Source organism: Aquarana catesbeiana, linkage group LG03 (assembly GCF_042186555.1).
Source record: "Aquarana catesbeiana isolate 2022-GZ linkage group LG03, ASM4218655v1, whole genome shotgun sequence".
NCBI classification, from domain to species: domain Eukaryota; kingdom Metazoa; phylum Chordata; class Amphibia; order Anura; family Ranidae; genus Aquarana; species Aquarana catesbeiana.
In genome coordinates, this window is record NC_133326.1 from 650,475,083 (window position 1) to 650,547,171 (window position 72,089).

The 72,089-nt window shown below is 45.6% G+C and overlaps 1 protein-coding gene across 1 annotated transcript; it reads left to right on the forward strand.

The window, feature by feature from the left end:
* Positions 1 to 1,769: 1,769 nt before the first annotated feature.
* On the forward strand, positions 1,770 to 49,447 carry GCDH (glutaryl-CoA dehydrogenase). The gene is made up of 12 exons (XM_073622635.1): positions 1,770 to 1,911; positions 10,611 to 10,718; positions 18,027 to 18,062; positions 19,233 to 19,373; positions 22,347 to 22,409; positions 27,077 to 27,247; positions 31,631 to 31,760; positions 36,781 to 36,997; positions 41,650 to 41,753; positions 44,838 to 44,963; positions 48,753 to 48,913; positions 49,039 to 49,447. The coding sequence occupies exons 2-12, from the start codon at positions 10,619 to 10,621 to the stop codon at positions 49,110 to 49,112; spliced, it is 1,323 nt and encodes a 440-aa protein (XP_073478736.1). The 5' UTR covers positions 1,770 to 1,911; positions 10,611 to 10,618; the 3' UTR covers positions 49,113 to 49,447.
* The last annotated feature ends 22,642 nt before the right edge of the window (positions 49,448 to 72,089 follow it).

Below are 72,089 nucleotides of genomic sequence, written 5' to 3' on the forward strand. Positions count from 1 at the left end.
TGTCCAGGGCCTCTGCTTTCTGAAAAATATATAATGTTTAGGAATTCTAAGTAATTGTAAGGGTCCCTGACCCTTTCCAAAAACGCGGAGGCACAAAAATGCATTGATGTGAACATCTTCCTATAGGAACCCACATAAAAATAATGTCCTGCATTTCTGCAAAAAGCATGAAAAAAAAACACATTGGTGCGAATGGAGCCCACAAAGCGGAGTTCCACTCGTTTTTCAGTTTATTAAATGTGAGCAGCTACAAAGAGTGTAGCTGCAGACTTTTAATAAACAGACACTCACCTGTTCCATGGTCCAGCGATGCGGCCGCCCGAACCCCCTCTCCTCTCCTCCTCCTCTCCGCCGTCATTGCAACTGTGGGCACCCGGCCGTGACAGCTTGCGGTTTCACAGCCAGGTGCGCACTGCGCGTGCGTGAGTCGCACTGCGCTCTCCTAGTGGCCAAGCAATCTTCTGGGACCTGTGTAATGTGTCCCAGAAGATTGCAGAGAGGAGAGGGCCACCTAGGGGGAGAGGAGTCGCCTAGGCGGCCAAGTGACGGAAGGAGGAAGTGGGACAGGAAGTACCTGTCAAAACCAGGAACCCACTTATCCCCCCCAGTCCAAAAAAAAAATGACATTCCAAATGTGGCATGTACGGGGGCGAGGAATTAACATGTATGTAAAAAAATGCCCTATACACTATGTGGTTAACCGCTTGCCGACCAGCCGCCGTCATTATACTGTGGCAGGTCGGCACGATCCCGCGAACTGTCGTAGCTATAGGTCGGCTCCTTTAATTGGGATAGCAGGTGCACGCCCGCCGCACTCGGGGGGTGCCGATGCTCATGGCCGATGGTCACGATGACCGCCGACTACAAGCAATCGCAGGCATGAGAGGCAGAACAGGGATGTGTGTGTGTAAACTCACATCCCTGTTCTGTGAGGAGAGACAGATCGTAAGTTCCTAATAGCTAGGGACCACGATCTGTCATTTCCTCTAGGTCAGTCCCCTCCCCCTACAGTTAGAAACACACACTAGGGAACACACTTAACCCCTTCCCTGCCAGTGACATTTTTACAGTAATCGGTGTATTTTTATAGTACTGATTGCTGCATAAATGCCAATGGTCCCAAAAATGTGTGAAAAGTGTCGAATGTGTTTGCCATAATGTCGCAGTCCCGATAAAAATTGCAGATCTCCGCCATTACTAGTAAAAAAAAATAAAAATAAAAAAAATTGCCATAAATCTATCCCCTATTTTGTAGACACTATAACTTTTGCGCAAATCAATCATTATATGCTTATTGCGATTTTTTTTTTTTTACCAAAAATATGTAAAAGAATACATACCGACCTAAACTGAGAAAAAAATAGCTTTTTAAAAAAAAAAAAAAAATGGGGATATTTATTACAGCAAAAATTACAAAATATTGTTTTTTTTACAAAATTGTCGCTCTTTTTTTGTTTATAGCTCAAAAAATAAACACCACAGAGGTGATCAAATACCACCAAAAGAAAGCTCTATTTGTGGTAAAAAAAGGACATCAATTTTGTTTGGGTGCAGCGCCCCACACCCGCGCAATTGTCAGTTAAAGGGACGCAGTGCCGAATCGCAAAAAAATGGCCCGGTCATTCAGCAGCCAAATCTTTCGGGGCTAAAGGGGTTAAATACATTTGTTTTTCGAATGGGATCTTCTTACAGTCATACATGTTGCATAACTTGCATTATGACCCCGCACAGCCCTCTCTCCCCTGTTACCGAAACAAACATGGAGGTCTGTGCACATTCCTGCCACACTCAATATGGCGCCCTCGTCATGACAAGATGTCATCATGGAGCGCCGCCGGAGCTGTCCAGCAGGGGTCGCTGGTGTGAGCAAAGTTTCATAAGCAGCAGAGCAGGCAGAGAGGAGCAGGGAAGGTGAGTGGTGTGTGTTGTGGTCGTTGTTACTTGTTACTTGTATAGTGCACACAGGACTGGTGACATGTTATAGACTCGGACATGTGTGTGTCTGCTCCCAGCTGTCCCCAGTGCCCCTGTCCTGGCCCAATGACATGCAGCTGCTGCACACTGTGCTGTCTTACCTTCTAATGGAGGGGCAGCTATAGGTGAACAGTAAGTCCCAGCATGCCCTGGGTGAGCAATAGTGCTGATGCTTTCACTTGCTGCACTTTGAGCAGAAATATGTCATTTATTAAACGTTAAAGGGAACCCCCCCCCCCCAAAAAAAGTTGTTTGTACCTGGCTCCACCCCTTGGCTCTGTTTTAATTATATATATTTTATGTGTTTTTTTTTTATTACTATTTATTTTGTGTGCTACAGCACTTCCTGTTTTCTTACCTAGGCAACAATGGTATTGGGCTCCTGGTGCCTCAGGATGCAGGAGCAATTTGTGAGGTCAGGCACTGATGTTGGAAGAGAAGGCCTGGCTTGCAGTCTCTGCTCTAATTCTATGGGGTTGAGGTCAGGACTCTGTGCAGGCCAGTCAAGTTCCTCCACCATGTCTTTATGGACCTTGCTTTGTGCACTGGTGGGCAGTCATGTTGGAACAGGAAGGGACCATCCCCAAATTGTTCCCACAAAGTTGTGAGCATTAAATTGCCCAAAATGGCTTGGTATGCTGGCGCCTTAAGAGTTCCCTTCACTGGAACTAAGGGCCAAGCCCAACCCCTGAAAAACAACCCCATATCCCCACATCAAATGATTTGGAGGGATAGCCCAATACTTCTGGCAACATAGTGTGGGTGAACTTGACTAGTCTGCAGGGTCCTGACCTCAACCCAATAGAACACCTTTGGGATAAATTAGAGCGGAGACTGCGAGCCAGACCTTCTCGTCCAACATCAGTGCCTGATCTCACAAATGCGCTTCTGGAAGAATGGTCAAACATTCCCATAGACACACTCCTAAAGGGTGGGCCAACTCAATATTGAACCGTACGGACTAAGACTGGGAGGCCATTAAAGTTCATGTCAGGTAAAGGCAGACGTCCCAATACTTTTGGTAATATAGTGTAAGTCATGAACCCCTTAGCGGGAGCAGCACAGTGGCTTAGTGATTGGTACTTCTGCCTTGCAGCACTGGGGTTCATGGGTTGAATCCTGGTGAGGGCCCTGTCTGCATGGAGTTTGCATATTCTCCCTGTGTTTGTGTGTGTTCTGGGTACTCCAGTTTGTCCCACACTCCAAAGACATGCTGGCTGGTTAATTGGCATCTGTCAGAAATTGGCCCCATGAATATGTATGTGAGTCTCGGTCTCTTGCCTAAGATCAAGTGTCTGTTCTAATCAGTGTCCGGTAGGGGTGGTCCGCCGTTATTCTGGCCCTATGGCTAGGATGCCAACTGTATAGTGCCCCAGCTGGTATAATGGAGGTCTTGATTTCTCTTCCTGTGAAAAACAGGAATGGGGGTGTTCCCTGGGTGAGGTGGGGCACAGGAGTAATTCCCTAGTGGAGGGGCCGAGTGCCTCCTGATTTTACTGTGCTGCCTTGTCTGGTCGGGGGCTGGGAAGGCAAAGGGCCCCCTGGGATTGGTGTCTTGGGAGTGCTGGAGTAGCGCTATGGAGTTGGGACCCCACTGTTGCCCCTCAACATCCCAAGCTTTTTTTCCGCTCTACACCTCATGGGCTAGGCTTTTTGGCCGAGACCGTGGCAATTTTTGTTACCAGGCCGCAAGGCCTAGACAATGCGCGTACACTGGCACTTTATTTTTGCATATTTATTTCTCCTTAACGTTTGGTACCCTGTACTTCTTTATTTGTTTTCCTTTCCGCTCAGGATGAATATTGTGGTTCTCCAGGTCTACCCTGTAGTTTAGAGAGCGGATGTGTGGCCACCAGGTTCCTTCCATTCCTGCCTTTGGGGGGGCTCTTTTTGGGAAAGCCCCTCACCTAAAACTCATTTGTCAGCTTCACCATGAAAAGTGGAGTCCATCAGGCTTTTTGGCTAGGTGGACCTTAGTGTGCCTAGCCCATGTCAAGAGTGTTGTGCCCCCGAGGGTCAGGGAAGGGTCCTTCTTCGGGAGGGCACTATTAGACACACCCAAAGTCACATATGCCAAATTTGACTCTCCAGACCATTTCACGTGGCCCTCGCACCTCTCCTGCAGCTGTGGCACCCCCTTCGTCTCAGCCCCCAGCTTGTCTCAGCAGTTGACAGCAGAGGAGGAGGATAGAACTCTGCCGCCAGATCCTGCGCTTCTCTGTGCAGCCGTGGAGAGGCTCGTTTCTTTCCCCACCCCGTCCCAGCAGTGAGGACGACAGAACTCCTCCTGCTGATCCTGTGCAGCTGCCACACCCCCTCATCTCCGCCTCCCCTGGTTTCAGCATTCAGCAGACGACTCCGGTAGCTGATTCCAGCCCTCTTCTGGTCCTCCTCCAGACTCTACACTTTCTGCTTCACAGCTCCACCCCCCAGCTTCTTCTTGGCAGCGGCACAGGGTAAGGGGGGTGCACTGTGATGGTGGGGGGGGGGGGGTCTTGACATCTGATGGAAGGGGGGGGGGGTGCTCTGGACATCTAAACCAGCCGGCAAACAAAATGCTGATACGGCCCATGGTGAAAATGAGTTTGACACCCCTGCCCTAAATGCACTTTTTTTGTGTATCTAAAAAGATCTGATAAAAACAAATGTGCATATGGACCTAAAAATCCCAAGTGCCGCCTCCTGGTGGCAGATCCTGGTAACACCGTTAAGTGGCTAGTGCAACTCGGGTGCACATTTTAGGAATGAGGCCACAAAAAAGTAAGGTTCCAAGGTTAGAGGAGCACCAAAGATCACATCGTGAGCATGATCGTAGGGATGGGAACCCCTCATCATTGGGATTCCAGATGGAAATGAGACACAAAGCTGCCTTCTGTTATAAGTTGACTCTTTTAGCTTCATAGACAAACTGGTCAATCTTTATGCTTCCTCTCGGGGGTGCCTTGCTTGCAACCTCTGCTGATTAGCTGTTTTAATGGAGCAGCTCTGGTAATAGCACTGTTTCGAGCTGTTTGACTTGTTTTTCAGGGAATTTTCAAGGCTGGAGTGACACAGCCCATATAGGAAACCATTCTCAGGGGAGGTGTCATAACCAAGGAGGTTTGTAGAGCATTCAAGACCTTGGAGATGCTCAATGAATGGTTGATCTGTAGAGGTTGCAAGCTGGACATATCTGCTGACTAGCAGTTGGCAGGGAGTTGATGGAGTTTGTAGCGCACAAGCCTAGTGACTTGGTGCTTAGCACTTCTACCTTGCAGTACTGGGGTTCCCAGAACGGCGTCCCGGTCAGGACATTATCTACCTGGAGTTTGCATGTTTTCCCTGTGCTTGGGTGGCTTTCCTCTCGAGTACTCTGGGTTCCTCCCATACTCCAAAGACACGCTGGTAGGTCAATTGGATGCTTTCTGAAATTGGCCCCAGTGTGATAGTCTACTGACCATACCCAAAATGGCTGCCTCACCATCTGACCTGGAACAAGTGAAAATGAGGTGCTGGATTAAAACCATCAGTAGATCAGATAGCAATAAAGCACATTGGCTTCATTTAAGACAGCGCTCAACAAAAGCAAGGTGTTCCAAAAGCCCAGAGCCTTCATTTAAAGACTCACATGTACAAAATCCAATAGGAGTGCCAAACAAAAAGTTTGAGTCCAAATGCTGTTCATATTATTTGCTCAGAAGGAGAAAACACAGAACAGCCAACGCGTTTCGGAGGCACAGAGATCTCTCCACTTCATCAGGGCTACAAAACAAACATAAAAACATATATATGTTTTTTTTTGTTTTTTTTATCAAATTAAAAAAAAAAGTGAATTAACATCTGAGCAGACTTGAGTCCCCAGGGAGAAAAGTGCTATAGAAATATAAATGAATAATAATAAAATATATGTTTTATACTTTCCTAATGAAAGTGGAATGGTACAGTAGATAAAGAGCTGGTTATGTGCAAAGTTCCTAATAAATGATTCAGAATGTCTACCAACGAGTGAGTCTGGCAGTGACGGGACCTTTGTACCCGCTCAGTCTCTGAAGTCACAGGACGATTGGGTACACTGAAGACTGACCTTCTGAGGTCAGGGATCAAAGGTGGTGGAAAGGAATGTGAATTTTGGAAGTTCTGTATAGTAAAAATAAATAACCTGTTAACCCCATCGCCTCTGAAACTCCATCCAAGACTGACAACTGGCTTTAGATGGAGCCCACTAAGAGAGACTGAAATCCATAGAGCTGCTCATTGTAACTTGACAGGTGTGCAGGTGAGTCCCCATAGACCTACATGGGCTGCCTGCATGCTTTGTGGCTCCAGCCCCATAGACAAGCCTTCCCATTCATGGACTACAGGCCTCGGCAACACTAAATGAGGCCCTTAAGTGGTTGTACCCAGTGAAGTGACTGGCCTTAGGTTGATACACAGAGATTAATCTAATTCTCCTACGTAAGTTGTACTTGTTTATCTGAGCCCTCTCTTCTCTACATCTGTTCAAAGTCCATAATTTATAAAACTTGTCGGACCTGTCAGAAAATAGGGTGGAGAGCTGAAGTTACACTCTGCGGCGCTCAGTGGGGAGAGCTCCGAGAGCTGATTTGAAGGAAGGGACACACCCCCCTCTACACAGGAGCAGAGCTGAGGTTGTCAATTACAGGCTGTGAGCTGGAGCTCTCTGCCCTATCATGTTTCTCTTGGTGTCAGGAAAACTTATCAGAAGTGATCCACGTAGATAGCAGAGGAATGTGACAGCAGACAGAAATGACACTTAGTGCTCTTAATTGAGACATGTACACACTATAGGGAGATATGCTTTGTTCATATGTTCATATTTCATGTCTGAGGTTTACAACCGCTGTAATGCTCCATTCACACTTGTACAACTCAAGTTGCGCTGACTTTGGAGTGCAACTTTGACGCAACTTTGGATGGGTGCAACTTGGATACGACTTTGGCTTTGACCAGTGATAATGGACTGTTGCATTGGAGAACATTGAGGTTCGAATTTCATGCAACTTTTGAGGGTTAACATTAAAGTCTATGGTCCTCAAGTTGCATGAAAGTCAGACCAAAGTAGTGCATGAACTATTTTGAAGTCGCTGTCCAAAGTTGCATGACAAGTTGCACAACTGTGAATGGATCCTAAATAATGACCTTCACACTTTTTTTTTTTAATGTTCTCCTCCCCACCCTACTCCCCCCCTCTCTATAACAAAGTTCAGGTCCTATGTGAGAATGTCGTACCAGGACACTGAGAATGTGCAGAAATGCCAAGGGTCGTTGCGGCATTTCTGCACATGCGAGTGGTCCTGCAAACTGGGATTTCTACGTCGGACACCTCCCAGAAAGCAGCTTGCAAGATCATGCGCAGAAAACGGGGGCAAGGGTCTCTGCCAGTTCAGTTCACTGACCGGACCAGCAGCTTGTTTACACATGTGCCAGGGCTCCGAGGCATGCACAGACAGGCTTGCTGGGATCTTCCAGGTCCCATAGATCTGACCAAGATCCCTGGGGGGGGGGTCTGCTCATGCAGGGAATATGAATTCAAGGTGGTGGCATCGGAGAGGAGCATTGTAGGGAGAACTTATTTTTATTTCATACAGGAATGATTTTTGGGATTTTTAAGCAAAAAAAAAAAAAAGGGATTGTAAGGGTGGAGTTCTTCTTTAAAGAAAGATTGAAATCCTTGTGAGTCGGCATTAAAAGAAACCTAAAATTATAAAACAATTGTTGATCACATCTAAAAAATAAATCCAGGATTGATGCCTGTTGCTCATTCTTGGTGTATTAGAAGACATGAACTGTGTACTGTTTACACAGAGTTTTGTGTTGTGTACTGTGTTGTGTACTGTGTGTATTGTGTGTACTGTGTGTAGAACATGGGACATAAACCCATCACTATACACAGACAAGTCTCCACCAGTCACCTGTCACTCTCACATCTCCAGCTGTTCCTTCACTGTGCCTTTTAATACCAATCTGATCTCATTGGCTGGAGCAGGGGGTGAGGCTCGCTACAAGCCATCCGATTGGCAGAATCTCCAGTTACTCCCTTTAAAGTGACCTGAGCCATATTCTCTCTGAAACTTTTTTCGTACAGAGAATAAGCTTGTAGTTGGAACGTCGTCAATAGATGACATCTGGAATAGAATGTCGCTGTGGCTGCATATTAAATAATACAAAGTTTCCCAGCACTCAGTACAGTGCTGATTTTTATTTTTTTCAGGCCTCCAGTGTTTTAGATTAAAGGGGTTGTAAACCCTCATGTTTTTTCACCTTTGTGCATCCTATGCATGAAGGTGAAAAAACTTCTGACACTGACCAGCCCCCCCGTTTTACTCACCTGAGCCTGTTCGTTCCCCCGCCGGAGAAGCGTCCTACCTCTCTGCCCGTTGTCTTGGCTCTTGATTGGACAGATTGATAGCACCCGCTGCTGTCAATCAAATTCAATGACGGGGGGGGGGTTCTGGGACGAGTCCTGCATTCTTTGTGAATGTACACAGAAGTAGGACTCGGGAGTGTGCCTGCAGGCGTGTCCACTTTAGGAGAGCCTTCTCCAACGTGGGCACTTGATGCAGGGGAGGAGCTACCAGTGCCACCGGGGGACCCCAGAAGAGGAGGATCGGGGCCACTCTGTGCAAAACTGACTGCACAGTGGAGATAAGTATGACATGTATATTATTAAAAAAAAACCCCAAAAAAACAGGGCTTACAATTCCTTTAACTAGAGATGCATTGATACCAATACCGGTATCGTTGCCAATACCAAGCATTTGAGCGAGTATAGGTAGTCGCCCAAATGCTCCCGCTACCGAAACCAATACTTTGCAGTGCGAATTGCGTCAGTACAAAATGAATGGGCACACATCGCGCTGCAAAGAATCACATGGGATTTGAACAGGAATGCAGTGCGATTCCTGTTCGAACCACATGCGATTTTCCCCCCACTGCTCCTGTGTGTTTTAGAAAGGGATTAAAAGCGCCATCTAGGGGGCAGTTTAAAAAAAATGTTAGAACTCACAGTACACATCTGGCCACATGCAATGACAACGATGATGTCTACAAAGGTGTCCCGGTCCCGCCGATGGTAGCAAATCAGGGCCGCTGGAGGTTCTCACAGGGCTAGAGAAGATGTAGACTCAGTCTGTAACCAAGCTGACACTTTCACCTTATACCCATGGGATCCCAGAACTTCTCCTCTAGCCCTGTGAGTACTGCCATCATTTGCTACCATCAGCCGGACCGGGACACCTATGTCGATTATTTTGCATGTGGCCAGATTTGTACTGTGAGTTCTAACCTTTTTTTAAACTGCCCGCTAGATGGTGCTCTAATCCCGTTTTATACACACAGGAGCAGTGGGGGAAAATCGCATGCGATTCTTTGCAATGCGCGCCAATTGTTTTTGTATTGACACATATCGCACTGTAAATTATCGGTACTCGGTATCGGCCAGTACTTGACGAAAGTATCGGTACACATAATCGCCAATTTAAAAAAAAAATACTGTATCGGAGCAGCCCCAAGATGAACCCTTTTTCTGCCAAAACCGTTTTTGCGTTTTTTTGCACACAGGCCTGAACATTAGTCAAAACCCCCAAACATTATATATTTTCTGAAAGCAGAGACCCTGGAGAATAAAATGGTGGTAGTTCCAGTTTATGTTGCATGGTATTTTTTTTTTTACTATAATGCAGTAGGGCTGCATAGTGTTTTGCCTTGCTGTGCATCATCTTTCACTGAAAGTTTACCAGATGGGATCTGACTCTGAAAACAAAGTGAGATGGGGAAATGTATTATTATTATAATACAGGATTTATATAGCGCCAACAGTTTACGCAGCGCTTTACAATATAAAAAGGAGACAATACAGTTACAATACAATAAAATACAGGAGGATTAAGAGGACCCTGCTCAGAAGAGCTTACAATCTAATAGGGTGGGGCAGGTGATACAAAAAGTTGTAACTGTGGGGAATGAGCTGATGGAAATAGTAGAAGATTAGTTGGAGACGTGATAGGCTTTCCTGAAGAGATGAGTTTTCAGGGATTGCCTGAAGGTAGCAAGAGTAGGGGATAGCCGGACCAGTGGAGGTAGCGAGTTCCAGAGGATGGGAGAGGCTTTGGAGAAATCCTGGAGACGAGCATGCGAGAGAGCTTGAAAGCAGGAGGTCTTGAGAAGAGCGGAGAGGACGATTTGGGTGATATTTGGAGACAAGATTGGTGATGTAGCTCGGGGCAGAGTTGTGAATGGCTTTGTATGTTGTGGTTAGTATTTTGAATTTAATTCGCTGGGTGATTGGGAGCCAGTGTAGGGATTGGAGGAGAGGGTTGGCAGACACTGAGCGGTTGGTAAGGTGGATAAGTCTGGCAGCAGCATTCATGATAGACTGAAGAGGGGATAGCCTATGGAGAGGTAGGCCAATGAGAAGGGAGTTGCAATAGTCAAGGCGAGAGATAACAAGGGAGTGAATGAGGAGCTTGGTGGTTTCATTTGTTAAAAAAAGAATGTAGGGCTATAGCGGTGACCGCCTGAAGCACCTTTTTTTACGGCAGCCACTATGATCTGTATAACTGGATACACACCAGGACTTGTTCTTTTATTTACTGCACTATCTTTTTTTTTTTTTTTTTTTTTTATTTTATTTTCAGTTACCACAATGTCACTAACTGGAAGTTCATTGCACCTGTTAAGAAGTGTGAGACGTGGCATCCAGGTGTGTGCAGTAAGGGCGCAGGGCACCGCTGCCAAGCAGAAAGGTGAGGATTGTCTTATCAGTGTACATCCATAAAAAGAAACTCTACCACGTTCTGCAAAACAATGCTAAATGCCATTAACTGCCAGGTACATGTGCACCTCCGGCATGTCCTAGCGAAACCACTGAACCGTGGAAAAAAGGAGCTCCCATCATGCAGTTAGTGCTGCTACTCAGCTTTAAGTTGGGTGCAACTTATTTGTTAATACTTATTTGTTTACACTTTTTTTTTTTTTTAACTAACTTTATTTTTTTATCACATTGGGAACAAAAAGGGACAGGTTCTCTTTAATGAGCCATCAGGGGTCTTTTATGGTCCCTAATGTCTGACCTGCCCCCCATTTGAGGAGCTCGTGCCCCATTAGATTCTTCCTCAGTCACAGTGGTGAGGGGAAGTGACAGCTGGACCCGGAAGTGATGTTTTTCATGTCACCTCTGGGTTCTTAGTAGGAAGAGGAGATGGATGACAAATGTACCAGGGGGCTTAGAAGTGATTGGGCCACAAAATTGATTCCATCTGACAGTCAGGCCTGTAAGATTTACATTTAAGCAGCTGGGAGCATGTGTATTGCTATAATAAATATCCCCCAAAAATATATAGAACATTTTTTTTCCTCAGTTTAGGCCGATATGTATTCTTCTACATATTTTTGGTAAAAAAAATCGCAATAAGCGTATATTGATTGGTTTACGCAAAAGTTATAGCGTCTACAAAATAGAGGATAGATTTATAGCATTTTTATTATTATTATTTTTTTTTTTTACTAGTAATGGCGGCAATCTGCGAATTTTATCGTGACTGCGACATTATGGAGGACACATTGGACAATTTTGACACATTTTTGGAACCATTGGCATTAATACAGCGATCAGTGCGATTCAAAATGCATTGATTACTGTAAAAATGTCACTGGCAGTGAAGGGGTTAATTGTGTTCCCTGGGAGATGATTCTAACTGTAGGGGGTGGGGACTAACTACAGGAAGTGACAGATCGTGGTTCCTAGCTAATAGGAACACACAATCTGTCACTGCTGTCAGAACAGAACAGGGACGGGTGTGTTTACACACACCCGTTCCTGTTCTGTGTCTCCTGGTCACGATCGCCCGTGGCTGGCGGTCGTCGCGACCGTCTGCCACGAGCTTCGGCACCCCCGCCGCACAGCGCGCACGCCTGCTATCTGGACCTCACGAGATCACATACAGTAACATGATTTCGTGCAGGGGAGCCAGCCTGCCACAGCAAAACTGCGGCTTGCTGGTCCGGAAAGGATAGGTTTGCCTTAAAAAATAATAATAATTAAAAAAAATAAAATTATTAATAATAATAATAATAATAATATAATAAAAAAAAATAAAAATAATTGCACATTTTTTGCAGGAAAAAAAAAATGTGCATTTACAAATTTATTTTTTTTAAATATTTTTTTTGGCGCTTGGAAAACATCGCACCTGTGATCAGTAGATCGCTACTGCCATGCAGAGCTCCTGCAGACTGTCAGTGCAAGCTGTCTGCCTGTACATTGTTCATTGAAAACTACAAGCCAACAGCTGCAAAATATGTTGGTACTTGTAGTTCATTCACAGAACTCAATGAATGAATGACGCGGCCATCCTGTTTTCAGAAAGTGACAGTTGGTACAGGAAACTTCTTCCCATACTGCTGTCACCACACAGAGGCAGCGGATCGCTGGGGAGGGAACATGTTACATGTGAACTTGTCATTAAGAGCCCTTTCACACTGGGGCGGTTTGCAGGCGCTATTGCGCTAATAATAGCGCCTGCAAACCGACCCGAAAGTGCTGCTGCTTTCATTCCAGTGTGAAAGCCCCGAGGGCTTTCACACTGGAGCGATGCGCTGGCATGCCGGTAAAAAAAGTCCTGCTAGCAGCATCTTCGGAGCGGTGAAGGAGCGGAGTGTATACCGCTCCTTTACCGCTCCTGCCCATTGAAATCAATGGGACGGCGCGGCTATACCGCTGGCAAAGCACCTCTGCAGAGGCGCTTTGCGGTGGTATTTAACCCTTTCTTGGCCGCTAGCGGGGGGTAAAACCGCCCCGCTAGCGGCCGCATACCGACGGTAAAACGCCGCTAATAATAGCGGCGTTTTACCGCCGACGCCGCCCCCGCCCCAGTGTGAAAGGACTCTTAAAGATGAACAGCCTTCCCTTCAACGTTGCACAGTTGTACAGGCCCCCCTCCTGTACTGACATTACTTACTCTGGTTGCACTCCACACTGTGAGCGTCTCACAATGTGCATTAAAAGCTGCAGTAAATCAGATCAAGCCTGCCTTACTTGGCTGGAGGATGTCTCGCTACATCTAACTTTTTTCTCCCCTGCCTGTCTGTTCCTGACTCGCATCTTTTATTCATTAGATTTCAGTTCATTCAGCCATGGATCATCATCACAGGTGGGAGCGTCACCTAGGTTGGTCTGCATATATAATGCAGTCTGCTTAGGAACACTCACTCCTCCAGATTGACAGCCACCCTTCAAAGTATTTGCATAATTCATTCTCAGAGTAAGCCCTCTGCTTGCATCATGGCTGAGGGCTCTTGAGAGAAGTACTGAGGCAGAGTGCTATGATGTTCTCAGGAAGCTATGTACAGGCCCCAACCACCAGCCATGATCTGCCTGCATTGCATAAAGAAGCACTGGTTGTAAAATAAGGTATGTAATTGAAAGGAAATATTAGGTATTCTGGGTGACCACCCTTCTTATAGGTACACCAACAGCGCCCTCAGATATCTGGAGACACCGAATGACTGAACGAGAGGCAGGTTGTGTATTCATAAGATGTCTAAGTTTATTGAGCGCGAAAGTAGCTTATATTCAGTATAGAACAAAGGAGGGGGAGTGGTTAGTTCAGTGCATACGTGTCTAGGGTTATACAGGTTGTTACTGGATGTATATCTATCAACAGTTAGATAGGACATCTGGTCATTAGTCACATATCTTAGCTAATTGCCTAAGGCTAAACAGGATATACATTCTGAGAACAGGCTTGAGGCTTGAGAAATTCCGAGACGGACTTTCGAATGAACGGACTTGCCTACACACGATCAACCAAAGTCCGACGGATTTGTACGTGATGACGTACGACCGGACTAAAATAAGGAAGTTCATAGCCAGCAGCCAATAGCTGCCCTAGCGTCGGTTTTTGTCCGTCGGACTAGCATACAGATGAGCGGACTTTTCGACCGGACTCGAGTCCGTTGGAAAGATTTGAAACATGTTTTATTTCTAGGTCCGTCTGACTTTTTGGGAAAAAAAAAGCCCGCTGGAGCCCACACACGGTCGAATTGTCCGACCTAGTCCGTCGAAAAGTCCGCTTGTGTATACACGGCATAACACAAGTTTGAACTTGCATAATAAGGGACTTCATACAAAATGGAGTCATGATGGTTCATTTATATTATTACAAAAGGCTCAGTTTGTATATTAGATTACAAAACACAAGGGGCTTTTAATATGATCCTTTCAGTAATGAAAATGTAAAATGTTTTATTGACATTTTTTATTAGCATGTTAATGAGGGGGGGACAGAGAAACCAGGGAAGGCAACTTAAGCTTTATAAGAGAAATAGGGCCAAAGCTTTTGTGGCCATACTTCTCTTCTGGGTCAGTGAAGTGCACTTAATTTTGCACTCCTGTGACCCAGGGTCAGACCACTGTCAGCTGACGTGGCAGAGACATTTCAGGCCCTGGAAGGATCCTGACCATATTATTGAGATGTGCTGGAGGAGCAGATCTCTGAACTGACCAAGAACTGAGCGATCGCTCAGTTCTCATGCTTAAGCCCTGGAACCATTCAAATTGTTGCAACTCAAGTCATAGCGACTTTGAAAAAGGTTCCTGCACTACTTTTTTGGACATTTTTTTGCAACTTCTGTTAAATTAAGTTGCAAGCCGCAATGAAATCTGTGAAGTTGCAAGCCACAATGAAATCGGAGGTGCAAATCGCACTGATATGCGGCTTTGTTTTTTGTTGCTTTAGGTTTGCCAAAAGTATGACTTTGATTGGCACAGTTCTCAGTATTACCACAAGGTGGCGCAAGAGTGCTTCAAGAAGACTTTACAGTCATTATTAAAATAAAAGCAGACTTTATGTGCCAGAATCTGCTCAATGCCTTATGTAACCCCAAACAATAAAATGTGTATCCTTAGCCCTAAAATCCACATTATAACTTTTCTCACATGTGATGTATATCAAATCGGTGTTCTTAAAGGTGCCAAATTCTTGGCTCTCCCCACCCCCCCATCTAGTCTTGTGACTAGAGATGCCACGTGGGCCCCCCTACGGCCCCTTTCACACTTGTGCGACCTGAAAGTCGCACAATTTTACTGCAACTTTTTGACACGATTTTGCCGTGACTTGAAGCAATGCCTGTGTAATGTTGAGGTCTAGGCACCTCAAAGTCGGACCAAAGTAATGCAGGGACTACTTTGAAGTCGCACAGATATGAATGGTACTTATTAAAAATCGTGGATTACGACTCGTCATGTGACTTTGCAGTCCCAAGTCGCAGGACAAGTCGCACAAGTGTGAAAGGGGCCAAAAATCCGGAGAAATCTTTGGGGTGACATGTCCTGTTCACTTGGCTGGGGAGATCACAGCCGGGGGGGGGTCAGTGATCTCCAGGGGTTCCATAGATATAGTAGTGTCTGCTGTATAATGCCAGAATGACTGCTCACCTATGCAACAAATGTTCTTTGTGAATATTTTGAATCTGAAAAATGATACGGCTTCCTTTCTTTGACTTTTTCACTGCCACCAATGTATATCATATGTCATCAGCGGGGGTGGGGGGGTGGTTACTCACTCCAGGAACGTGTGTAAATCTGACAATCCGACTGTCCATTGTCAATCGAATCGATCAGACATCTGTAGGACCAACTGATTATTTCCACATACCCCAGGGACATTTGCTCCATCTCCTTGCGTGCCCCCGTCATTTTTCCGAGACTCCGTACTCCCATTGGTGAAGCTGGGCCGGGTAGAGTGGTGGGAGGCCAGCAAATATTGGCTAATCTTACCTAACTAGTAAGAATCTGGAATTGTCACTTCCGGGTCCTGCTGTCACAATCTGCACTTCATTAGCTTTAGTGGAGGGTAGTGAGACATCATGGGTCTAAAAGACCCCTGATATTTCGTTAAAGATAATCTGTCTAAAAAAAGTATACCATGGGGGGGGTGGGCGTTGTCCCCTATGTGATAAAAAAAAAGTTTAGTGAGCAAAAAAGTCTAAAATATTAAGTTACACTAAGCCCCCCCCCCCCAAAAAAAATGTTTGAGCCCCCCCACATACCTGCACATACAAACACATATGCATCAGGGGCGCCTATACAGAAAAATGTTGATTGCGCTATACATGTTACATATCACTGTGTATATGGGATTGTATGATTTTATTTACTTATTTTTTATTGGCTGAACTAGATGGACTTGTGTCTTTTTTTAACCAGACTAACTATGTAACATAATTCTAGGCCCATTATTCATGGTTGGCTCTAAACTATGGGTGCTTAACCTACGGCTCTCCAGCTGCTACAGAACTACAAGTCCCATGAGGCATGACGGGACTTGTAGTTCCTGCAACAGCTGAAGGGCCACAGGTTGAGCACCCATGCTCTAAACGGATCACCTGTGGGGGCTTTTAAAGCCTCACCTGTGGAAAACTTTGAGTACTGAAGCTTGTCATGGCATCACACGGTTTTAAGGCTTGACATTTCAGTTATCCATTTACTCATTGCAACCTCGTCTTTTTTATATTTTATTAAAAATCGGGTAATCCATTGGGTTTGTATGACCTAAAATTACGTTTGGTGCATTTGTTACTGAAATAGTTTTTTGCCTGATAAAGCATTGCGCTAATATTGTGTGCCATAAAAAAAATTGGAACTATCAGTATTTTATTCTCCAGGGTGTCGGCTTTCAGAAAATAATGTTTTGGCGGTTTTAACGAATCTGCAGGCCTAAAACGATTTTAAACGCGTGCAAAAGAACTCAAGAACGTCTCTGGCAGCGAAAGGGTCAAGTGTCATAAAAACCTAAAATATAAGCCTACTGCTGTTAAAGTGTTACTAAACCCAGCACCCTGCATTCACTATATCTGGTCTCCCGCAGTACACAGAACATGGAAATGTAATAGTTTTAGGAAATTTAAACTGCTAAATACCTTTTCTCATCAGCAGTATATAGCAGTCTTGTGACTTCTATCAGTGTCCAGCCAAGCACTGGTTAAAGCTTGTAGGAGATTTCAGACTGTCCTATCAGGCTGCAGGATTCCTGACCCTATGTCTGGACAGTGCTGATTGGCCTTGTGCTGATCATATGCATTCTCCCAAGAAAAAAAAAACCTCTATAGCAATACACACCAAACTGAGCATGTGCAGAGTGACTCCATAGAGTCTGTGTTATCACAAAATTATTAGGAGTCAGTGGAAGGAGGGGAGGATCAGAGAAGACAGGATCAAACAGCCTTGTTACACAATGCAGAGGATTAACTCCTTAGGTTCCACAGTGAGTATAATAAGCATGCTTTACTGCATATACAGACTGTTTTTGTGTTGTGGGTTTAGTAATACTTTAAAGGGGTTGTAACCACTTGTTTTTTTAAAATAACAAACATGTCATACTTGCCTCCACTGTGCAGTTCATTTTGCACAGAGTGGCCCCGATTCTCCTCTTCTGGGGTCCCTCAGCGGCGCTGGTAGCTCCTCCCCGCATTGGGTGTCCATGTTGGAGAAGCGCTCCCGAGTCCTGCTTTTGCGTGTATTCACACGGAAAGCAGGACTCGGCCCCGCCCACATCATTGAATTTGATTGACAGCAGCGGGAGCCCATGGCTGCAATGATATTAATCTATCCAATCAGGACACAAGCTAGAGATGGTGTGCTTGTTCCCGGCCGGAGAAAGTCCACGTTCAGGTAAGTAAAACGGGGGGGCTACTGCACTACAGAAGGTTTTTCACCTTAATGCATAGAATACATTAAGGTGAAAAACCATGAGGGTTTACCTTTAAGGTAAGTTAGGCAGCTGCTAAAGCCTGCTTTCTAATATAAACATTTCTACATATGGATCTTTTGAGTCCGGCCAGCATTACCTCAGTCAGCACATTTAGCCCTGATGAAGAAAGCCCTTCAGTACACCTGAAACGCGTTGGCTTGTCTTTTCGGATTTATGTGATGAAATACACACAGTTAGACTCTCAGCCAATGGTGTGGGTGTTCCTTTTCTGCTAGGGATTTCCTGTAACCAAATGACAGCATCTGTTGCTAAAAAATATTATTTATGCATTCAATCCTCCAGATGCCAGCGTACAGAAGGAAAAGAAAAGCGCAAAACGTGAGTTTCCTTGTTTTCATAACTTGTACTATCCACGTTTGTTATGTGTTTGGATCAGAAGCGTAACTTTTCACATATGATTTTTTTTTCATATAAATAAACCAAAAATATGAAAATCTTAATTTTGAGGCAGCTTTAACCATTTTGCCCCCTGACCAGGCCATTTTTTGCTATTTAACACTGCACTACTTTAACTGGGAATTGCGCATTCATGCAACGCAGCACCCAAATGAAATTTATATCATTATTTTTCCACACAAATACAGCTTTCTTTTGGTGGTATTTGATCACCTCTGCGTGATATAAGTGAAAAGAAGACAGAAAATTTTGCAAAAAACAATATTTTTTACTTTCTGCTATAAAACATAGCCAATATAACAATGTAAAAAAAAAAAAAATTCTTCTTGGAATCGCACAAGTGTGAATGGAGCCTTAGCTGACGTTTTTTAAGTTGGCAACAGGGTCTCTTCAAGGCTGCGTTTCCACTATTGCGACCCCCAAAGTCGTGTGATTTAGAGTGCGACTGTGCAGTGCAACTTTGATGCGACTTTTGAGCGCAGCTTTTATCCATCTTTACAGTCTCTGGAGCAAAGTTACATCAAAAGTCGCATCTAAGTAGTGCAGGAACCTTTTCAAAGTCTAAGTAGACTGGAACGAGTGCCATTGAAATCTATGGGCTGTGACAAGTTGCATGACACGTCGCACTAGTGGAAACAGAGGCCAAATCTGAACTCCTGTAATTTACTTTATAGCAGTAAGCTAATAGAGAAGGGCAGCACCAGGAGCCAATCAGGGCTCTTATTCAGCACACATTCACTGTCAGTAGGAATCAGCAGCTTGATGTTGTTCCTTTACTGTTCAGGTAAAGGGGTGGGAATGCGTTGTTATGTTTTTTTTGTTCTTCGTATGTAATCAAACCTTTTATGATATATACATCATTTGGGATGGCGTTTTTGACCTGAAGGTGTGTTGCTGCAGAGGAGGTCTGCTGTCAGGCAAGGGGTATCTAGATCACAAGACCGGCTAAACAGAATTATAATTCTTCTGGAAGCTACAACAGGTCATATGCATTGGTCACATGCAGTTTAGTTTTCTTTCTTTTTTTTTTCTCATGCGTATCATTTCTATTACTATTTCTATGTGTCACATACGTATTGTGATTCCTTTCAGCCCAGACGCGGTTTGACTGGCGGGACGCTCTCTGTCTTGACTCCCAGCTGACAGAGGATGAGATCATGATTAGAGACAGCTTCCGAGCTTACTGCCAGGAGAAGCTGATGCCCAGAATCCTCATGGCTAACCGGCAGGAAGGTGCGTTTCATCATCTGCTCCTCCATAGGCTGCCATCTACAGTCTACTTTATTAATCCATTATCCTGGACCTACACTGAACCTTCTTTATTATGTATCTCATCAGTGCGCCTGTTATAGTGCTGGATCTACTTTAAAGGCATATTCCACCTTTTGCAAAAAAAAAAATAATAAATACACCAACATTGTGCATTTTATTAATGTTTTTAATTTGAGCCTGTAGCAAAAAGGGGATTTCACCATGTCAGATAGGCGTGTTGTTGCCACGTCCTTGGTGTATAACTAGAAAAGAAGATCCCCCTTCGCTGGGACTTCGTAGGCAACAACCACACATAGGTAGATTAGAAAATATATTTATTATGTATATATAAAATCGTTCAATCGTAAAACGATCGTTGGTTTAAAAAGACATATCAAAAAATACAAAATCAAAAAAGAAGAAAAAAAAAGAAAAGACAGAGAACATGATTTGCATGACAATTGATTTTACTCTCTGGTACATAGTGGTCTCCGATACCCGACGCGTTTCTGGTTCAAGCACCTTCGTCAGGGGTATTTGGTAAGAGTATATGCAGTCATATTTTTGTCTTGCGTGCAAAATGTTCCATCATGCAATTGAAAATAAATAAATAAAAGAAGCACTGCCAGCGGGTGTATCGATAGGTGCCCACCAAGAACACCAGTATCACACAGGAATGTCAAAGGGAAAAACTCACCTATTTATTCTGTCTGGTGATCACAGGGAGTCATACGTAGCAAATTACCAACAAGGTCTGGAGATTTGAGTAGTGACGCTATCCAAAGCCTCAGTGTGGCTTCTTATCCATATATAGCACACTTTGAATCATTTAATATTAGACCTCCCTATGGGAAAAGGAACCTCCGGAGGTCTTAGCATCACCCCGCTCTGCAGTATTAAACGATTCAAAGTGTGCTATATATGGATAAGAAGCCACACTGAGGCTTCGGATAGCGTCACTACTCAAATCTCCAGAACTTGTTGGTAATTTGCTACGTATGACTCCCTGCGATCACCAGACAGAATAAATAGGCAAGTTTTTCCCTTTGACATTACCGTGTGATACTGGTGTTCTTGGTGGGCACCTATCGACACCCCCGCTGGCAGTGCTTCATTTATTTATTTTTTTCAAGTTGCATGATGGGAACATTTTGCATGTAAGACAAAAATAGGACTGCATATACTCTTACCAAATACCCCTGACGAAGGTGCTTGAACCAAAAACGCGTCAGATACCGGAGAGTAAAATCAATTGTCATGCAAATCATGTAACCTGTTGTGTTTTTTGTCTTTTCTTTTCTTCTTTTTTGATTTTGTATTTTTTGATATGTCTTTTTAAACCAACAATCGTGTTATGATCGAACAATTTTATATATACATAATAAATATATTTTCTAATCTACCTATGATCTACCTATGTGTGGTTGTTGCCTACAAAGTCCCAACGAAGGGGATCTTCTTTTCTTGTTAATTTGAGCCTGTAATGCATTGCAGCTGTGATCAGTGGATGTTCAGGCTCCTGCAGACTATTCCTCCAGCTCAGGTCCGTACTGAGTTATGGACCTTTGGTTACGGGACTGGAGGAAGTATCATAAGACTACAGGTCCAGTGATGTCACCGCACTTGTGCTCCATTCAAGATCTTGAGTCCGCAGTGGAAATTGGGACTTTCTGTACTTTTTGGTAGTTTCTCCATTCACAAATCTCCGTGAATGGGTGATGCAGCTGTGTGGACGGAGCCACTCTGAATTAAAGTGGTTGTAAACCCTCCCATATACCCAATTAAGTGTCTATCTTCAGGTGATACACAGAGGTGAAACAAATCCCCCTACAAAAGTTGTAGCTGTCTATCTGCAGTCTTCTCTTCTCCACATCCATTCAAAGTGCAGAATTTATTTAATTTATAAAGCTTGCCTGAGCTGTCTGAAAAAAGGGGGTGGAGACATGAAATGACACATTGCAGAACTCATAGAAAGTAGCAACAGTTTGGGACTTTAAATGAGGTGTGACACGCCACAATGATGAGATATAAAATGCAAGTTTATTAGTACATACAATGCCAACAAGTAAACACGGACAAGTGCCATATTGTCAAACAGATTTGTGATGTTATACATAGTATATTAAATATTCATATTCCGGTACAGTATTCCATAGAACAATTCATAGTGAGTATGAAAATGCATCCTGGTAGCCCGACACATTTTGTGAACAAATGTTTACTTCCTCAGGGAGTTGATGCAATACATAGAGTCTATGAAATAAAACAGTTTATGGTATGTAATAAAGATAGTGGATGATGTTGTACTAATGCAAAACACTAAGGGGCCACCAAGGGGCCCATACTTTCAAATCTGTTGAAAAAGAGATTGCATGCTCATATTCCATTGGCTGCCGCTGGGAATGTCTATCCCGGGAGCTGTGGGCCTGGGGTCCATGAGGGCCCAGCAGGACAAACAGGCCCTACGCAGGCACAAACCAACATGATATGACATCCACGGTGATAGCTATAGGAGACATGTCTATGTATCAGACTCATTGCACAGTTTAGTGAGAGCTGATTGGAGGGAAGGGACGTGTACACACAGCATGCAGGAACAGAGCTGAGGCTGTCAATCAGTTGGAGATCCCTCCCCTGTCACCTTTTTTCTCTTGGTGTCAGGAAAACTTGTCATAAGTGATAGCAGAGGAATGGGGCAGCAGACAGAAATAGAGGAACCGAGGAGCCGTTTCCAGTTTTCCTGTTGACTCGTTTGATGGACTGTGCTGTCCAGTGCTATCTATGAATGTAAAAATTAGAAAGCATCCTGATGCCGGTGGTGTATCCTGGTTTTAACTTTCACAATAATGAACATGCGACTGGTCTGGAATAGTGTGAATGCCTTATACAGCCCTACCATTTATCCCGGAAACCTGAAAACATTCATTCTAATCTGCTTTTTCTTCTTGTGTCCAGCATTTGACCGGAATATTATATCCGAACTGGGAGAACTAGGTGTCCTGGGATCTACTATTAAAGGTAATTATATTTCGAATGAATTTTAACCTTAAACTGCATAGAGGGTTGTTTACTGTAAGAGCGGCAAGGATGTGGAATTCCCTTCCACAGGCGGTGGTCTCAGTGAGGCGGCATCAATAGTTTCAAGAAACTATTAGATAATCACCTGAATGACCACAACATACAGGGATATACAATGTAATACTGACATATAATCACACACATAGGTTGGACTTTCTTTTTTTGTTTTCAACCTCACCTGCTATGTAACTATGTAACACATAAAGGAAAGATGGAATAATTGTGGGTCAATTTTACCTTGTGTTTTTTTTTTTCCTTTGTTTCACTCTATGGGGTTGATTTACTAAAACTGTAGAGCAAAATCTGGTGTGGTTCTGCATAGAAACCAATCAGCTTCCAGGTTTTATTGTCAAAGCTTAATTAAACAAGCTGAAGTTAGAAGCTGATTGGCAGCCATGCACAACTGCACCAGATTTTGCACTCTACAGTTTTAGTAAATTAACCCCAATGTGTTTTTAAGTGATTTTTATATCAGTTTTTTTTTTTTTTAAACCATACAGTCCTTGTTTTTACAGATAGTATGTGATTGAAGTACAGTGCCTTGAAAAAGTATTCATACCCCTTGAAATTTTCCACATTTTGTCATGTTACAATGAAAAATGTAAATGGATTTTATTGGGATTTTATGTGATAGACCAACACAAAGTGGCACATAATTGTGAAGTGGAAGGAAAATGACAAATGGTTTTCAAAATGTTTTACAAATAAATATGTGAAAAGTGTAACGTGCATTTGTATTAGAGCTACACGACTAATTGTTAAAAAAAAAAATTGTGATCTCGATTCAACCCCCCTCACATAATCAGCCATTTTTGCGATTCTATGTAAACAGTGCAGAGGCAAGCTGTCAAAAAGAAAAAAAAGGGACAAATGTTTATCAACATTCGAAGATACAGTGTACCTTTTTTAGTTCTTTTTAGATCAAAGGGAAGAACTTGAGTCTGTAAATGAACACCCAAACATTATATATATATATATATATATATATATATATATATATATATATATATATATATATATATATATATATATATATATATATATAATCTCACATAAGTGAGTACACCCCTCACATTTTTGTAAATATTTTATTATATCTTTACATGTGACAACACTGAAGAAATTACACTTTGCTACAATGTAAAGTAGTGAGTGTACAGCTTGTATAACAGTGTCAATTTGCTGTCCCCTCAAAATAAATCAACACACAGCCAATGATGTCTAAACCGCTGGCAGCAAAAGTGAGTACACCCCTAAGTGAAAATGTCCAAATTGGGCCCAATCAGCCATTTTCCCTCCCCAATGTCATGTGACTTGTTAGTGTTACAAGGTCTCAGGTGTGAATGGGGAGCAGGTGTGTTAAATTTGGTGTTATCGCTCTCACTCTCTCACACTGGTCACTGGAAGTTCAACATGGCACCTCATGGCAAAGAACTCTCTGAGGATCTGAAAAAAAGAATTATAGCTCTAAGGATAAAAGGAAGATTGCCAAGACCCTGAAACTGAGCTGCAGCATGGTGGCCAAGATCATAGAGCGGTTTAACGGGACAGGTTCCACTCAGAACAGGCCTCAACATGGTCAACCAAAGAAGTTGAGTGCACATGCTCAGCGTCATATCCAGAGGTTGTCTTTGGGGAACGTATGTGTGCTGCCAACATTGCTGCAGAGGTTGAAGGGGTGGGGGATCAGCCTGTCAGTGCTCAGACCATATGCCACACACTGCATCAAATTGGTCTGCATGGCTGTCATCCAAGAAGGAAGCTAAGATGATGCACAAGAATGCCTGCAAACAGTTTGCTGAAGACAAGCAGACTAAGGACATGGATTACTGTAACCATGTCCTGTGGTCTGATAGACCAAGATCAACTTGGTTCAGATGGTGACAAGCGTGTGTGGCGGCAACCAGGTGAGGAGTACAAAGACAAGTGTGTCTTGCCTACAATCAAGCATGGTGGTGGGAGTGTCATGGTCTGGGGCTGCATGAGTGCTGCCAGCACTGGGGAGCTACAGTTCATTGAGGGAACCATGAATGCCAACATGTACTGTGACATACTGAAGCAGAGCATGAACCCCTCCCTTCGGAGACTGGGCCACAGGGCAGTATTCCAACATAATGACCCCAAACACACCTCCAAGATGACCACTGCCTTGATACAGAAGCTGAGCGTAAAGGTGATGGACTGGCCAAGCATGTCTCCAGACCTAAACCCTATTGAGCATCTGTGGGGCATCCTCAAACGGAGTCAGTACTTTGTAGAACCACCTTTCTCTGCAATTACAGCTGCAAGTCTTTTTGGGGATGTCTCTACCAGCTTTGCACATCTAGAGAGTGACATTTTTGCCCACTCTTCTTTGCAAAATAGCTCAAGCTCTGTCAGATTGGATGGAGAGCGTCTGTGAACAGCAATTTTCAAGTCTTGCCACAGATTCTCAATTGGATTTAGGTCTGGACTTTGACTGGGTCATTCTAACACATAATGTGTATGTGAATGAAATATATGTGAATATATTAATGTACACATTTTAACAAAAAAAGGAGAGAGGGAGCTCATACGGACAAATCATAGTCACATATATAAACAAAATATATTAATGTCCATCCAGTGACCACACCTAAAATATTAGTCTAATCAGGACCGGTCTCATCAATGTCGACCTCTCATGAAACTCTTATATAGTTCATGTAAGAAATGACAATAAGGTCAGTGCAGTCTCTATACAGGAAAAAGCATGTTCCACGTTCCAGTACAGTCCAGTGCAGGAAAAATGCAGCATGTTTATATATATATATATATATATATATATATATATATATATATATATATATATATATATATATATATATATATATATATATATATATATATATATAATTTTATATTTCACCTCCATCCCTGTACAGTGTTACCTTGGATTGTAAGCATAATTCGTTCCAGAAGCATGCTTGTAATCCAAAGCACTCGTATATCAAAGTGAGTTTCCCCATAAGAATCAATGGAAATTTAGAAAATGCGTTCTAGTGCCTAGAAGAGGCTTGGGGGCACCAGAGACACTCGGAGACACTCAGGAACGGAGTGTCTCCGATTGGTCTCCGTGCATCACCAGTGCCCCCGCATCTCTGGCCACATGCGGTAATGCACACTCCAGGGACTTGAATCCTGCTCGTCTTGCGAGACCACGCTCGCTAATCAAGACAGGATTTAAAAAAATTAAAAATTGCTTGTATTGCGAAACACTCTTAAAGTGGAGTTCCACCCACTTTTACAACTCTTCAGCATCCCTCACTAAACTGTGCACTGTAAACAAATTGGATATTTTTTTATTTTTTTTCAGCACTTACTGTATATCTGCTGTATTCATTTTTTACTTCCTCCTCCCTGGCCGCGGCCCATCGCATCATTTCCTGTTTGCAATGCCTTCTGGGAAGGGGCGGCAGCTTCCTCCGACACTGCTGTTGCTATGGAAACCTGACCTGAAACCTATTACACTGCTTGTGCTGCACTGAGCATGTGCGAGATCTTCAAGGATGAGATCCAGGAAGAAATACAGTCTGGCTTCAGATGCCCAGACTTAAGATGGCCACGGCCTGCTGTATGTTTATAAAATAACAAACTACTGCTATAAACTAACAAAACAGACCTTAGTTTACAGACTAACTTTACTAGAATACATTAAGCTTGTGTATTATAGGGGTATTTTTATTTAAAAAGTATAATTTCGGCCGGAACACCACTTTAAGCCGCGTTACTTGCAATCCGAGGTATTACTGTACATATAGAAGGGGGGGGGGGGGGGGGGAATGGGGGGGCGGGAGAGGTTTGGGACTTTAAATGAGATGCATAACCAATAGTTGGCCTATTGTATCAAATCCTGGTCTAAATTAATATACAGAGGAATAATAATCAAAGCAAATGTTTAATTTTTTTTAATTTAAAGTAGCCTGATCAGCAAATGAGAAGAATTATTATTATATAATTCTGATAATTTGCTGATGAGGCTATTTAATAATATTAAACATTTGCTTTTAATATTATTCCTCTGTATATTAATTTATACCATGTTTTTGTACTATAGGCCAACTATTGGTTACGCATCTCATTTGAAGCCCCAAACCTCCCCCCCCCCTTTTCATGTGTACAGGAACACATAAAAAATGCAGCAGACCCCAGCACAGTGGAAAAAAAAATCTGAAATGCATCAAAAATGCACTGGAATGCGCCAAAAATGTTCTAAAAAACATGCGTGCAAAAATGCATCTGGAACGGACCTGGAGTGCGTTTTTGTGGTGTGAACCAGCCCTTAGGCTGCATTGGTATTTATTTTATTATTTTTTTAACAAAAGGAATGTTTATTGAAAGATAATAACATGTTACACGTGTGCATTTACACAGATATTATATCCAAAGATAAATGAGTAGATAATAGAATCAGAAAGACGACTGTATGATCAATATATGTATTGCTGTATACAACTGACATGCATCGGTATTTCTACTTGTTCACAACATAAGACTGTATTAAACCAAAAGCAAACCAATGTAGAGTTGCCTTAAATGAAGTGACAGATTCATCACGGCTCTTGTATTTCACCCCCTGCTCTCTCCAGGTTACGGTTGTGCCGGGACTTCCTACGTGGCATATGGGCTCTTGGCGAGGGAGGTGGAGAGGGTGGACAGCAGCTATCGCTCAGTGATGAGTGTCCAGTCCTCGTTGGTTATGCATCCGATTGCCGCCTATGGGTCAGAGGAACAGAAACAGAAATATCTGCCCGGATTGGGTAAGAGCGCTCAGATCACGGCTTTCACTATACACATTTAGGTGTTGTATTAGACCCCTTTCACACTGGGGAGGTTTGCAGGCATTATTGCGCTAAAAATAGCGCCTGCAAACCGCCCCTAAACAGCCTCCGCTGTTTGTTCAGTGTGAAAGCCCGAGGGCTTCCACACTGAAGCGGTGCGCTGGCAGGAGAAGAAAAAATCTCCTGTCAGCCGCTTCTTTGGAGCGGTGAAGGAGCGGTGTATTCACCGCTCCTAAACCGCTCCTGCCCATTGAAATCAATGGGACAGCGCAGCTATACCACGGTAATACCGCGGCTATAGCCGCGCTATACGAGGGGTTTTAACCCTTTTTCGGCCGCCAGCGGGGGGTTAAAACCGCACTGCTAGCGGCCGAATACCACGGTAAAACAGCGCTAAATATAGCGCTGTTTTACCGCCGACGCCCCCTACCGCCCCAGTGTGAAAGGGGCCTTATCCTTGTGGCGTAGGTGTCAGGATGTAATGTCGTCTGTGCTATGTTATGATTTAACTCAATTAAGCTGCCATACATAGATCGAAATTTCGATCCATGTATGGGCTAGCTGGTTGTAAATAAGTCAATCTATCAATCGACTTAAGTACAACCAGCCTGACAGGTTTTTCTCAAACGATCAGTGCCGCTAGCTATATCCAGCAACACTGATCGTTGTATGCCTTCCCTGCCACAGCATACAATAGCACAGCGGGTGTTGTAATGCCAGCCAGGGGATCTGGAGTTTCCGTTTCCCGCACATAGCCTTGCTTTGTCTCCACCTTGGTGTTTCCTACCACCTATGCTGATATTAAAAAAAATGTAACTCTGAGTCCCCGGTCACACCAGTGCGACTTGTCATGCCATTTGATAGTTTAAAATACACCCTATTGAATAGAAGTGGTCAAATCGGTGCTACTCCATCAGAGCCGCACCAGTTTTGAAAGCACTGTAATTCCAGCACTACTTTTCGCAAGTTCAGGTGCGACTTGCATAGACATCTGTGCATGAAGTCGCACAGAAGTCCTCCAAGTCGCACCTGGATTTGCACTGACATGTGACTTCGAAATCTTACGGCTTCAAGTGAAGTTGCACAATTTCAAAGACAGTTTCAATTTGATCGAAGACTAACGGTGCTATTTTATTCTTTCAATAGAATGAAATGATTACTGTCATGCTAATGAGGATCCTGAGCTCCTGTTTTCTTGTTGTGAAAGCTGATTGGAGGGAAGAGACACAAACCCTTTCACACAGCACACAGAAACAGAGCCGAGGCTGTCAATCACAAGCTGTGTGCTGGAGCTCCCTCCCCTGTCACTATTTTTCTCTTGGTGCCAGGAAAACTTGTCAGAAGTGATTTATACTGAGAGCTGAGGAACGCAGCAGACAGAAATGACACTTAGTGCTCTGGATTAAGACAGGCACACACTATAGAGGGATATGCTTTTGTTCATATTTCATGTCGGAGGTTTACAACCACTTTAAGTATATATTTCTCCAATGCAATCAAAACAAACAATATTTAAAAAGGAAAAATAAAAGCCCTGGGCTGCTTGTTGCTCCTTTGCGTGTTATTTTTTGAATGGAGTGTTGTTTAACCCCTTGACGCCGACAGTACACATACCGTATTTATCGGAGTATAACACGCACTTTTTCTTCCCCTTAAAACCGGGGGAAAAGCATGTGTGCGTGTTATACGCCGAACGGCTGCCTCGGAGGGGAAGGAGGGAACGAGCGCCGCCGAAATAGACAGAGCCAAATCTCCTGTGTACTCAGCTCGTGGTCATGCCCAGTCCCACCTCCCAGCATTGATGTCCCGCCATTGGACCGGTGTTATGTCCATCGTAAGAGGCGGGACTGGGCATGACTGCAAGCCGAGCCGAGTACACAGGAGATCCGGCTCTGTTTATTTTTCGGCAATAACAAGGCTGCAGATGGGCACTGATCATGCTGCAATGAGCATGACCTGGCCATTTTATAGATAGGCAACTCCTATCCTCATATTGATTAGTGGTTCCAAATTAATAACTAACACAGTAGGGAACAGACACAAAAGATACACTCCGCATCTTTCCAAATAACTGTTCTGCTTTATTATGACGCAATTGAAGGTTTTTATACACATGATTACATAGGTATCACATTAATATTACAATTGTACGTTTATGGTAACAAGGGGCGTAACATAGGTAGGCTAATTCTAATCAGGTCTCGAAAGCATGCAAACATAAAATTAAAACATTATTAGTGCCGTGTGCACAGTGAGGGCAGTGTGCAATACATACAAAATACAATACAATTATATGCAGAACTTACACATTTCCATTACAGTCTCCCCTCTTCTGATCAATATTTTGATCACTAACCACACCTGCTATCACCTTTAATCTGGAACCTCCACACGCTTAGGTGGAGGTAGTCCTGGCCAAAGAGGCAAAACTCCATTGTGGAGAAAATAATAGCTGAGCAGCTTTTTCATTACAAAATTACTTTACATTGTGAAAAACAAATGATTGATAAGACATATTTGCAGAGTACCGGCTGTACACTCCTGTGGCCAGAATGGCCTTCTAGCTGAATTGTTGGCATGCTGACTTATCAGCACATGTAAACACAGACAATTCTACAGAAAATGGAAGACGTACAAAAGACAAATATAACTTCAACATGGCTAAACTACTTTTCAAATCACATTCTCAATCCCAGCACAAAGAGGTCTCAGCGGGAGCTCCGGGTCCTGTACTAACGATCGAGACCCAGAACTCCCTGTTCCGGGTCACTGAACGCCGTGACAGCCTCTGATTGGTTACCACAATGATCAGTCACAGTGAAGCCCCCCCTTATGTTCCTCTCTCTGTGAATGGAGAGGAAAGATACTTTCTCTTTCTTTCTCTCCCTCTCCTTGCAGAGACTGAAACAAACAACTGTGTGTAAAAAAAAATACCTAGGTCAGTGTGTGTGTGTGTGTGTGTGTGTGTGTGTGTATATATATATATATAAAATATATATTTTGTCTTGTTTTTAATTTTTAAATTAGTTTCAGCAGGGCAGGTCTTAGGGTGGTGGGGGCCCTTGGGCTTGAGTCACTTTCGGGCCCTACCTTCTATACATTACTTTAAATACTAATACGTGGCACTGATGACACGTGAAACTGATGACAGATGGCACTAATATGTGACACTGATGACACGTGGCACTGATGACAGATGGCACTAATACGTGGCACTGATGACAGTTGGCACTGATGACAGAGGGCACTGATACGTGGCACTGATGACAGATGGCACTAATACGTGGCACTGATACGTGGCACTAATATGTGGCACTGATGACAGATGTCTCTAATACGTGGCACTGACGACACGTGACACTTATAATAGATGGCACGTGACACTGACAGGTGGCACTGATGACAGATGGCACTGATACGTAGCACTGATGACACATGACACTGATAGGTGGCACAGGGGACAGATGGCACTATGTTGTGTTGTGTAACTAGTGTGATTGTTCACTCACCGCTGCAGCACGGAAGCTCTCCCTCCTCACACGCTGTCTCTGTGTGAGGATGGAGAGCCGGCGATGAGAGATGATCTCATATGTTTACATATGAGATCATCTCTCATTGGCACTGCCGATCGCGCTGTAAACGGCCACTGTGATTGGCCATTTAGCACGACCTGTGATTGGCTGTGTCCAAGGGACACGGGCAACACAGAACTTCCCCGATGCGCGCCGCAGCGGCGCGCAGAGGGGAAGTAAACAGGAGGACATCCAGGGACGCCCTCCCGGCAATTGGCGTCCGCGCTGTAGCCGTCTTTCGGCTATAGCGCAGGCACGAAGTGGGGCCCACGGGACCCCTATTGGGCGGGGCCGTGGGTTTGAGCCCAGTCAAGCCCAATGGCAAGCCCGGCCCTGAGTATCAGTGTTGGTGTGTTTTAGGTAGGATAAAATAAAGCAAAATGCGCACTATGGTTTCTGGGCTGTACTACAGGTACCAACAACAAATAACATGCACATATGTGGTATCGCTGCGATTATTATTTTGTTCTTTGGGTTGTTTTTTGCTATTTGGGTCAGTTTTCCTTAGATGATTAAACAAATCAGGAGATATTCATTACCATTTACCACCAAATTAAAGTCCAATTTGTCCTGAAAAAATTGTGGTGTAATCCACCTGGACACACAAAGTAGTTGTGATGTTATGTACAGTTTTACTAACTCAGGTCAAAGTTGCAAAATTGTGCTTGGGCATGAAGATTTGTTTTACCCTTAAGGGGTTTTAAACAAGCCTGTGTGTCATGATATGGTTATTAGGTGTAGGAATTGGAGTCAGTGTTGCCTTGTTAACAATCCGTCTGTTTTAATGCAGCCAGAGGAGAGTTGCTGGGCTGTTTTGGCCTCACCGAACCAAATCATGGCAGTGACCCGGCTGGAATGGAGACCAGAGCGCGATACAACCCGATCAGCAAAACCTACACACTCAACGGATCCAAAACCTGGTACAGTCCGCCCCAGTTATACCCGCTAACCTACATTGCATTCCAGGGAATTTCCCTCAGCAGCACCAATCAAATTTCATCATCCGCTCTTCGAACGAAGGATAGATAATACACAGATGAATCAGAATGGAAACTAATACCGATGTTCTTTAACCACTTCAGCCCCAGAAGGTTTTACTCCCTTCCTGACCAGGCCATTTTTCTGTGGTACAGCACTGCGTTACTTTAACTGACAATTACGCGGTCGTGTGACGCTGTACCGAGATAAAATTGATGTCCTTTTTTTTCCCCCCACAAATTTAGCTTTCTTTTGGTGGTATGATTACCTCTGCGTTTTTTAGTTTTTGCGCTACAAACAAAAGAAGAGCGTCAATTTTGAAAAAAATAAAAATTTTTTACTTTCTGCTATAAAACATATCCAATAAAAAAATGTAAAAAATCAAATTTCTTATCAATTTAGGCCAATATGTATTCTGCTACATTTTTTTTGGTAAAAAAAATCCCAATAAGGGTATATTGATTGGTTTGCACAAAAGTTATCGCGTCTACAAACTATGGGATATTTTTATGGCATTTTTTTTTTTTTTGTTTTTTACTAGTAATGGTGGTGATCAGCGATTTTTTTTTTTTCAGAGGGACTGCGACATTGCGGCGGACAAATCGGACAGCTAACTGACACTTTTGACACTTTTTTTTTGGAAACCAGTGACTTTATTACAGTGATCAGTGCTAAAAATATGCACTGTTACTGTACTAATGACAGTAGCAGGGAAGAGGTTAACAGGGGCGATCAAAGGGTTAACTGTGTGCCTAGCTGGTGCTTGCTAACTGTGTGGGGGATGGTCTGACTGGATGAAGACAGAGACCGGTGTTCCTGCTTAGCAGGAACACAAGATCTCTATCTTCTCCCCTGTCAGAATGGCGATCTGCCTTGTTTGGATCGCCGTTCTGCTTCTCTGGGGAACGATCACGGTGGCCGGCTGACATTGGGTCCACCGAACCCGCTGATTGGCATCCTCTGTGTCCAATCAGCGCGCGATCGCGCCTCCCGGCAGCGTGCGCACGCCCCCCAGTGTCTATTGCACGAAATTACGTACATGTACGTCGTTTCGTGCAATAGAGCCGACCTGCCACAGTACAAGTGCGGTAGGCGGTCGGCAAATGGTTAAAGTCAGGGCAAAGCATGCACATTTTTCAGGCTTTAAAAATGTTGCAAGTACAGAAGAATACCCGTTAACAGTGGCGTTGCTAGGGGGTGGCTTTTGGGGCTATAGCCCCGAATCTGGGGCCCATAGCTCCGAGTCTCTGCAGGGTTCCCCAAGGGGAGGGGAAGTTCTCTGGGGACCCTGATGTAAGTGGGGGCTCTCTGGGGACCCTGATGCAAAAGGGAAGGTCTCTGGGGACCCTGATTTGAAGGGGGAGGCTCTCTGGGGACCCTGTCTTAAGGGGGAGGCTCTCTGGGGACCCTAATGTAAGGGGGGCTCTCTGGGGACCCTAATGTAAGGGGGGCTCTCTGGGGACCCTAATGTAAGGGGGGCTCTCTGGGGACCCTTATGTAAGGGGGGCTCTCTGGGGACCCTGATGCAAAAGGGAAGGTCTCTGGGGACCCTGATTTGAAGGGGGAGGCTCTCTGGGGACCCTGTCTTAAGGGGGAGGCTCTCTGGGAACCCTGATGTAAGTGGGGGGCTTTCTGGGGACCCTGATGCAAAAGGGAAGGTCTCTGGGGACCCTGATTTGAAGGGGAGGCTCTCTGGGAACCCTGATGTAAGTGGGGGGCTCTCTGGGGACCCTGATGCAAAAGGGAAGGTCTCTGGGGACCCTGATGCAAAAGGGAAGGTCTCTGGGGACCCTGATTTGAAGGGGGAGGCTCTCTGGGGACCCTGTCTTAAGGGGGAGGCTCTCTGGGAACCCTGATGTAAGTGGGGGGCTTTCTGGGGACCCTGATGCAAAAGGGAAGGTCTCTGGGGACCCTGATTTGAAGGGGAGGCTCTCTGGGAACCCTGATGTAAGTGGGGGGCTCTCTGGGGACCCTGATGCAAAAGGGAAGGTCTCTGGGGACCCTGATGCAAGGGGGAGGCTCTATGGGGACCCTGATGTAAGGGGGGGCTCTCTGGGGACCCTGATGTAAGGGGAGGCTCTCTGGGGACCCTGATGTAAGTGGGGGGGCTCTCTGGGGACCCTGATGCAAAAGGGAAGGTCTCTGGGGACCCTGATTTGAAGGGGGAGGCTCTCTGGGGACCCTGTCTTAAGGGGGAGGCTCTCTGGGGACCCTGTCTTAAGGGGGAGGCTCTCTGGGGACCCTGTCTTAAGGGGGAGGCTCTCTGGGAACCCTGATGTAAGTGGGGGGGCTCTCTGGGGACCCTGATGCAAAAGGGAAGGTCTCTGGGGACCCTGATTTGAAGGGAGAGGCTCTCTGGGGACCCTGTCTTAAGGGGGAGGCTCTCTGGGAACCCTGATGTAAGTGGGGGGCTCTCTGGGGACCCTGATGCAAAAGGGAAGGTCTCTGGGGACCCTGATGCAAGGGGGAGGCTCTATAGGGACCCTGATGTAAGGGGGGGCTCTCTGGGGACCCTGATGTAAGTGGGGGGCTCTCTGGGTTTATATACACACACATATATTACTGTATATACATGTGTATGCCCGCCCAAGGATATGACTTTCTTTACTACTACTTTACTAGCCCCAGATCTTTTGTAGACTTGGCAACGTCCTTGCCCGTTAATCTGCCAGAAATCCAGCGATCTCCTAGCTTTTTAATTCATTTTCATTTCATTCATTATTAATTAATTTTTTTATATTGCTTTTTTCCCTGGGGACTCAGGTCACTTTATCTACTGTTGGAACAGATGGTGCTGCAGTCATCTTTGGCATGATTAGTAGAATATCATAAATTTTCATACAGGACACATTTTAGACAGGAGCCAGTTAACCTATCAGCATGTCTTTGAAGTTTGGGAGGAAACCCACTGAAGCTCAGGGAGCCCATGTGACCTCTATGCGGATAAGTGCCCTGAGCGGGACTAAAACCGAGGATCCCAGTGCTGCAAGGCAGAAGTGCTAACCATTATGCCACTAACCACTTTCTGTGCCCTTTGCAGTACTGATATCTCAATCAATGTTCTGCGATATCAGACTACAGAACATATATCCCTGTTATGTTACAGAGAGGAGGGTGGTGGAGGTGTTCTGTAGTCCAGCAGAAGAGAACTGGGCGGGGCTTACAACACTGCTGAGAAATTCAGTGCAGCAGAAGCATTGCGTTGTCGGCTCAAACAAGAATTTCAAAGCTTACAGGATTTCTGGCAGATAAAAAGATATTTTATGTACTTGCAGGAGATGGGCAAATGTGTATGTATTCCAGAGATGTACTATTTTTTTTTTTTTTGCCCAGGCATACACTTTGGCTAGCCATAGAAGAATTGTTTTTTTTTTTTTTTTTTTTTTATTAGCCTGCGGGCAAAACAAAAAAGACCATGCGGCTTCCTCTATCCACCAAGCGAGGTGAACGGAGGAATCCTTCCCACTATGCTATTTTATTCTGACAGCAGGACTCCTCCGATCTCGGAATACACCGATTAACGCTGCAGCGGGCTGATCACAAACATTTTTTCAACATGCCGTCGACAAAAGAACGTTTTGAACGGGCATGGCCATAGATGTTGTGAGATGATCGAAATTCAGCCAATATCTGCTAAACCGGCCGAATTTGGATGCATCTATGGCCAGCTTTTTACAACCACAAGCCACACGATGTTTTCCCAGGGACCAGACAGAGTGTCTCAGACAATTGCTGAATGGACTGAAATTTGGCTGGTTCAGCAGAGACTGGCCGAATCTGGGTCCATGTGTGGCCGCTTCCGCTCGACAGAAGTCGATCTAACGATTGGCTTTTTGTCAGACGGGCTTGTTGGAAATTATGTCAGCCCACGCAGGCACTGATCAGTGTGTTCTGACAGTGGAGAGTCTCTGCTGTCAGAATACAAGGTCCCAGCAGGAGGGACTCCTCTATCCACCTTGATTGTGGGAATGGAGGAATCTGTTGCGTTTTTTTTTTTTTTCGTTCATCCTGCTTGCTGAACTAAAAAAAAAAAAAAAAACTATCCATCTATGGCCAGCTTTACACTCATCGGGCTGTGCATTGTCACTCTAAAGCTGGCCATAGATGGTTTGAATCTCAGCCGGTTCAGCAGGGACCGACCAAGATTTGAACCATGCATGAGCAGGCTGACTGTACCCAAGTTGGGTACAACCAGCCTGTTGGATTTTTCATGCAATTATTGTCAGTGGGAGAACACAATGGCTCCTCAGGAGGGATTCCGCCATTAACACTGACTCAGTTGATGGGAAAATCAAGCGATTTTTCTCTCCTGCAACCCGTGGCTGCTGGAAAGAAAATCGTATCATCTATGGCCCGCCTAATTTGCAGATGGCATTATATTGAATAAAAACCTGATTCTCTCTGTGTCTGTCTCACTAATGATCCCCCTCTGTGTAAAGCTGTCTGTACTTATTACAGTCTGATTATACAATCTCATTTAGAGCTCTATCATATCAGACAAGCCCCCTGCAATGATTTAGGCAGGCCATGCATTCATTCAATTTTCTTTCCTTCAGCCACAGGTTGAAGGAAAGAACATTGATATATTTTCCCATCAACACAGTCAGTGTTAATGGGAGAATCCCTCCCGCTGGGCTATTGTATTCTGATAGCAGGAGGTTTCTCAGCTGTCAGAATACAATGATCACTGCTGGTAGCCATAGCCGCCAGCAGTGATCAAGCAAAAAAAAAAAACCCAGACAGGCTGGTTGTACTGAAGTGAATCTATAGATCAACTTCAGACTGCCCAAAGATGGATTAAAATTAGTCTGTTTTGAATTTTCATCCGTCTGTGTCCGGCTTTAGTTGCGGGTAGGTCTAAAAGTGATTGTACAATCAGATTGCAATGTGTATAATCAGCTGTACCTCACTTTAGTTTTCTAAGCTGTGTTTAGATTTATTATAATGCTTCTTGTTTTGTAGGATCACTAATTCCCCCATTGCAGACCTGTGTGTAGTGTGGGCAGTGTGTGAAGATGGAAAAGTGCGTGGCTTCTTATTAGAGAGAGGAACAAAGGGTCTGTCCACCCCCAAGATTGAGGGGAAGTTTTCTCTGAGAGCTTCTGCCACCGGTATGATTCTGATGGATGATGTGGAAATACCGGAGGAAAACCTTCTGCCCAATGTGTCTGGGATGGGGGTAAGACTCTATTCATATACATAGATCATTCCTAATATTTGTTTTAACCACTTCAGCCCCGGAAGGATTTACCCCCTTAATGACCAGGCCCTTTTTTTGCGATATGGCACTGCGTCACTTTAACTGACAATTGCGCAATCGTTTCGATGCTGTACTCGAACAAAATTTACATCTTTTTTCCCACAAATAGAGCTTTCTTTTGGTGGTATTTGATCACCTCTGCGGTTTTTATTTTTTTGCGATATAAACAAAAAAAGAGTGACAATTTTGGAAAGAAAAACTATTTTTTACTTTTTGCTATAATATCCCCCAAATTTAAAAAGAAAAAAAATGTGTTCCTCAGTTTAGGCCAATATGTATTCTCCTACATATTTTTAGTAAATAAAATCGCAATAAGCGTATATTATTATTATTATTCACGATTTATATAGCACCAACAGTTTACGCAGCGCTTTACAATGTAGAAGGGGGGACAGCACAATTACAGTACAGTTCAATACAGAAGGGACAGGAGGGCCCTGCTCATAGAGCTTACATATTAAGTATATTGATTGGTTTACGCAAAAGTTATAGCGTCTACAAAATAGAATTTATGGCATTTTTATTTTTTTTACTAGTAATGGCGGCGATCTGCGATTTTTAGCGGGACTGCGACATTGCGGTGGACAGATCGGACATCTTTGACTCCTTTTTTTGGGACCAGAGACATTTATACAGCGACCAGAGCTCAAAGATAGTCACTGATTACTGTATAAATGTCACTGGCAGGGAAGGGGTTAACACTAGGGGGGCGATCAAGGGGTTAAAACTGTGTTCCCTAGGAGGTGTTTTTAACTATGGGGGGGAGGGGACTAACTGGAAGTAGAGAGACATCCCTGTTTCTAATCTCTAGAAACAGCGATGTCTCTCCTCTCCCTGACAGAATGGGGGATCTGTCTGTTTGCATTGACAGATCCCCCAATTTCTTTCTCTCAAGAGCGATCGCGGGTGCCCAGCGGACAGCGCGACCAACGGGCACGTGCATCAGCTCCTACGTCACGCGGCACGCGCCTGCCAAGTCTGTTTAACCACCTCAATACAGGGCACTTACACCCCCTTCCTGCCCAAGCCATTTTTCAGTTTTCAGCGCTGTCGCACTTTGAATGACAATTGCGCGGTCATGTTACACTGCACCTTAATTAAATTTTTATCATTTTTTTCCCACAAATAGAGCTTTCTTTTGGTGGTATTTGATCACTTCTGCGGTTTTTATTTATTGCGCTATAAACAAAAGAAGAGGGACAATTTTGAAAAAACACAATATTTTTTACTTTTTGCTATAATAAATATCCAATTTTTTTTTTTTTTTTAACAAATTTTTTCCTCAGTTTAGGCCGATACGTATTCTTCTACATATTTTTGGTAAAAAAAAATTGCGATAAGCGTATATTGATTGGTTTGCGCAAAAGTTATAGCGTCTACAAAATACGGGATAGATTTATAGTATTTTTATTATTTATTTATTTTTTACTAGTAATGGCGGCGATCTGCAATTTTTATTGTGACTACGATATTGCGGCAGACACATCGGACACTTTTGACACATTTTTGGGACCATTCACATTTATACAGCGATCAATGCTATAAAATTGCATTGATTACTGTGTAAATGTGACTGGCAGGGAAGGGGTTAACACTAGGGAGCGCTCGAGGGGTTAATGTATGACCTAAGGAGGTTTGGGATTTCCGCGCTCACAGACCAAGGCTTGCAGCCTCCCCTTACTCACCCCCTTAGGGATGAGATAATATAAAGTATGTGTGGGTAGGGGCAGTTGGCGCTACCTTTATGGGTGCGTATCAGTTAAGTGTTAGCTATATGCTATAACTTCCTTGTGTGCTCCTCTAATAGTGACTTATAAGTGTATCTAGGCAAATCCGTGTAACAAAATGTGTCTGTGCCCGATGGGATAGATATCCCATACCAAAAAGTGTAACCAAATTAAGCTGGTTTAGCAACAAAATGTAATATATATACGGTATAATAAAGGTATCATCAGTGGTTTTAACAATATTTAAGTGATAGGTGTAGCTACACACAGCATCCTCCTATTATATAGGGGGTAATCTTGATTGTACAATTCGTTCTTCCACCTATTCCAATGGCTAATAAAAAATCTCTTATCCGTCCCCCTCAGGTGCTACCCCCTGATTCACATTAAATCTCCATTGTGCACAATAAACGTGACAAAAAATAAACATAAATAAACGTAAGAAAATGTATATAACCCACAAAATGTATACAAAATGTGTATATAAAGTGATCAATTATTTAGAAATGTACCGATTGTACCACAAACATAATATCAAGCAAATTGTAAATAGAAACCAGTTATAAAAGTTCTATTCTTGAAAAAATTATGAAAGTTCTATTCTTGAAATTATTTCATTCAGAAAGTTCCTGCGTGAAGTGACTGTAGTGATGACAGTTGAAATCCAGTGACTTAGGTGCTCCCCCTCAAGGGTCCCCACTCACCCACTCCCTGCACCCCTGCAGGGGTAAAACGCATCTGTTGTCCTCAATATTTGCTAGGAATCCCAACAGCAGTTGTCCAATGGTGTTGTCCAAAGGGGGGCTTCCGCTCCAGATGTAGCTATCCTTTGGGTTTAGGCTTTATCCTCATATAAGAAAAAACAGGGCTCCCATAGTGTGATTTTATAACTGGTTTCTATTTACAATTTGCTTGATATTATGTTTGTGGTACAATCGGTACATTTCTAAATAACTGATCACTTTATATACACATTTTGTATACATTTTGTGGGTTATATACATTTTCTTACGTTTATTTATGTTTATTTTTTGTCACGTTTATTGTGCACAATGGAGATTTAATGTGAATCAGGGGGTAGCACCTGAGGGGGACGGATAAGAGATTTTTTATTAGCCATTGGAATAGGTGGAAGAACGAATTGTACAATCAAGATTACCCCCTATATAATAGGAGGATGCTGTGTGTAGCTACACCTATCACTTAAATATTGTTAAAACCACTGATGATACCTTTATTATACCGTATATATATTACATTTTGTTGCTAAACCAGCTTAATTTGGTTACACTTTTTGGTATGGGATATCTATCCCATCGGGCACAGACACATTTTGTTACACGGATTTGCCTAGATACACTTATAAGTCACTATTAGAGGAGCACACAAGGAAGTTATAGCATATAGCTAACACTTAACTGATACGCACCCATAAAGGTAGCGCCAACTGCCCCTACCCACACATACTTTGTATGACCTAAGGAGGTGATTCTAACTGTGGGGGGAGGGGACTGACTGGGGGAGGTGACCGATCGCTGTCCCTATGTACAAGGGACACGCCATCGGTCTCCTCTCCTCTCTGACAGGACGTGGATCTGTGTTTACATGCACAGATCCACGCTCCTGCTCTGTTACCCGGCAATCGCGGGTGCCCGGCGGACATCGCGGCCGCCGGGCACGCGCACCGGGTCCCGAGTGACGCAGCGGGCGCGCGCGCCCCCTAGTGGCTCGGGAGGGCGAGGACGTCATATGACGTCCTCCCAGAACAATAGAAGCCTCGTCCAGCCGTCATATGACGGTGGGCGGTGGCTTAGTGGTTAAAGGGCGGACGTACAGCTATGGCGATTTGCGCAGGAGAGCAAACCTGCCGCAATATAATGACGGCGGCAGGTCAGCTTGTGGTTAAAGAGGAGTTCCACCCAGGGGGTCATGTAAAAAAAAAAAAAAAAAAATTAAAAGTCAGCAGCTACAAATACTGCAGCTGCTGACTTTTAATTGGACACTTACCTGTCCCTGGGTCCAGCGATGCGGGGGGATCGAAGCCCCGCTCTTCTCCCCCTCCGTTCAGCGGCGCCGGCATTGCAACTGTGGGCGCCGGGCTGTGGCTTCACAGCCTGGCACCCACTGCGCATGCGCGAGCGACGCCGTGCGCCGTGATTGGCTGCTCAGTCACCTGGGACCTGTAATGGGTCCCAGATGATTGACAGGAGGGAGGGAGCAGAGCGGAGCCCTTCCTGTGCCGAGGGGGAAGTGATGTCACCAGCCCAGGCACTGGAAGGGGCAGACTACGAGGAACCCCCTAGCAACAGGCATTTAGAGGTGAGTAAAAAAAAAAAAATATCCAAATGTTTTTTTAGGATTTTTTCATGTATTTTTGTTTTTTTTGGGTGGAACCCCCCTTTAAAGTGCACACAAGGTTCAAGCAACAGGTTCACTTTAAAGCGGGCGCTCATAGCTGAAAATACCTCATTTTCTTTTCCACCGCTCACAGGAGCAAGGAAAGGAAGCCCAGTGTAAGCTGCAAGTCAATCCTATTCGGAGCTAACATGGGGCTAAAGATTTTCTCCCCACCATGTGACAGCGCTTTGGCCTCAGCGGTCTCTCAGTGACGTCACCTGGGAGGAAAATTCATGAATCCCATGCTTCCCTGTATTAGGTATATTCACTTCCCAAAGAGACAGAAGAACAAAGGGAAACTAAATATAACCAGCCATCGGCGGTGGCTCTAAAGTTTTAAGGCCAAAGTGCATGGGCTTCCACATGTTTGCAAATATTCCAAACAACCCTTCCTATAGCTCTGATTGTACATTACATTTACAATGTATAACTGTGTTTTTGTTGCAGGGGCCATTTGGCTGTCTGAATAACGCCCGATATGGAATAGCTTGGGGTGCTTTGGGTGCTGCGGAGTTCTGCTTCCATACAGCCAGACAGTACACACTGGACAGGTACGTATTGGGGGTACACAGTGCCCTCTTCCCATGTTGGGTGTCTCTGAGGTACAAGGGGCTAACTGTACAGTGATGTGGGTAAAGGCTTTGTTTTTGTTTTTTTTTACCTTACTAGAAAAGATATTTTATTGGGATTTTGTTTGATAGACCAACACAAAGTGGCACATAATTGTGAAGTGGAAGGAAAATGACAAATTGTTTTCAAAATTTTTTCAAATAAATATGTGAAAAGTGTGACGTACATTTGTATTCAGCCCCCCTGAGTCAATACTTTGTAGAACCTCCTTTCACTGCAATTACAGCTGCAAGTCAATTTAGGGATGTCTCTACCAGCTTGCACATCTAAAGAGTGACATTTTTGCCCATTCTTCTTTGCAAAATAGATCAAGCTCTGTCAGATTGGATGGAGAGCGTCTGTGAGCAGCAATTTTCAGATTCTCAACTGGATTTAGGTCTGGACTTTGACTGGAACATTCTAACACATGAATATGCTTTGATCTAAACCATTCCATTATAGCTCCGGCTGTATGTTTAGGGTCGTTGTCCTGCTGGAAGGTGAACCTCCGCTCCAGTCTCAAATCTTTTTCAGACTCTAACAGGTTTTCTTCTAAGATTGTCCTGTATTTGGCTCCATCCATCTTCCCATCAACTCTGACCAGCTTCTCTGTCCCTGCTGAAGAAAAGGTGTGTTCAGGGTGATGTGCAGTGTTAGTTTTCCGCCACACATAGCGTTTTGCTTTTAGGCCAAAATGTTCAATTTTGGTCTCCTCTGACCAGAGCACCTTCTTCCACATGTTTGCTGTGTCCCCCACATGGCTTCTCACAAACTGCAAACACGACTTCTTATGGCTTCTTTCAACAATGGCTTTCTTCTTGCCACTCTTCCATAAAGGCCAGATTTGTGGAGTGTACGACTAATAGTTGTCCTGTGGACAGATTCTCCCACCTGAGCTGTGGATCTCTGGTGCTCTTCCAGACTTACCATGGGCCTCTTGGCTGCTTCTCTGATTAATGTTCTCCTTGTCCGGCCTGTCAGTTTAGGTGGACGGCCATGTCTTGGTAGGTTTGCAGTTGTGCCATACTCTTTCCATTTTCAGATGATGGATTGATCAGTGCTCCGTGAGATGTTCAAAGCTTAGGATATTTTTTTATAACTTAACCCTGCTTTAAACTTCTCCACAACTTTATTCCCTGACCTGTCTGGTGTGTTCCTTGGCCTTCATGATGCTGTTTGTTCACTAAGGTTCTCCAGCAACCCTCTGAAGGCTTCACAGAACAGCTGTATTTATACACAGGTGGGTTCTATTGGTTCCACTAGATTTTAGTTAGGGGTATCAGAGTAAAGGTGGCTGAATACAAATGCACGCCGCACTTTTCAGATATTTATTTGTACAAAATGTTGAAAACCATTTATCATTTTCCTTCCACTTTACAATTATGTGCCACTTTGTGTTGGTCTATTACATTTACGTTTTTGGTTGTAACATGACAAAATGTGGGAATTTTCAAGGGGTATGAATACTTTTTCAAGGCACTGTACAAGTTCATCTTTTCCCCTTCAGAGGGCTACAAGGCAATCTGTTGTCAGCAACATGGCATGAGAAGCCCCCACAGACCTCTATTATTTGTATTGGGTTTAGTTTGTCACCAGAAACGGTCCCAAACCTGATCCCATTTTGATCTGTGGAAAATTGTGTCAAATGTGAGTTTCACCCAAATTTAGTCTCAAATCTTATATTCTACACTCAAAATGGATTTGAAATTAAAAAACAAAAATGCTGACAGGTGGGGTTTTATGACAGAAGAGATCCTATCGGTCTGTTCTGATATAAATGCTTCTCCCCGCCTGTTGGCGGTAATGTACATTTAGCCGCGCATGCGTAATTCGGCGTATAATAATGGCAGCCCTCTGTGCCGTGATGATGTGACTCCCATGCGTATGTGTAGGAGTGGCGTTATCCCGGCCTGGCCATCCAAGTGGCAGAACAGATGGAAGCCAGTAGGAAGACCAGGAGAAGATGGAAGTGCCCATGACTAGCAAGAGCACTGACCGCACAGGGCTGGAGGGCATAGTTTGTGAGGTAAGCCTGCTATAATGTGCTAATATGCGGTGCCTACTGCCACATTCTGGCATAAAGCCTATGAGGTCCTGTATAATAAACAATAAAAAAATAAAAATCAGCAGAGTTTAATTACACTTTATTGCTGACCTTTTCATCTCAACAAACCTCTATCCTGAGCTGCTTAGACAGCTCAGGTTTCCTGGTCTGCCTGTCATGTAATGCTCAGCTATCTTTCGCCAACCTAGCCGTGGCTAATCTTGTCTGTGCATGTCCAAAGCCTTGTAAGATTTCAGAGGCTAAAGGGAATCCAGAATTGTTTTACAATTCTACAATGCTAAGGCTATTTAAAGAGGAGCTCCAGACTCACCCCCCCCCCCCCACCTTCAAAAAAAAAAAAGATTAAAAGTCAGCAGCTACAAATACCGTAGCAGTTGACTTTTAATATTAGGACACTTACCTGTCCAGGCATCCAGCGGTGTTTTCTTCTTAGCCAATTCTTCAATCGGCTATCGGGTACTGGTGACACCATCTTGACCAAAGGAAACCGGCAGTGAAGCCTTGAGGCTTCACAGCTGATTTCCTACTGCACATGTGCGAAGTGCACTGCGCTTTGTTAATGAGCCGTAGTCTTCTGGAACCTGTGATGTCCCAGGAGGCTGCGGGGGAAGGAGTTGGGGGCTGAACTTCTGGCTTGGTTCATCGGAGGTGAGAGCGGGTACCTGTCAAAACCAGGTACCCACTCCCATCAAAAGGTGGCAAATGTGGCAGCGGAGGGGGGGGGGGCGGAGGCTTCCCCTTTTGGGTGGAGCTCCGCTTTAAATATGACAGCTTTTATAAATATGACACATGGCCGAGGCATTGACACTAGCAAGGCTTGGTATGTTACTGTAAGTATGTTTACCTAAAATTGGATATCATCTATCTGACCATAATGGGAGGACTGCATAAACCTTTATATGCCATTCAAGTAGGTGATCCAGTGTTAAGATCCAAGCCTGATTCTTTGTTCTTCATACAGAATTCAGTTTGGTGTGCCGCTTGCCAGGAACCAGCTCATTCAGAAGAAGCTGGCAGATATGCTGACGGAGATCACCATCGGTCTGCAGGCCTGCCTACAGTTGGGGAGACTGAAAGACGAGGACAAGTATGCACCAGTCACCACCACATTAGCTCCTTAGTGAAATGTCTGTGTAGGGTTCTCATTTATCCAAGTCCTGATATATCTAGTAGTAATTAGTCACATTCAGCTGGACTTGTTCTGTATGTTGAAGACATTTTGTAGCTTCTCCAAGCCAATTTTTCAATCCTAAGTCCTTCAGCTCCTTAGTGAAATGCTATTCTTCATGACATCAACTGCAAGGCCCTTGTCAGAGTAGTGGTCTTACCACAGGATCATTTATCTGCTTCTAAGGGCCAAAGTAAAAAGGAAGGACCAGGATGTGCTTACTGTTAGGGATGGGTGGAACAGTGGTGTAGTGGGTAGAACTCACGCCTAGCAGTAAAAAGGGTCGCTGGTTCGAATCCCAATCCCTGCCTGGAGTTTGCATGTTCTCCCTGTGCCTGCGTGGGTTTCCTCCGGGTACTCCGGTTTCCTCCCCCACTCCAAAGACATGCCGGTAGGTTAATTGGCTTCTGTCCAAAATTGGCCCGAGTATATGAATGTGAGTTAGGGACCTTGGATTGTGGGCTCCTTGAGGGTAGGGACCGATGTCTGTGTGGAGCGCTGCGTAAATTGACAGCACTATATGGGTACCTTAAATAAAATAGGGATAATTGTAGACACACACTCACTCAGGTTGAACTGGATGAACTGGTGTCTTTATTCAACCTTACTAACTATGTAACTATGGGCCGAACACGAGACTAAATAATGTGAAAGCCTAAAATTTTGAGTCGCGATAGGAGAAGTAAGGGGATATATTACAGATTACAGATATATTCTGATGACAAATGTTTAAAGGCACGAGTTCCCAGAGTCCCCCCTCCCTGTTTTGGGGAGATTTTTTTCTCAGTTTCTGTTGTTTTCAGGGCAAGAAGTGAGGGCACCCAACAGGACACAGACAGAAAACAAAATAACTTTAAGGCTCCTTTCACACTGGCCAGTTTTTCTTCCACTTTTGCCTTACCAAAAGCGGAAAAAGTGCATGACTGTTAAATCCTATGGAGCTCTTCACACTGGTCAGTTGTGGTCTTAAAAGTCCTGCTTGCTGCATTTTTGGTGCATGTTTGGTTTGGTAAAAAAAGCTGCATCAAAAACGCACCTCCCTATTAAAATGAATGGAAAATGCAGCAAAAAAACATAAAAGAAGCACTCACAGTTGCATCTTTGGAGTTGCGTGTTCTTTTTTCACAGTTGCAAAAAGGACCGGAAAAGAGGTAAAAAAAACCTGCATTTTTGCAATGGAGCGGTTTGAAAGCAGCTTAAAGGTTTTAACTGGGTCATCTCAGGGTTGGTTGTCAGACAACAACATCCTTGATGTGGCCAACCTGACTTTTTAGCACTTCATAGTAAAGACACAGAGGCTCATTACTTAGGTAAAAGCTGTATCCCTGGAGGATGCAATTTATGTACAGTAGAATCAGGAGTGCTTCTTTTCAGTAACAGAATAAGTATTTCTCTGGAATGGTGCACAATGATAAAACACTGGGCTTTTGGTTTGTCCCTCCATTGTGTCTGTTCAGGTTCACCTTCATGTTCTGAAAATGTCACCCAGACAGCTCAAAATCCATCAAACTGTATTGTCTTCCATGCAATAACAATAGTCAGCCATGATTTTTTTTTTTAAATCTTCAATAGTTTAACCACTTGCTGACTGAGCTATAGGCCAAAGACGGCTACAGCTCAGTCGTCCAGTTCTGGGGGGGCGTCTATTGACGTCCTCCCAGAACCCCACCCCCTGCGCGCCCAGGGGGCGCACTCTGTGATCGCTGTGTCCTTTGCACATATTTTACGCATTTTTGATATCTATATGTCGGCCCTGAGCTGTGGTGGCTGGTAGTAGGGTCCAGGTACACTGTACGTGTGTAAACAGAACAAACGTTACACATGTATGGACAACTTTGTACACATGATCTTGCTGCCAGCAAGGCTGTGTGAATAAGGCTTTTATTGCTGGTGCCTTTTCTTGACTCAGCTACTAGCCCCCGTCCAATTAGAGTATATTGGTTGGCCATTGCAGCAATCTGATTGGATAGTGAAATGGAGACTGGTGGGGCTCAGCCACAAGGTCAGGCACCAATAAATAAGTTAACCACTTCAGCTCCGGAAGGTTTAACCCCCCCCCCATTTCTGACCAAACCATTTTTAACAATATGGCACTGCGTTACTTTAACTGACAATTGCGCAGTTGTGCGACGCCGTACCCAAATAAAATTGCTGTCCGTTTTTCCCACAAATAGAGCTTTCTATTGGTGGTATGTGATCACCTCTGCAGTTTTTATTTTTTGCTCTATAAACAAAAAAGACTGACCATTTTGAAAAAAAACAATATATTTTTTAATTTCTGCTATAAAACATACCCAATAAAAAAATTTTAAAAATCAATTTCCTTCATCAGTTTAGGGCAATATGTATTCTACATATTTTTGGCAAAATAAGCGGATATTGATTGGTTTGCTCAAACTATAGGATATATTTCTGCAATTTTTTTTTTTTACTAGTAATGGCGGCGATTACATTTTTTGTTTTTTTATTTAAGCGGGACAGTGACATTGCGGCGGACAAACCTGACACTAAGTGACACTTTTTGGAGACCAGTGACTCCAGTACAGTGCTCAAAAAATATGCACTGTCACTGTACTAATGACACTGGCAGGGAAGGGGTTAACATCAGGCGCAATCAAAGGGTTAAATGTGTTCCTTGGGAGTGCTTGCTAACTGTGTGGGGGGGAGGTGCTTTGACTGGGGGAAGACAGAGATCTGTGTTCCTGCTTAGCAGAAACACAAGATCTCCATCTTCCCCTCTGACAGAATGGTGATCTGCCTTGTTTACAATGGCAGATCGCCGTTTTGTCTGCCTCTGGAACGATCGGCGGACATCGGGCCTGCCGAAACCGCTGATTGGCTCCCACAGTACCCAATCACAGCGGGAGCGGGTTGCCGGCGGCGCAAAAAAAAAAAAAGGCACAGGTACGTGATTTCGCGCTGAAGGGTCGCCCTGCCACAGTATATATGCGTGGGGTGGTCCAGAAGCGGTTAGAACTAAATAAGAGAGTAGCCCAGTAGAGGCTTCTCTGGATAGTAAAGATAATGGCAGGCATCTTGTCCTGTATACAGCAACCATTACCTGTGTAAGCTGGAAAATATTTTGCTGCTGTGGCCAGCAGAAGCATCGTTTATCTCCCATCCTCTGGAACTCTTTGCCCCACTATCCACCTTTAGGTGATCCCTAAAAAAAAAAAAAAAAAACCTCACTATCCTGCCTCTAATAAACTCATCCGCTCATCCCCCAGTTTTTACCTTTTGTATCCCTTGAGTCTCCCTTTTAGATTGTAAGCTCTAATGAGCATGGCCCACTGATTCCCACTGTACTAAATTGCATTGTAACTGCACTGTCTCCTTCCACTTTATAAGGCACTTATCAAGCTTTATTGTCATTCTACTACACGTGAGGACATACAGTAGAACTGAACGTCGTATCTCACAGGGCCACAGTGCTACATCCAAATTAAACATAATTATAAATAAATATACAAAAGAATAAAAACACAGCGAAGAACTAAAAAAAAAAAAAAAAAAATTTTACACCTATACACATCTGGGAACTACGTAACTGTACATATACTGTATGTTTCTAAAAGTCTTTGTAGCAGCAATTGTTTATAAAAGTGTCTAGTGTGTACTATTGGTGTTATATAAATCCTGTAGTAAGGGACACGCTGTTATAGGGTGGAAAAATAATAAATCTCTGTTTTTAACCCCCTACCTGTGCAGAGCTGCTCCAGAAATGATCTCTCTTCTGAAGAGGAACTCGTGTGGAAAGGCCTTGGATATCGCTCGTCAGGCTCGGGACATGCTTGGCGGTAATGGGATTTGTGACGAGTATCACATAATCAGACACGTTATGAACCTGGAGGCTGTGAACACGTATGAAGGTAGAGTGCAAACCAACATCACTGTCCGTCCCCCCTCCCTTCAACGCTGCTCCATTGCCATGCTTCATGCTTATTGATATCATTTGGATAAATGTTTCTAATATGAACATTATGTCTCCTTCTAGGTACACATGACGTCCACGCCTTGATCCTGGGACGAGCTATAACGGGTTTACAGGCTTTTACTGTTAACCAATAACGAATCCTAAACAATCGGTCAGATTTTTTTAGACAGTTAATGGATGTATTACTAAGCTGCCAGCCAGAACTCCCGTTATTAGTTAATAAAGCTACAGACATTCAAAGTACAGCGGGATTTCCAATGGACTTTGCCACACTACATATTCGAAAATGCGGTTTATATCCCAAAACCTTCATTACTGATACGCAGAAACAATTAATATTACTTTTGTCGATTCCAGCTGTCACTGAACTAGAACTTTAAACTCTCTGTAAAAACGATCAAAATTTTATGTCTTTTCTTTTCGTTCAAAGTGTATCATCAGAATAAAACGAAAGCTTTGTAAAACAGCATTGCAAAAGTTTTCCACCTACCTGATCATTTGATGCACCTTAGTGTGTGTATTGTGTGTGCTTTATTTTAGCTTTTGCAGTATTTAAAGCAGGGGTCTCAAACTGATGGCTCACCAGCTGTTGCAGAACTACAAGTCCTATCATGCCTCTGCCTATGGGAGTAATGCCTGTAACTGTCAGCTTTGCAATGCCTCATGGGAATTGTAGTTCTGCAACAGCTGGATGGCCACCAGTTTGAGACACCTAATTTAAAGGAATGTTCCAATCATAGCTGACAATTTTGCATTTAACGGCTTCATGACCGCGCTATAGACGAATGACGGCTACAGCGCAGTCGCACATTGCCGGGAGGGCATCATATGACTTTCTCCAATGATTGGGCTGCTTTGCGCGCCAACCCCCCAGGCATCTGTGATCGCTGTGTCCTTGAGACACAGCTGATCACAGATCGGGGTAAAGAGCCAATTACAGCGGCTCTTTACCACGTGATCAGCAGTGTCCAATCACAGCTGATCACAGTGTAAACAGAATTTGCCAGTTATTGGAGGAGAGCCAGTAACTGGCAAATCCACACAGGACATCTTGCACTAATAATCAATGCCCTGGGTTATCAGTGCAGCTCCATCAGTGCCCACCAGTGCTGCCAATCAGTGCCCATCATTGCCACCTTATGTGCAGCCCCATCAGTGCACATCAATGAAGGAGAAAAATTACGCATTTACAAAATGTTCTAACAAACTAAGAAAAACATTTTTTTTATTGTTTACATTTCAGTCTTTTCTCGTTTGTTTAGAAAAAAATAAAAAACCCAGTGGCGATTACATACCAGGAAACGAAAGCTCTATCTGTCTAAAAAAAATGATAACATTTTGTTTTATGTACAGTGTAGCATGACTACGCATTTGTCATTCACAGTGCGACAGCGCTGAAAGATGAAAATTGGCCTGGGCAGGAAAGGGGAGGAAGTGGCCAGTAAGCAAGTGGTTAAAGATTAAAAAAAACAGTATGTGGCTCTTAATTTTTGTCATGTCCTTCATCTTGTACAGCTTGCTGGTATTCTAATTTTCTGAAAGGACGTGAATCTGACCCTGTAAAAATTCAGGCTAATGCATTCCCAAGTACATCATTATGGTTTCCAAATAGTCCTTTTAAGGGACGCTGATGATATTAAGTAATGAAGGGATGTCCAAAAGTATTCCAAACAGAGGGATAGGCACACCAAAACAACACTGGTGAACCAGCCCAAGAAGAAAAAATCTCCAAAACAAGTGGAAACCAAGGGCAATAAACAGCCACTTGCAGAACTTTTGCGACCAAAACTAACATCTGTAGAGCTAGATGTACTGAAAATGTATGACAAAAAAAAACAGGTTTAATCCCTACAGATCTGATGTGAAAAAGCCTAATGCCGCATACACACGGGCGGACTTTTTGACGGACTAGGTCCGGCGGACTTTCGAATGAATGGACTTGCCTACACACGATCAACCAAAGTCCGACGGATTTGTACGTGATGATGTACGACTGGACTAAAATAAGGAAGTTCGTAGCCAATAGCTGCCCTAGCATTTTTTGTCCGTCGGACTAGCATACAGATGAGCGGACTTTTCGACCGGACTCGAGTCCGTCGGAAAGATTTGAAACATGTTTTATTTCTAGGTCCGTCTAACTTTTGGGGAAAAAAAGTCCGCTGGAGCCCACACACAGTCGAATTGTCCGGTGTCCGGTCCACCGGACCTAGTCCGCCGAAAAGTCAGCTCGTGTGTACACGGCGTAAGAGGTGCTTACTGCGCTTGTGGAGTTGACTTTAGTGGGAAAGGGAGTTAGCACACAACTCATAGGCCTGCATAACAACTTGTCTAATCTACTTAGAAATAGTGGACTTGGAAGCTGAAGAATTCAATTTAGGACATCCTGAAAGAAGAAGTGACCAGGAGGTAAACCTTAACAGCCCCCACCACATTCAAATAATGGAGAAAGATCTTCTTGGGGTGAACCAGGGCTGGGCACAACCAAAATTACACAATATCCTCATTAAGGTGAAATTAAGAGACCAACTTGGGCAAAAAAGGTCCTTAGTTTCAAAGCAACCTTGTCTTTGTGTAAAATCATTGGGGATCCTTACAGGACAATACTGATGACTAGGAAACCCTTCTAGCAGAGATGAAGGAGACATCCATTCTCCTAGGGACACTAAGCGTAATTGGGGACATGGGAGGGGTTATAGCCCCTAGGCGGCTGGCTTTCTGTTTCTTATGCTTAGTGTTCATTTCTCATGTAGGTGGCAATTAAACCTTACAATGGCTAATAATATGAAACTGTGCCCCTGAATGATGGGAGATCTATTTTATTTATTGTATTATATTTAAGCACTTTCATTGTCTCTCGGTAACAAGCATGTTGCGATGTCATGTATTCTCATGCCTCAGGAGGTGGCCCCATATAAATCTATAGGGATCAACTGCACAAGCCAGACATCACAAAGATGATTTCATCAAGGATTCATAACATTCCGTCGTACCATTACCATGGAATGCTGGTATATATACTGTATAGTGGCAGGGTGGGAGAGGTTAGTTTAAGTCAGGGGGCAGAAAGGATAAGTGCACTTTGTGTGAATAATCACATGTCCTTTAAGTAGCCACTGTTTTTTTTTGCGACCTGGTATAAACAACGTGGAGCACCGCTCTAAGTGTTGATTTCACTGCTCAGAGGAAAGGGTGCTAACAAAAGCATAACTATAGATATAGAAAACACCGCACACCAACAGCTCAATGTGTGTATAATGTGAAGAGCGGCCTCAGTTCCTCCCAAGGCCATGTCACTCAGGGCCGATCCTGAGCGGGGTGCACGGGGTACAGTGCACCCGGGCGCCACAGAGGTGGGGGCGCTGAAGCGCCAGAGTGCTCCCCTCCCTCCTCTCCTTGTCCATAGACGTCTCTCTCCGCCAGTCACCGCCGCTGTGTTTCTTGCCCAAGTCCACCCCCCCTCCCTCCTCCTGTCAGAGGAGGAGAGCGGTAACAGCTGGAGATCGGAGCGGCTGTGTCTCTGTGCAGAGAGACCAGCCGCGCAGTGATGTCACTGGGGGGGGCGGTCCATGCCCGACGTGTTCCAGTTCTCTACCTCCTGTGTGTAACTCCCGCCTGCTGCCCAAGCCTGACAAGCTCTGTTCTTCACCCGGGCGGCTGCACACTGTCCTCTCCTCTCCAGCTGCCGCCCGGGTGTTTTTTAATTAGCTTAATGGAGGGGTGGGGGTGGTTTGTCGGGGTCTATACTAATAGAGGGGGGGTTTGTCCTGGGGGGGTCTATACTAATGGAGGGGGGTTTGTCCTGGGGGGGGTCTGTACTAATGTAGGGAGGGTGGTTTGTCCGGGGGGGTCTGTACTAATGTAGGGGGGGTGGTTTGTTCTGGGGGGGTCTGCACTAATGTAGGGGGGTGGTTTGTTCTGGGGGTCTGTACTAACGTAGGGGGGGTGGTTTGTCCTGGGGGTCTGTACTAACGTAGGGGGGGTGGTTTGTCCTGGGGGGTCTGTACTAATGGAGGGGGGGTGGTTTGTCCTGGGGGTCTGTACTAATGGAGGGGGGTGGTTTGTTCTGGGGGGTCTGTACTAATGTAGGAGGGGTGATTTGTCCGGGGGGTCTGTACTAATGGAGGGGGGTGGCTTGTTCTGGGGGGTCTGTACTAATGGGGGTGGTTTGTTCTTGGGGGTCTGTACTAATGTAGGGGGGGTTTGTCTGGGGGGGTCTGTACTAATGGAGGGGGGTTTATCCTGGGGGGTCTATACTAATGTAGGGGGGGATTGTCCTGGGGGGTATATACTAATGGAGGGGGTTGGTTTGTCCTGGGGGGTCTATACCAATGGAGGGGGTTGGTTTGTCCTGGGGGTCTGTACTAATGTAGGGGGGTGGTTTGTTCTGGGGAGTCTGTACTAATGTAGGGGGGTGGTTTGTTCTGGGGGGTCTGTACTAATGTAGGGGGGTGGTTTGTCCTGGGGGGTCTGTACTAATGGAGGGGGGTTGGTTTGTCCTGGGGGGTCTGTACTAATGTAGGGGGGGTGGTTTGTCCTGGGGGGGTCTGTACTAATGGGGGGTGGTTTGTCCTGGGGGGTCTGTACTAATGGAGGGGGGTGGTTTGTCCTGGGGGGGTCTGTACTAATGGAGGGGGTGGTTTGTATTGGGGGTCTGTACTAATGGAGGGGGTGGTTTGTATTGGGGGGTCTGTACTAATGGAGGGGGTGGTTTGTTCTGGGGGGTCTGTACTAATGTAGGGGGGGTGATTTGTCCGGGGGGTCTGTACTAATAGAGGGGGTGGTTTGTTCTGGGGGGTCTGTACTAATGGAGGGGGAGTGGTTTGTTCTTGGGGGTCTGTACTTACCCTGTTTCCCCAAAAATAAGACCTAGCGTGATGGTCGGTGATGGCTGCAATATAAGCCCTACCCCGCCAAATAAGCCCTAGTTAAAGTCCTTGTAGGTCTTATTTTCAGGGTAGGGCTTATTTTCGGGGAAACAGGGTAGGGCTTATTTGGGGGGTAGGGCTTATATTGCAGCCATCACCGACAATCACGCTAGGTCTTATTTTCGGGGGAAACAGGGTATGTAGGGGGGAGGTTTGTTCTGGGGGGGTCTGTACTAATGCAGGGGGGTGGTTTGTTCTGGGGGGGGTCTGTACTAATGCAGGGGGGTGGTTTGTTCTGGGGGGGTCTGTACTAATGTAGGGGGGGTGGTTTGTCCTGGGGGGGTCTGTACTAATGGAGAGGTGGTGGTTTGTCCTGGGGGGTTCTGCACTAATGTAGGGGGGTGGTTTGTTCTGGGGGTCTGTACTAATGGAGGGGGGGCGGTTTGTCCTGGGGGTCTGTACTAATGGAGGGGGGTGGTTTGTCCTGGGGAGGTCTGTACTAATGTAGGGGGGGTGATTTGTCCGGGGGTCTGTACTAATGCAAGGGGGTGGTTTGTTCTGGGGGGTCTGTACTAATGGAGGGGGGGTTTGTCCTGGGGGGTCTGTACTAATGGAGGGGGGGTGGTTTGTCCTGGGGGGGTCTGTACTAATGGAAGGGGGGTTTGTCCTGGGGGGTTGTACTAATGGAGGGGGTGGTTTGTTCTGCTGGGTCTGTACTAATGGAGTTGGGGTGGTTTGTCCTGGGGGGTCCGTACTAATGGAGGGGGGTGGTTTGTTCTGGGGGGTCTGTACTAATGTAGGGGGGTGATTTGTCCGGGGGGGTCTGTACTAATGGAGGGGGGTAGTTTGTTCTGGGGGGTCTGTACTAATGGAGGGGGGGTGGTTTGTCCTGGGGGCATCTGTACTAATTAAGGGGGGGTGGTTTGTTCTGGGGGGGTCTGTACTAACGGAGGGGGGGTGGTTTGTTCTTGGGGGTCTGTACTAATGTAGGGGGGGTGGTTTGTCCTGGGGGCATCTGTACTAATTAAGGGGGGGTGGTTTTTTCTGGGGGGCTCTGTACTAATGTAGGGGGTGTGGTTTGTCTGGGGGGGTCTGTACTAATGGAGGGGGGGTGGTTTGTCTTGGGGGGTCTGTACTAATGGAGGGGGGGTGGTTTGTCCTGGGGGTCTGTACTAATGGAGGGGGGGTGGTTTGTCTTGGGGGGTCTGTACTAATGGAGGGGGGGTGGTTTGTCCTGGGGGTCTGTACTAACGGATGGGGGGTGGTTTGTTCTTGGGGGTCTGTACTAATGTAGGGGGGGTGGTTTGTCCTGGGGGCATCTGTACTAATTAAGGGGGGTGTTTTTTTTCTGGGGGGCTCTGTACTAATGTAGGGGGGGTGGTTTGCCCGGGGGGGTCTGTACTAATGTAGGGGGGTGGTTTGTCCTGGGGGGGTCTGTACTAATGGAGTTGGGGTGGTTTGTCTTGGGGGGTCTGTACTAATGGAGGGGGGGTGGTTTGTCCTGGGGGTCTGTACTAATGGAGGGGGGTGGTTTGTTCTAGGGGTCTGTACTAATGGAGGGGGGGTGGTTTGTCCTGGGTGGGTGTATACTGATGGGGGGGTCTGTACTGAGGGAGGGGTTTATACTTAGTGGGGGGTCTGCACTGACGGAGGGGGGTCTATACTTAGTGGAGGGGGGTCTGTACTGAGGGGCGACTATAGTTGGTAGAGGGGGGGTGACACCAAGTTTTACTGCACCGGGTGAACTCTAGTGACGCCACTGCAGCCGCGGGCTCTTATTTCCCCTCTCCCGCTCCGCCTCGTGCGCGCTGCTGTAATAGTGAGTGGCGCACTATGTTTCTTCCCCCGCCTTCATATCGGCCAGGAAAGAAAAAGAAAAGGAGCAAAGAAGAAGATTGTGGGACATGTAGTCCCGAGGACTGGCAGTCCCACTGTAACATGGAAACTGCAGCCCACACAGCTTGCTCAGATGAATGGGAGAGAGAGAGCCAGGAGCCCGGGAAAGCTTTCAGGGAAGTGCACCCAGGACTTCAGAGAGAGAGGACAGTGCTGAGGGAACACCATCAGAGAGAGAACCCCGCTGCCCTGCACCACCAGAGGGAAATCCACACAGCCTAGTGCCATCCCTGGCGAAGAAAGGAATGGAGTCATTGCCATAATACAGATCTGGGCTCTACCCAGCAGAGTCATCACGAACAATTCAGAGTGAGCTGACTCCTGATCAGAGGAACCGTTGCTGTATCGCTGGGTCAGGTGAGAGGGCCGATCAGCCATTATCTACTAACGTCCATAGAAACTGCAGTCTCTGACCATCTCTTGTATCATGTCTGCAGTCTATGACCATCTCTTGTATCATCTCTGCAGTCTCTGACCATCTCTTGTAACATGTCTGCAGTCTCTGACCATCTCTTGTAACATGTCTGCAGTCTCTGACCATCTCCTGTAGTATGTCTGCAGTCTCTGACCATCTCCTGTAGTATGTCTGCAGTCTCTGACCATCTCCTGTATTATATCTCAAGTCTCTGACCGTCTCCTGTATTATGTCTGCAGTCTCTGACCATCTCCTGTACTATGTCTGGGGGCTCTTTCTAACAGATACTCTAACAGAAGCCCTCTCTGTGTGCATCAGAGAGACTCCCCTCCAGGTCTCATTAGTGTACGCTCTTCCTGTATTTTCTTTATTGTTAAAAGATCATAGGAGGATCCCAGGGTAATGAAGACTTCTTAGGGGAGCATCTCTGTGTTTGAGTCGTTGCCATAGTAACATTTGTAAAAGGGAGGAGTTGGTAAGATGACCATGCCCACGTGGGGGCGCTAGAAATATTTCTGCACCCAGGCGTCTGTGACCCTAGGATCAGCCCTGGGCACTATTAATCCCCCTAATACCAATGACGGGGCATTGTTTACTCCCCCTAATACCAAAGATGGGGCACTATTACTCCCCCCTAATACCAATGATGGGGCATTGTTTACTCCCCCTAATACCAAAGATGGGGCACTATTACTCCCCCTAATACTAATGATGGGGCATTGTTTACTCCCCCTAATACCAATGACGGGGCATTGTTTACTCCCCCTAATGCCAAAGATGGGGAACTATTACTCCCCCTAATACTAATGACGGGGCATTGTTTACTCCCCCTAATGCCAAAGATGGGGCACTATTACTCCCCCTAATACCAATGATGGGGCATTGTTTACTCCCCCTAATACTAAAGATGAGGCACTATTACTCCCTCCTAATACCAATGATGGGGCATTGTTTACTCCCACTGACGCCAGGACATTTTCTGCTCCCACTGGCCACAACCCGTCCAGTGTGCTGCTGTTACTCACTGTCTGATGCCATCTCTTCTAGCTCTGGAACTGTAAAGGGCTCCAGGAGAGAAGAGGCCGTCATTTCCTGTGCCTGTGTTTTATAAGCGCAGGCACATGCTGTTCTGTGATTTGTCAGAACCGATCGGCAGGTCCAGGGCAAAAATGATTGGCCTGGACCTGAAGACTGATCGGTGCTGGAGCCAATCACAGCACCCCTGGCTGGTGGGCACACGCGTCCCCCGGCTCGGGAACACAGATCGCGTACATGTACGTGATCTTGCGCAGCGCGGCTGCCCTGTAGCAGTAAAACTGGTATGGGGCGGTCGGGAACTGGTTAATGCGTGAAATAGGTGGCTAAATATTGCAATGCATCATATCTTGGTGTGGTTTGGGGAGTAGTACAATGTGTGTGTCTAAGGATGGGTTGGTGAATGGACGGTCAGCAGAAACCTCATTTATGGTTTGCTGAGGAAGCGGAGTGAGAAGATCGTTTTCTATGTCTATAAAATGTAATAATGGTGCCATCGGGGCCCCGCCTCTTCCCAGATGGCAGGCTTCACACCACCCGAAGCACAGGGCTTTATTCAGTGTTAATACAGGGAAGCGCAGTTCCGGCACCTCCAGCGCTGAATGTATGTAATTCCGTGGGTGCTGGACGGTCTATTGATGCCAGCTGCTGGGGGATCTATTATCCCGAGGGGGGTGGGGGGGTTTATTGTTGGCGGGGAAACTGTTGTTGCTGGGAGGGTCTTATGTTGCTGGGGGTTCAATTATTGCTGAGGGGATCTACTGTTGAGGGAGGGGTCTACTGATGAGGGAAGGGTCTACTGACGCTGGCTCCTGGGAGAACTATTGCTTCTGGTGGGGGGGCTTATTGCTGGTGGGGGCTCTATTGTTGCTGGGAGGGATCTACTGTTGCGGGAGGGGTCTACTGATGCTGGTTCCTGGGAGACCTATTGGTTCTAGTGGGGGGGGCTTATTGCTGGTGGGGGGCTCTATTGTTGCTCGGAGGGATCTACAGTTGAGGGAGGGGTCTACTGACGCTGGCTCCTGGGAGACCTATTGTTGCTGGTGGGGGGGCTCTATTGTTGCTTGAGTTCTGTTGTTGCTGGGGGTCTATTGTTTCTGGGGGGGTGGTCTATTGTTTCTGGAGGGGTGGTCTATTGTTGCTGGTGGGGGGATCTATTGTTTCTGGAATTCTGTTCTTGCTGGGGGTCTGTTGTTTCTGGGGGAGGGGGTCTATTGTTTCTGGGGGGGGGGTCTACTGTTTCTGGGGGGGGGGGGTCGGTCAGCTGCAGGGGATCCATTTTACTGTTTTTCTTTTCATTAACCTCTTCAATACCGGACACTTTCACCCCTTTCCTGCCCAGGCCAATTTTCAGCTTTCAGTGCTATCACGGTTTGAATGACAATTGCGCGGTCATGTACTCAAAATTAAATTTTTATAATTTTTTTTTCATACAAATAGAGCTTTTGGTGGCATTTAATCACCACTGGGTTTTTTTGTTTGTTTATTATATAAACAAAAAAAGACCGAAAATATTGAAAAACACATTTTTCTTTGTTTCTGTTATGAAACGGAACAAATAAATAATAATTCTTCATTACTCTTTCACATGGGGCGGATCAGTGATAATCCGCCCCGTGAACATCCGCTGGCTCAGCGGGGATCGCTCCGCCGATCCCCGCTGAGCAGGAAGATGACAGGTGCATCGCTGCACGCTGTGCAGCGATGCACCTGTCAGAGCGCCGCTCTCCCCTATGGGGGATCGGGTGACGACGGACCGTAGTGTCCGTCGTCACCCGATCCGATAACGGATGGAAAAGTAGGTTTTTCCTCCGTTACACTTTTCGGATCGGAGCGGGGTCGGATGTCAGCGGACATGTCACCGCTGACATCCGACGCTCCATAGGGATGAATGTATGTCCGTTTTTCATCCGAAAACGGAAGGATGAAAAACGGACATACGGATCGTCCGTGTGAAAGAGGCCTAATTTTTAGGCCAAAATGTATTCTGCTACATTTCTTTGGTGAATATAACCCAAATCAGTGTATATTATTTAGTCTGTATGAAAGTTAGAGAGTCCACAAGCTATGGGATATCTATCTGAGAATGGATCAATCCTGATGTACCGACGGCCAATCTCATTTCTTGAGGCCCAGAAATGCCAGGACAGTACAAATACCCCCTGAATGACCCCCCTTTTGGAACGTAGACAGTCTGAGGTATTTAGTAAGAGGCACAGTGGGGTTTTTTGAAGTCGTAATCTTTTGTTGCAATATTTTGGAAAATGAAGAAATGAAGAAAAAACAATGTTCCCCATTTTTTTTTGTTTACATACTGTAAACAGTGCAGTACAGTGTCCTCATATAACTGGTGTGGCAGTGATCAGGGACACTAGCGGCCGAAAAGCGCCGCTTAAACATCGCTAAAGTGTCACTAAAACGAGCGGCGCTTTAGTGCTAACGCGGTCCCGATGTGAAAATAGCCTTATCCTTAAACCATCGCTTTATTGATATAAAAAGTGGTAAGTATTATACTCACAAGATGACAAATGTATCAAGCACATCACATAGTACACCGTCATCCAATCCACATTGCATCAGATCATGTGGTAGGAGAAGGTGAAGAGCCAATAGGGTAACATGTTTCGAGGACTAGCCTCTTCCTCAGAGCCCTAAAGAAGCTAGTCCTCGAAATGCATTAGCGTATTGGATCTGCACCTTCTCCTACCATATGATGCAATGTGGATTGGATGACGGTGTACTATGTGATGTGCTTGATACATTTATCATCTTGTGAGTATAATACTTACCACTTTTTATATTAATAAAGGGATGGTTTTAGGATAAAGCACTAGGTCTGGGCGCCCTCTCTGTCTTTTTATGGTTGCACATGGAAGGAGGTTGCACAATATAGGCAAAAAAATTCCCAGCAGACTTACCAGCCAGCCAGCAAAAGAAACAAATTGTCGTTTCTAACAATTCAGGGTAAAAACAGAGGCTTTTGTTGCACTCATTTGCAAATCTATGTGGAAGCCGCAGCGCCCCGCCAAGGCTCCTCTGTAAAATGCGGCCCTAACTCTATATATATGTTTAGTTGCAGGTTTGTCCCTACATAAGATTGTTACTCTTTATTGCTTTCACTAAACATCCTATAAAGAGACCCAGTCACCAGCTACAACTTTTCAATTTACGGGATTTTATAGAAACATAAATGTACTTTATTTATCACAAGTATTTCTATAATGCCGACAATTTACACATTTATATTGCACATTCATATTAGCCCTCTCGGATCTTACAATCTATAGCCGGCCACAGAAGGATTGAACCTCGGCTGGTTCAGCAGGGACAGGCCTGAGATTCAATCTATCCATGGACAGGCTGGTTGTACTGAAATCGATTGACTTCAGTACAACCAGTCTGTGGGATTTTTATTCAGGCAGTTACTGCCGGCAGTGATCATTCTGTTCTTCCAGCAGGGAAAGCACCCCGCTGGCAAAACACAATAGCACTATGAGAGGGATTCCCCCATCTGTGTTGATGGGGGAAATCAAGCAATTTTCTTTCCGTTCACCCATTGTGTGAAAGAAAGTTGCATAATCTATGGGCTGCTAAAGTCCTTAAGGTTGGCCATAGAAGTGTATTTTTTTTTTTTCAATCAGGCAGTGGGCGGATCAGAAAAACCAAATGGAATCCCCATCCCCATCTGTTTACTTAAAGCAAACACCCTAAAGAACACAGTTATATACAAATGTAACAGTACCACACCAGTATTGTTAAGTAATAGTAGTCAAATTTTATTACAATATCCAATAAAAAAATCCCATAGATGGGACTATATTGCAAATGTAGAAAACACTTTACAGTAAAAGGCATTGCCACCCTTGGTAGATGAGTGGGTGTAGCTGAGCCCAAGAGGTATTGCCACCCTTGCTGGTACAAAAAAGTGGTTACTACCAACCCCCACCTGTAACTGGTCACTGCAGCAAGGAGCATTGCAAAGGCAAACACATAAAAATAAGACATTTCCACACTCAACTTACCGACCAGCCTGTGACCTTCCAAAGTGTCCTGTTGAGCAGTATGTGTCAAAGACAGGGGTTTAGTTGCACACATTTACAAATGCATGCATAAGCCACAGAGCCACGGCAAGGCACCCCATTTTCTGTGGAACCTAAGAGGCATTGCCACCATTGGTGGTAGATGAGTGTATGTAGGTGGGAGCAGGGGATACGCTGGGCATGTGGGAGTGAGGGCAGAAACTTGGGGGGAAGTTCCACTGGCCACACTCACCCCATACCCAGGGTGGTAGCGTCCCCTCTTGGTGGTAGATGAGGGGGTGTGGGCAAGAAGGAGTGGGGTGTTAAGAGTTATATGGACATGGCTCATTGAAGCCTCTTAATTTTTTTTTCTCTTGGTTTGGGTGAATTGGGAGAATATTTAATAAAAGGTATTTGTAGGAGGGAGGGGGGAGAAGGAAAAGAAAGTTTTGTTTTTTTTTTTTGGGGGGGGGGATTGGGAAGTGGATAAAGATGTGATCAATATAAATATGTTATGAGGGTTGTTTTAATGGATATGTCAAGTTTAGTAAAAAAAGGATGAGTGGGTGTAGCAGAGCCTGAGGCATTGTCACCCTTGGTGGTAGATGAGTGGGTGTAGGTGGGGGCAGGGGGTATTACCAGTATGCTGGGTGTGGGGGAGTGAGGGCAGATGAAACTTGGGGGGAAGTTCCACTGGCCACACTCACCCCATACCCAGGGTGGTAACGTCCCCTCTTGCTGGTAGATGAGTGCATGTAGGTGGGGTCAGTACCAGTATGCTGGGCGTGGGGGAGTGAGGGCAGGTGAAACTTGGGGGGAAGTTCCAGTGGCCACACTCACCCCCTAGCCAGGGTGGTAGCGTCCCCTCTTGGTGGTAGATGAGTGGGTGTAAGTGGGGGCAGGGGGTATTACCAGTATGCTGGGCATGGGGGAGTGAGGGCAGATGAAACTTGGGGGGAAGTTCCACTGGCCACACTCACCCCCTACCCAGGGTGGTAGCGTCCCTTCTTGGTGGTAGATGAGTGGGTGTAGCAGAGCCTGAGGCATTGTCACCCTTGGTGGTAGATGATTGCATATAGGTGGGGGCAGGGGGTATTACCAGTATGCTGGGCGTGGGGGAGTGAGGGTAGATGAAACTTGAGGGGAAGTTCCACTGGCCACACTCACCCCCTACCCAGGGTGATAGCGTCCCCTCTTGGTGGTAGAAGAGTGGGAGTATTGGGTTGTGAGGCAGTTGATCCAGAGGAAGGCGAAAAACCCCAGCAAAGCATGATCCAATGTGCTCCAGCTGGGGAAAAAATTCCTTCCTGATCCCCCGAGAGGCAATCGAATATTTCCTGGATCGGCCCCGTGTGTGGGGGAGGGCGGGCAATTGGAGCCCCACCCTCGGTGGTAGGTGAGTGGAGATGTGGGTGTCAGTGTGTGTGGAGTGGGGGAGGAGGGACCATCCCCCACACAGAGCTCTGGAGGGAGGAGCCATTGTCCAGACTACAGCCGGGTCACGGCGTGTCTGTGTGATCTGCCTCCTCTGCTCAGGCTCTAAAGGAACTACAAGTACCAGCAATCTGGGAGTTGTAGTTCCTCAGAGCCTGAGCAGAGGAGGCAGGTTCCCCGGATACACAGACACGCTGTGACCCGGCTGTAGTCCGGACAATGGTTCCTCCCTCCGGAGCTCTGTGGTGGAGATGTTTCCTTGGATCGGCCCCGTGTGTGGGGGAGGGCGAGCAATTGGAGCCCCACCCTCGGTGGTAGGTGAGTGGAGATGTGGGTGTCAGTATGTGGAGTGTGGGACCATCCCTCACACAGAGCTCTGGAGGGAGGAGCCATTGTCTGGACTACAGCCGGGTCACGGCATGTCCGTGTGATCTGCCTCCTCTGTTAAGGCTCTAAAGGAACTACAAGTCCCAGCAATCTGGGAGTTGTAGTTCCTCAGAGCCTGAGCAGAGGAGGCAGATTCCCCGGATACACAGACACGCTGTGACCCAGCTGTAGTCCGGACAATGGCTCCTCCCTCCGGAGCTCTGTGGTGGAGATGTTTCCTTGGATTGGCCCCATGTGTGGGGGAGGGCGAGCAATTGGAGCCCCACCCTCAGTGGTAGGTGAGTGGAGATGTGGGTGTCAGTGTGTAGAGAGCGGGGGAGGAGGGACCATCCCCCACACAGAGCTCTGGAGGGAGGAGCAATTGTCCGGACTACAGCCGGGTCACGGCGTGTCTGTGTGATCTGCCTCCTCTGTTAAGGCTCTAAAGGAATTACAAGTACCAGCAATCTGGGAGTTTTAGTTCCTCAGAGCCTGAGCAGAGGAGGCAGGTTCCCCGGATACACAGACACGCTGTGACCCGGGTGTAGTCCGGACAATGGCTCCTCCCTCCGGAGCTCTGTGGTGAGGATGTTTCCTCCTCTCCGCTCTCCTGACACTGACGCGCTCCCTTCTCTGCTCAGCTATTTATCTGATCAAGTCTTGACGTCACAAGTGTAACGGCTCCAGCCCCCAGCTCCTGATTGGCTATTCATCCTCTGGTCACGCCCATCCCATGCGCTGATCACTCCCACTCCCACCTGAGCCGTTACGTCGCTCTCTGCGGGAGTCACGTGTTGCACGTAGCAGGTAGAGCGAGGCTACGTGACTTCACAGGAGCAGAAGCATGAAATCCTCCCTGCAGCTACTGCGCATGTGCGGCTCAGAGACGGCAGAAGGTAAACAAGCCGAGGTGATGATTTCCATGGAAATCATTAACCCCATAAATGCCAGACACTGGAGTCTCCACCCCCTGCAGGTTCCCAGCCTATCTCCTGCAGGCTGCTGCTTGAGTGGGCGGGATGGGGGTGTAATTAACCACAGTGTAAACATTCCTGAGTCCTCACCACCGAGATGGTAGAAAGATAAGAAGTAATACTTCAGCTCTGAGCAATTCGTCTATCAGACGGGATATCACGTCCAGTACCAGCAGGTTACTGTATAATCAAAACATGGTTGGGACAAAGAGATGTCACCAAGATAGGTAAAAAAGAGGAGGGACAACCATGGTATAGGTAAGGAAAGTAAAGAAAGCTTTATTGGTGAAATATAGATCAGTCACAGAATAGACCCAACCAGAGCAGCCAAATGGGGGTGTGGCCTGGAAGAGGGAGGAGTTCCTGGAGGTGCATTACTTTCCAGGCTCCTCTATGCTGACCAATGGGGTGCCATCTCCTTCTCATGTATCCCGTGTGTCATGTATGTAATTCCTGACCGTCCCATGTGTCATGTATGTAATCTCTGACCGTCCCGTGTGTCATGTATGTAATCTCTGACCGTCCCGTGTGTCATGTATGTAATCTCTGACCGTCCCGTGTATCATGTATGTAATCTCTGACCTTTCCGTGTGTCATGTATGTAATCTCTGACCGTCCTGTGTGTCATGTATGTAATCTCTGACAGTCCTGTGTGTCATGTATGTAATCTATGACCGTCGTGTGTCATGTATGTAATCTCTGACCGTCCCGTGTGTCATGTATGTAATCTCTGACCGTCCCGTGTGTCATGTATGTAATCTGTGACTGTCCCGTGTGTCATGTATGTAATCTCTGACCGTCCCGTGTGTCATGTATGTAATCTCTGACCGTCCCCTGTGTCATGTATGTAATCTCTGACTGTCCCGTGTGTCATGTATGTAATCTCTGACCGTCATGTATGTAATCTCTGACTGTCCCGTGTGTCATGTATGTAATCGCTGACCGTCCCGTGTGTCATGTATGTAATCTCTGACCGTCCCGTGTGTCATGTATGTAATCTATGACCGTCGTGTGTCATGTATGTAATCTCTGACCATCCCGTGTGTCATGTATGTAATCTCTGACTGTCCCGTGTGTCATGTATGTAATCTCTGACCGTCTCGTGTGTCATGTATGTAATCTCTGACTGTCCCGTGTGTCATGTATGTAATCTTTGACCGTTCCGTGTGTCAAGTATGTAATCTCTGACTGTCCTGTGTGTCATGTATGTAATCTATGACCGTCTTGTGTCATTTATGTAATCTCTGACCGTTCCGTGTGTCATGTATGTAATCTCTGACCGTCCCGTGTGTCATGTATGTAATCTCTGACTGTCCTGTGTGTCATCTATGTAATCTCTGACTGTCCCGTGTATCATGTATGTAATCTATGACTGTCATGTATGTAATCTCTGACTGTCCCGTGTGTCATGTATGTAATCTCTGACCGTCCCGTGTGTCATGTATGTAATCTATGACCGTCGTGTGTCATGTATGTAATCTCTGACCTTCCCGTGTGTCATGTATGTAATCTCTGACCGTCATGCATGTAATCTCTGACTGTCCTGTGTGTCATGTATGTAATCTCTGACTGTCCCGTGTGTCATGTATGTAATCTCTGACCGTCCCGTGTGTCATGTATGTAATCTCTGACCGTCGTGTGTCATGTATGTAATCTCTGACTGTCTCGTGTGTCATGTATGTAAACTCTGACTGTCCCATGTGTCATGTATGTAATCTCTGACCGTCCCGTGTGTCATGTATGTAATCTCTGACCGTTCCGTGTGTCATGTATGTAATCTATGACCGTCGTGTGTTATGTATGTAATCTCTGACCGTCCCGTGTGTCATGTATGTAATCTCTGACCGTCCCGTGTGTCATGTATGTAATCTTTGACCGTCGTGTGTCATGTATGTAATCTCTGACCGTCGTGTGTCATGTATGTAATCTCTGACCGTCCCGTGTGTCATGTATGTAATCTGTGACTGACCCGTGTGTCATGTATGTAATTTCTGAGGGGGTTGTCACAGGTAAATAATCTGTGTATTTAGATGTCTGCCTGGAGTTCAGTGTTAAAACAGAACTCCAGACAGATAAAAGAGACCCATTTATACCTCTCATCCATTCATAGAAGAATAACATAAAATGTAGGGCCCATTCACAGCTCTCCATTGTGGGGGAATGACAGGGGGGAGGGGTTTGTCATCGATCATTACTCCACAATTACAGTTTATCATCATCCTGGCCGTGCACATACACCAATCCGGAGTCATTATCATATTCCTCCCATATAATCTTTATTACAAAATCTCATAACAATATAAAGAGTCCGGGTTCGCTTTTCAGATGATTTTTACACCTCTAATTCCAATAAATAAAACTAAATTTGATAATTCTATCATCGCCGTGTAACATTTCCCTGTAAGTCCCACGATAGCTGAGCCGGTGTCTCCAGAGGCAGGAAGTGATCTGTATCGGATTTTTGGGGTCACGCTGTCGTTAAATTACCCCTCCCCCCCAATCTTCCAGCAGATGATATACAAAGTGTCAGACCTGCCCCCAAAGAGTCGGAGGGAGGAGCCAGCCCTGACATTCCGCAGGAAGGCGGAACTATTGGAGGCCCATTTATACCAATAATCCATTCATGAAAATATGCTGACCAAAAAAAATAGCAGAAAAACAACAACATGCTTTGAAGGTCTGAACTCCCCTCCCCCCTCCTTATACAATGGGAGAGATTTACTAAACTGCAGCACTCAGAATCTGGTACAACTGTGCATGGGAGCCAATCAGATTCTATCTTCAGCTTGTTCAGTTAAGCTTGGACAATAAAACCTGGAAGCAGGGCCGGTGCTACCACTAGGCAAACTAGGCACCCGCCTAGGGCACACTGCTGCCTAGGGCGCCCGGACACTGGTGTTCCTACTCTCTTCTCTCTGCAGCAAGCAAATAGGTCTCAGCATCAGCAGGCAGCTGCCGCTCCGTTCACACATAGTGTCAGAGGCACAGCAGCGGCAGAGGAATGTGTCTGTGTCCTGACTCCTGAAAGAATGGAAGCAAGCAAATATTCATTGATGGGCGCTGGAAGGCTGCATTGATGGGCGCTGGAAAGCTGCATTGATGGGCGCTGGAAGGCTGCATTGATGGGCACTGGAAGGCTGCATTGATGGGCGCTGGTGAGGCTGCATTGATGGGCACTGGAAGGCTGCATTGATGGGCACTGGAAGGCTGCATTGATGGGCACTGGTGAGGCTGCATTGATGGGCACTGGTGAGGCTGCATTGATGGGCACTGGAAGGCTGCATTGATGGGCACTGGAAGGCTGCATTGATGGGCACTGGAAGGCTGCATTGATGGGCACTGGAAGGCTGCATTGATGGGCACTGGAAGGCCGCATTAATGGGCACTGGTGAGGCTGCATTGATGGGCACTGGAAGGCTGCATTGATGGGCACTGGAAGGCTGCATTGATGGGCACTGGAAGGCTGCATTGATGGGCACTGGTGAGGCTGCATTGATGGGCACTGGAAGGCTGCATTGATGGGCACTGGTGAGGCTGCATTGATGGGCACTGGTGAGGCTGCGTTGATGGGCACTGGAAGGCTGCATTGATGGGCACTGGAAGGCTGCATTGATGGGCACTGGTGAGGCTACATTGATGGGCACTGGAAGGCTGCATTGATGGGCACTGGTGAGGCTGCATTGATGGGCACTGGAAGGCCGCATTAATGGGCACTGGTGAGGCTGCATTGATGGGCACTGGAAGGCTGCATTGATGGGCGCTGGAAGGCTGCATTGATGGGCACTGGAAGGCTGCATTGATGGGCACTGGTGAGGCTGCATTGGAGGGCACTGGAAGGCCGCATTAATGGGCACTGGTGAGGCTGCATTGAAGGGCACTGGAAGGCTGCATTGATGGGCACTGGAAGGCTGCATTGATGGGCACTGGTGAGGCTGCATTGATGGGCACTGGAAGGCTGCATTGATGGGCACCTTATTAAAAAAGTGGGGTATACATGGGCAGGGCAAAGAGCGTGAAGTCAGGGGTGGAGCTGGGGGGGGGGGGGGCAAAATGAGGTTTTGCCTAGGGAGTCAAAAATCCTTGCACCAGCCCTGCCTGGAAGCTGATTGGCTCCCATGCACAACTGCACCCGATTCTGAGTGCTCCAGTTTTAGTAAATCTCTCCCATTGTATAAGGAGGGGGGAGGGGAGTTCAGACCTCCAAAGCATGTTGTTGTATTTCTGCTTTTTTTTGGTCATTTGATGAACGATTAACCACTTTGAAACCAGCCATCGCCGTTTGACGGTGGCACAATGGCCCTCCTGTGCGAATCGTCGTAGCTGTACAACGGCTCGCGCGGGCTCAGTTGCAGGTGGACGCGCGGTCGCTCTCGCTGCGGGGGAGTGCCCGTGGGTTGGGAGGACTCAATGTTCTCCGGCGGCCCATGATTGACTTGTACACAGGCAGAATGGGGATGTAAACAAGGCAGTTCCTCATTCTGACGGGTGACATGACAGGGATCTACTGTTCCCAGTGATCTCTGTCATGTCCCAGTAAGCCCACCCCCCCCCCCCCCCTACAGTTAGGGAACACAGTTAACCCCTTGATCGCCTCCTAGTGTTAACCCCTTCCCTGCCAGTGATATTTATACAGTAATCAGTGCCTATTTTTAGCTCTGATCGCTGTATAAATGTCACTGGTCCCCAAAAAAGTGTCCGATCTGTCCGCCGCAATGTTGCAGTCCCGATAAAAATCGCAGATCGCCGCCATTACTAGTAAAAAAAATATAAAATAAAAATGCCATAAATCTATTCCCCATTTTATAGATGCTATAATTTTTGCGCAAACCAATCAATATAAGCTTATTGAGATTTTTTATTTTTTATACCAAAAATATGTAGAAGAATATACATCGGCCTAAACTGATGAAGAAATTTGTTTAAAAAAAAATAAATGTAAAAAATATTGTTTTTTTTTTCAAAATTGTCTCTTTTTTTTTTTGTTTATAGCACGAAAAATAAAAACCGCAGATGTGATCAAATACCACCAAAAGAAATCTCTATTTGTGGGGAAAAAAGGACCTCAATTTTGTTTGTGTACAACGTCGAACGACCGCGCAATTTTCAGTTAAAGCGATGCAGTGCCGAATCACAAAAAATGCTCTGGTCATTAAGGGGGTAAAGCCTTCTGGGGCTGAAGTGGTTAAGGGTTCCTTGGACTCATTTTGTAGGTTGGCGCTCTTCATGCGATCTTCCTCATTCTGGCCGCTGTGGGGTTCGGCGGGGTCACCACTGAGGACACATTTTCAGTGTGATTTGTCTGGTAGAGAAGGTTCGGTGCCTAAGTGCTCCAGTATTAGGAAATCTCCCCCATTGTGTCAAGGAGGGATCTCTTTAGGATATGTCAACTTCATATACAGTATCTCACAAAAGTGAGTACACCCCTCACATTTTTGTAAATATTTTATTATATATTTTCATATGACAACACTGAAGAAATGACACTTTGCTACGATGTAAAGTAGTGAGTGTACAGCTTGTATAACAGTGTAAATTTGCTGTCCCCTCAAAATAACTCATTAATGTCTAAACCGCTGGCAACAAAAGTGAGTACACCCCTAAGAGAAAATGTCCAAATTGGGCCCAAAGTGTCAATATTTTGTGTGGCCACCATTATTTTCCAGCACTGCCTTACCCCTCTTGGGCATGGAGGTCACCAGAGCTTCACAGGTTGCCACTGGAGTCCTCTTCCACTCCTCCATGACGACATCACGGATCTGGTGGATGTTGGAGACCTTGCGCTCCTCCACCTTCCGTTTGAGGATGCCCCACAGATGATCAATAGGGTTTAGGTCTGGAGACATGCTTGGCCAGTCCATCACCTTTACCCTCAGCTTCTTTAGCAAGGCAGTGGTCATCTTGGAGGTGTGTTTGGGGTCGTTATCATGTTGGAATACTGCCCTGCGGCCCTATCTCTGAAGGGAGGGGATCATGCTCTGCTTCAGTATGTCACAGTACACGTTGGCATTCATGGCTCCCTCGGTGAACTGTAGCTCCCCAGTGTCGGCAGCACTCATGCAGCCCCAGACCATGACACTCCCACCACCATGCTTGACTGTAGACAAGACACACTTGTCTTTGTACTCCTCACCTGGTTGCCATCACACACGCTTGACACCATCTGAACCAAATACGTTTATCTTGGTCTCATCAGACCACAGGACATGGTTCCAGTAATTCATGTCCTTAGTCTGCTTGTCTTCAGAAAACTGTTTGTGGGCTTTCTTGTGCATCATCTTTAGAATAGGCTTCTTTCTGGGACGACAGCCATGCAGACCAATTTGATGCAGTGTGCGGTGTATGGTCTGAGCACTGACAGGCTGACCCCCCCACCCCTTCAACCTCTGCAGCAATGCTGGCAGCACTCATACGTCTATTTCCCAACGACAACCTCTGGATATGACGCTGAGCACGTGACCTCAACTTCTTTGGTTGACCATGGCGAGGCCTGTTCTGAGTGGAACCTGTCCTGTTAAACTGCTGTATGGTCTTGGCCACCGTACTGCAGCTCAGTTTCAGGGTCTTGGCAATCTTCTTATAGCCTAGGTCATCTTTATGTAGAGCAACAATTTTTTTTTTCAGATCCTCAGAGAGTTCTTTGCCATGAGGTGCCATGTTGAACTTCCAGTGACCAGTATGAGAGAGTGAGAGCGATAACACCAAATTTAACACACCTGCTCCCCATTCACACCTGAGATCTTGTAACACTAACGAGTCACATGACACCGGGAAGGGAAAATGGCTAATTGGGCCCAATTCGGACATTTTCACTTAGGGGTGTACTCACTTTTGTTGCCAGCGGTTTAGACATTAATGGCTGTGTGTTGAGTTATTTTGAGGGGGCAGCAAATTTACACTGTTATACAAGCTGTACACTCACTACTTTACATTGTAACAAAGTGTAATTTCTTCAGTGTTGTCACATGAAAAGATAGAATAAAATATTTACAAAAATGTAAGGGGTATCCGGCCCTTTGGGCATTTTTCCTCTATCAGCTACAGTGGGGCGTAGGCTGAAAACTCGATTCCAGCTGGAGCATTGACAATGCAGGCATCAGTGCCACTATTCCTGTGGTGTTCCTGCTGGAGTAGACACTACTTGGCATTAGGAATGGGCTCGGGCATGTTCGGATTGAACCCGCCATTGCACACCACCAATCATAGGCAGCGCGTGTATGTGCAGCTGCTGGTCGAGAAAATGCCTCACTGCCTAGGATTGGCGGTGTGCAGCGACGGCTTCCTGGCGGGTTTAGTCCGAACACACCCCAAGCCCATCACTACTTGGCATTATAGACAGGGCACTGGAGAAACAGCAGCAGGTGTAGGAGGAGAGTTTCCTGGTGTTTCAGGGCCCACTATATTCAGACGCTGTCCCTGTGAGGGTTCAGTAGATACAGGAGCAGTATGAGGAGGAGAAGGATGGTTTCTGTGCTTGTGTTTAGGAGGGGAGAAGGCATTGGGCAGGTTTCCAGTCATGGGTTTCATCTAGGGCTGCAACTAACAATTAATTTCATAATCGATTAGTTGGCCATTTTTGTTTGGATTAATCAGTTAATAACCTTAAAAAAGTGTGGTGTATAATTTAGTTAACCACTTGCCGACCGCCGCACGCTGATATACGTCGGCGCAATGGCAGCAGTGGGCAGATGGGCGTACCTGTACGCCCCCTTTAATTTGTGGGGCTATTGGGCACGTGCCCACCGCGTACAGCGTGACCGTGCCCGCAGACTCGATGTCCGCTGATGTCCCGCAAACGTGTCATGGAGAGGCAGAACGGAGAGATGCTTATGTAAACAAGGCATTTCCCTGTTCTGCCTAGTGACATGACAGAGATCTACTGCTCCCTGTCATAGGGAGCAGTGATCGCTGTCATGTGAGTAGTAGCCCATCCCCCACACAGTTAGAATTACTCCCTAGGACACACTTAACCCCTTGATCGCCCCCTAGTGTTTAACCCCTTTCCTGCCAGTGTCATTTACACAGTAATCTGCAGTTTTATAGCACTGATCGCTGTATAAATGACAATGGTCCCAAAAATAGTGTCAAAAGTGTCCGATGTGTCCGCCAT

Bases quoted from the DNA above. Each gene is read 5' to 3' on its own strand.
- GCDH (XM_073622635.1), top strand. From the start codon at position 10,619: ATGTCACTAACTGGAAGTTCATTGCACCTGTTAAGAAGTGTGAGACGT. The intron at 36,998-41,649 runs GTAAGACTCTAT...TTTTTGTTGCAG, and splicing joins CCAATGTGTCTGGGATGGGG to GGGCCATTTGGCTGTCTGAA. The intron at 48,914-49,038 runs GTAGAGTGCAAA...GTCTCCTTCTAG, and splicing joins GGCTGTGAACACGTATGAAG to GTACACATGACGTCCACGCC.